The sequence below is a fragment of the Cheilinus undulatus genome, linkage group 6, assembly GCF_018320785.1.
Source record: "Cheilinus undulatus linkage group 6, ASM1832078v1, whole genome shotgun sequence".
NCBI lineage: Eukaryota > Metazoa > Chordata > Actinopteri > Labriformes > Labridae > Cheilinus > Cheilinus undulatus.
The window spans coordinates 756675-817622 of record NC_054870.1 but is presented as its reverse complement, the minus strand read 5'-3'; the positions used below and the strand labels follow the sequence as shown (position 1 = coordinate 817622).

The following is a 60948-nucleotide window of genomic DNA, read 5'->3' as shown; positions in this document are numbered from 1 at the left end:
AGCACCCTAACCCTAACCAAAGTAAGGTTTATGCCACAGCTGCCCTAAATTAACAGCATTGGTAATTACCAAAATCATTTTTATGTTTCTGCAATGGTTAATACACCAATATGTAGAAGCTCTTTAACCCAAATGATATTTTTAATGCTAAAATAGAATTATTATTGTTATCCACGAATTTTCAAATTTACCGATATACAAAAAAACTGAAAAAATAGTAAAGCACATTAATATTTCTGATGAATATGTCAAATTATAGTTATTTACTGTCATTCCTGAAGAGAAAAATGAGTTTTAGTGCTTGAATGTTATGCTTGATTCATTTCTGACTTCTCAGAGAAGCCCAGTGAGCCGGCTCAAATTTGGGTGAATTCAGTTTGAAATTCCTCATTCCTGTTCAAAATGGTAAAACATGGAGAGCTGACTGACAATGAAAGAGTCCGCATTAAAGCACTTCATGATGCTGGATGGTCTCTGAGACAGATATGACAGGTGGTCTATTACATTTGTCAAGCACTGTAAATATGGAGCACACAACTATTTTACGACAACGATACAGATTGTACCGAGGAAATGGAGTTATTTTTGGTTTCAAAGCAACCAGGACGGCTGGTGAAAATGGCTCTGAAAACGAGGTTGTATGTGCTACCAACGCTAAAAAAGCTAGCTGTGGAAACAGGCCCTGAGTTAACTGATTAAGTTTTATCAACTGTTTTAGCATGGATTTCAAACTTGGATTAACATTTTTAACAAACAGAACTTATTACAATGTATGAGAGCGTTTACCACAGCTGCTGTAAGTGAGGACGATGGAGGACTGTCCTGCAGCTACAGCCAGAAGTATGAATGTGAAGGTAACGACCAGCAGCCTGCAGAGCGGAGGTTTTCAACCAGGTATCACATTTCGGTTTAATGTGATTCAAATACTACCTCTTCAAATACTACCTCTGATATACACGTATTCCAATGCTACAGATTCAGCCTAACAGCTCATGCTCTCTCTGCCACAGACAGACACATGGGCTCCTCCTACTCCCACATCTCTGCCTGTGGTTTCACAGATTTTACACTGGAAGAATATCAGAGTTTGAATTTCCAACAGTTCAGCACTATTTAGTCTCATCCAGTCATCATAAGAAAAACTAAACTTACTTCTGTCAGAGAGCTTCTGGTCAAAGATCTATTTTTAGCTTTCTGTCTTCCTCATGAAAACAGTTAATCAAGCATTGTGTTCAACAAAAGAACACAGTTTCAGAGGCTTCCACCTTTCTGTACATCCTCTCTGATATTGCTCCTGTCATCCAGACAGTGGGCTGGTCTGATGTGAAGTAGCCACCATCTAATCACCCGTTTGTTTTCCTGACTGCCTTTATCAAGCCTCAAATGTTCCTGTCTACGCTACATCACAAATGGAAATTCCCAGAGCAGATACCTTATAAACATGTATAGTTTATTACTTAGGCCAAAGACAACCAGGGACACAAACACATCAGAGACGAAGAAAAGGAAACCCCAACGGAAAATATATGGATAGAAACAGAACTGAGGACTAGCTTTGCCCTGAATCAAACTAAATGAAAGTCATCTAGGATTTAGACCGTCGTCTCTTCTGACGGAGAGGAGACTGCACGTTCCACTGCCTCGGTCCAGGAGCTCTGAAACACAAAAGAGACCAGTATGACACCAAACATCCTTCTCTTTAACACGCTGTACACACTCCTACTATGACTAGGACTTGGATTATATGTAGAATTAAAAGTCGTGCACTCACTGCTCCTCATTTGACCTCACATGTAGAACACTGGTTTCTCCAACAAGACCTGGGGAGACACGGCAGACACAGAACAACAGATGAGCCTCTTGAGAAACAAGGTCCTAATTATCATTGACAGCAGTCTGGACACCTCAGAGACAGTTACTGATAGGGGAAGCTTACTTGCTCCTCGGTCACTGAAGATTGCACTCAGTCCTTCGTCAAATGTTAAGTTGACGTTAACGCCTGGATGACAGAGGAGAACACACAGTTAGGGGGTTATTCTTAGAAATGACAAAAGTGCCTAGTGTTTTCAGGGACTTGGGAAAGGAAAGCACCTTACAAAGATCAGATAACTGAGGTGTGGAAAATCCACCAAATATGTAGTTTTTTTAATATTGTGGAGTAATTTCTATCAGTCTGGCCAACAGGACTCAACATTTACACCTGTCAATGAGCCAAATGCTCTTAGATTCCAGCTGTGGTAGCTAGCAGAGTGACTTAAATGAGCCACAATGTCTGGTGGAATTTATCAGTGTCACAAGTGAAGTTCCACTCTAACCGTGCTCGTCTATCTGCGCCAGTGCTGATGATTTAGATACTTGTTGCAGTGAGGAGGATCTGCAAGTACGATAGTCAGATCTACCCCAGATTAACAGCAAAGTGGCTCATTCCTTTGTACATTTGTGCACACATCACCACGCAGCAGCAACGGCTTTCATTCCACATAAACAACTACACAGACACAACACTCACACATACTGAGACTGACGTATTGGTAGTGTAGACTTCAGGCTCCTATCTGTTGGAGGTAGAATTTTCATAATACTGGAGGATAAACACGACTCCTCTCTGTCCGTGGAGGATCAGCGCCTCACAGCTGTGTGTTTCTGTCACTCATGCTAGCTGAAATGTGCAGTGTGTCTAAATATTGTTTGTATTATATTCCCTTAATATCACGTGTTTTAGAGGGACACCTAAATGATAAACAATCAGCAAATGTGTACATTATTTAAAGGTCACTCAAACATTTGACGTGTGTATCTGCAGGGAATGTTTCAGATTTGTCAAATATTGGTAGTTAACGGATATAAAAAACAACAGAAACTCTAAAACTGTAAATAATGTTGACAGAAACAGTAAAAATAGACGGATAAGAGTCTTAGACGACCCAGGAGTCAAAGAGAATTCAGCTGAATGAATGGATTTTATTTTTGTTCCAATAATTTGAGTTATTCCATTAAACCTCACAAAAACAATGTTTACGACTTTTCAAATCTGAACTTCATGCAGCAAATCTGAGTGATCTGTTATTTAACAGAGAAGAAAAACATTTTAAAGCCTTATCGTACTTTCTGGTCTATAAGTCGCTCTTTTTTTCATAGTTTGGCTGGTCCTGCGACTTACAGACAGGTGTGACTTAGATATCAATACTGACTGTCATCCACAAGGAGTGAACATTACTGTCTACAGCTGCGAGAGGGCGCTCTAGGCTTGTGACAACTATATGCTATATGCTCCTGTACCACTGAGCAGCAGAAAGAAAGTCTGGAGTGAGAAACTTGTGAGGGACTGGCAAAAAGCAGAGGTTACTCTTACTGCAATGAAGAAAACAAAGAAAGCTAATTGGGGGCTGAAAGCAAGATGGCCAGAGCTGGAGGAACGAGTCCACAGATGGGTGCTTGAACAACGTGCTGCCGGGAGAGGCTTGTCAACGGTGCAGTTACGTCTCCACCGCTCTACCGCTTCATGCAACGCAGCTGCCTCTCTATCAGAGCACGGACAACGGTGCGTCAGTTTCTAAATAAATGCAACTTATATATGTTTATTTCCTCTTCATGACGCATTTTTTGACTGATGCGACTTATACTCCGGAGCGACTTATAGTCCGGAAAATACGGTATTTCACAGGTTTACAGACACTTCTCCCATGATGGGAGGTTTGATGCTAAGCATGGTGGTGATTTGCCAGAGTGAGATGTTTATTTAACCAGCTGCAGTTTGTATTTCTAATGAACCGTTAAATAACAGGATATTCCTCTCAGTATAAACTTCACATTCTGGCTAGTAACTTTGCAAAACCACTATTGGTCAAAACCCCCCACAGAGGCTGTAAGAAAAACAAACCATACATTCATTCTTATACTACCAATGTCTTGGAAACAGTGAGATCTTTTTTCAAACTTCTGGGATTTCACAGTACATAATCGTTCATGTTCAAACACATTTGTCTCAAATTTATTTACCCAGAAAAACTTAACTGACATGAATTATCTCATTAACAAAACTGTCCTGACCAAGACCTGCAGCAGGACATTAAACACAATTTTATAAAATAAATAAAACAGAGCAGACACAAATACAGATCAGCCAATCCAGGGTCACAGAGCAGGAAGTCATTGGTCGAAACATCTTCCTCTAACACTTTTGCTCTATTCTTATAAAGATTTACAGAGTCACCTCCCTCAGACACATAGATCATATAAACAGAATATATTTACATCTTTGCTACTCTACCACTCGAGTCAGCGTGTCAGCCCTGGCCTTATAGTTTCTCCCAAGGTTGATAAATACCACACTTTTGGGAATGTTGGGGTCTGGATTTAGCTGAAGCCCACCTGATCAGGTGTCTGTGATGTGAGATATCCAGTTCCACGGTCTCTTACCTTTAGGTGTGCTGATAGCTCTGTCTTTCACCGCTCCTTTAGGCATCACTGTAAACAAATTACATCAGACTGTCAACAGCCAATCAGGATAGAGGTTTCATTCAGGTCATTTGTTGATTAAAAATCATCAAATTACTTTTAAAAGGTGATGTAGCAATGACATCAATGTTGTTCTTTCCATAATATTATTCAATTTAATTTACCTAAGTTTATATTGTTCCTGTTACTTAAAAACAGATGTTTCCCCAGCTCATATCTCCAGTGAAATTATGGAGAAACTGAGATTTAGAAACAAAGAAGCAACTTTGGCCATAAATTAACCAGAACGCACTGCAGCTGAAATAATCTCTAAAAACACTTAAATCTGAACTTTTGATCATTGAATATTAATGGGGATACACAATGAATTTTGAATATTTCAACAGTCGTTTATGAAAAAAATTGAAGATTTCATGAATCTGTTAAGTCAGTGTAAAAATGCGTTGTTTCACCAGCACCTGTATGCAACGCTGTACTACGGCGGTGGCTGTGGTGCATCTGAAAGCTGTTAACAGCCGTCAATAACCAAAGAAGATGAATGTGGAAATGTCCACTGACATAACTAAGGTGCACACTAACTAACTGTCCTTTTTTAAACTTATGAAACAATCTACCTTACAAAAAACTTTAAAAAAATTTGATTATCCTTTAAACAGTAAAGCTATGCTAAATATGTAAGCTCTTTAATGGCAAATTGCATAATGTGTTAGCATCAAGCTAACAAACTCAGATGTTTATCCTGGTCCATTTATTAGAATGTTTGAACAGCAACAAGTCGGTTTTGTTTGGGACTCGCGCAGGAATATTCCACCGTTAGATTTATCCGGTTTTCTAGGTGCTGCTTGACAAAAGATCAGTTAACAACGCCTTCACGCCAGCGGTAGCCAAGGGTGGAGGCATTTGTGTTTTGCTGATCCACACACCTGTCCAGGCCATTGTTCAGAATATCTCAGAAGCTCTGAAGGATTCTTCAGTTTAAAAATATGAACTCTGACTAAAGGATGAAATGAATAATCGTGGAGGCCAAGGTCAGAACCTACTACAGCCATTTTTTCCTGGCCCAACACTGTAATCCTACACCTGACTGAGGCATTTAACCACCAGGTGGTGAGTCTAGTTCTACACAGACTGCAGTACATACCTGTTCTCTCCAGAGTGATCGACTTTGACTGACTGACACCATCCTCCTGCCTGGCTCTGTTCACACGTCTGAGGAGAACACAAACAGAGACACAGATTACTGCTGGTTAACTTGTTGATATTCATTAAAGTGTGCATGGATACCAGACTATGTAAGTACTCTTATGACCAGTAGACCCACTGTTTCACAGCATCTGTGTAAGTTATCTAAGTGTGTTTAAAGCTCTACATGATCATGAGCAGAGCCGTCACACCCCTACTCTACACACACTGCAGCTGTTGAACACTGAGGTTCTACTTGTAAAAATGATCACATCTAGCACTTTATTTTGACGGTGGAGAAACAGATGAGAGGTACTTTTGTTGCATTAATGCACAATCATCTCCATTTATAAAACAAGCTCACAGGCTAACAGGAAAGTGAAAGGACAAGAAGATTCTCCATTAGACTCTTCAGGGTTCTTGTCATCTCCCTCCTTCTGTGTTCCATGTGAGTGTCAGGGTTAAAAATAAGAACAGAGCTACAGGGTTAAACAACATTGTGCTTTGTTGCTCCTAGGAGGTCAAGCCAACACCAGGAAGCAGTGTAATCAAGGTGATTTGTCAGTGATGCTTCTGTTGTGTTGTGAATTTTCCCATGCTGTCAAAATGGCGGCATCTGGTGGTCAAAAATAGAACATCTCTGGAAGGAGTGATAATTGCCAACAGGTGTGTTAGGGACACAGGTGTGCCTGCAGCGAGCATTAAAAGCCAAAATCAGTCATGCAGAAGTCTATCGGATCTCCATCCACTCCCAGACCATGCGTCATGAGTATGTAAGACCGTTTATCTTTGACTTCGTTTTCTTTAATATGTTTGTGTTAATGATTTAAATTGAAAATAGACTGTTGTTTAACCTATATTGCTGCGAATGTTCCTTTTCATAAATAAATGACCCTATAATCTCAGAGAATACCCAAGTTGCTGTCTTCTACATTTAACATTTTAAATGTGTCCCATAGAAACAGCTCTATAATTTCTATTTTTTCAACTTCAATCTTCAGAAATTACATTATCAAGCTATACCCAGCATTTGATTTCCAACATTAAAATACAACAGTAAGCCTGAATACAGTCTGAGTACTTAACATGTAAAATGACCTACGAGTCACACCAGCTGTGTATGTATGTTGAAACGTAGTCTAGTTTGGACGTAAGTTATTACTTACGATAGAGTTTACTCTCCTAACATTCACCAGCTGAGACAGCTTCAGTGTAGGCTTAAGCTATAACTGAAATCTTAACCCTGCCTCCTACTAGTACACAAGTCTTCTGTAGAATAAGGCTGTCATAGTGATAGATCTGACAGACAGAATAACCGGAGGATGACAAGGAGTTGACGATTTTACCGGCATTTTGGTGTCAGCTCTGCGTTCTCCGTGATCAGTAACTCTGTTGTTTTCCATGAGCGGAGATCATTTCCGCCATCCACTGTTGAAGGTCACATATTTTACCCTTTAAGTCCAGACTATATTGGTCTCAGAGGTCCCCAAAACATGCCTGTGAAGTTTGTTGCTGTAAAAACACTCCAGTATTGGATGTCTGCATGTCTAAAAACCCCTCTGTTTCAGCCCTGCTCAGAACAAGATGTTTCTGTGTCTGTGGCTTTAAATGTTACTGAGCTGTCTGACTCCACCCCTGACCACACCCCTCTCAGGAAATGGATGTGGCTTCAAGGATGTGGATCTCCTCTCCCAGTAGAGGAGAGTGGAACTTTCTTCTAAGCAGGGAGGGTCAACCGAACTGGTTAATGTCCCCTTTAAATTATCTGGTGTTAGTGATTTTACCACTGGATGTCAGTGTTGTTATTTCATACTGGCTCTAGGTTCAGGCTGTAGGCTTCAATACCTACATGCAAAATGCCTTGTCATATTTTTCATCCATGCTGGACGCAAGTAAGGGAAACCGTCATATCTGGGACATGTTGGTTATTTTGGATGTAAATCTCTACTAGTTTAGATTAACCTTACATCTCTGTGGTGCAACCGAACAGTGACACAACTTTAGTTAGAACATAAGTAGTTTCAGTGTAGGGTTTAGGGTGTACTTTATACCATAACCTAAGGCGGAGCTTACATACAGCTGGTGCAACAGGCTACTGATTCTGTCAACCAATTAGAAAACAGACATCCATCAGTCAGGAGCGACGCCCTCTACTGACCAGCTGCTGTGAGGAAAACCTACCTGTCAGTGTGGGCCAGTCGAGCAGACAGGATGCTTGGGCGTGGAGGCTGTGGTGTGGCAAAGTTCAGTGGGAGGAGGGGTCTAGACCTGGCTGGAGAGCCGTTGGCTGAAATCTACAGAGAACCGAGAGAAACCATCAGATTTAAAAAAAAAAAAAAAAAAGAAGCCCTGTTTACATGGGACTAGAATAGGGATCTCTAGTAATTTGTGATAATCCTGCAGGACGTCTGTGTTTTTAATCCTGTGCAAATTGACCATGTCTGTAATTCACGGAGTAAACGTTCCAGGGCAAATTACCAACCATATTTCAGACCACACAGAGGTCTACAGGTAGTAGTAAACTGTACTTGTGCATGTGTGCACACCGCTGCTTTCTATAGGCATAGCACTTCTGCTCTAGAGTCCAACAGCTTCTCTTTTACTGTGCTTGATCTTATGTTAGTATTATTTTGCCGTATGTTTCATGCATAACACACACACAATTTACATTTTGAAATGTGTGACTCAACATTCAGTCATGAGGCTTCAACAACTGATTTGCCCGAGGAGGGCTGCTGTTGTGTGCAATGATCCAAAATTAGTATGGAGCAGAGAACATCAACAGCTTCAACTGCAGAAAACAGTAATATAGTTACGGAGCAACCTCAATGCATGCTGGGAGAGCCAGGGGAGATTGATTGTTTATTGAGCAGAGACAGCTTTCTACAGATTATAAAATGTAAAACACTTTGGCATGTGTTATCTACTGTAAACTCTGGTCGACTGTATGTGCAGGATAGGCTACATGAACAAAATGTCACCCACAAAATCAGTGCACGACATTGCATTTGTGTACAGAATTCAGAAAATAAAAATCTACTCCATGTTTTCCTTCAGAAATGTCAGAAGCTCAAGTACATGTAGGACTTCACTCATGCCATGAGGGAGTAATCCACAAATTATCAGAGGTCCCACAGTAACGCGTATCCTGTTTGAATAGCGCTAAAGGCATAAACTTTTGTTGATCAAAATAGAAGCAACTATGTACAAAACTAAAACTGTCAAAGCTAAGCTTGCCATGCTTGTCCAACTGCCAAGAACTGAAACAAAACGTCAGTTCCAGGCAGTTCAGGAAGTCTTTTTAAACGCTTCCTTCAGTGTAATCCCACAGTCACTACAGTACTGTTTACAGATGTCATACCGTGATCTTACCTGTGCAGAGGGAGTTATGGCGTCTGCTGCCAGGCTACAGTTCTCCATTTGTTGCTCCATCTCTCTCTCCCTCTCTGCTGTCTTTAAAGCAAACTCCACCTCCACTGCCAACTGCTCATCACCAGAGAAAAACTCCTTTACCTCATTACGGTAGTCCTGCATTGTCACCTGTTAAAAATAACAGGATTAGGTCATGTAATAATAAACCTCACATTAGCAATAGCAGAAAAATAGTCCAGTAATCTATAAATTGATAGTTTTTTATATTTGCATTATATTTGTTGTGATTTTATGTCCTTTAACTCTGCATGAATTTCCACTTCCTTTATAAAAATAAACAGATGCACATATCCACGCAGGTTTCTCACCTGGAGGTAAGCCATGAGGTCTCTGAGGACTGGAGAGCGTTTTTGTTCCAGCAGGCTCTTCAGACTGATAATGAGAGGAACAGTGTTCTCTATGAAGGCCTTCTTCTGGACCTGTGGGCCAAAGAAGAAGCTGAAAGGAATACTCCAGTTGTACTGACACACTGGTTTCCAAAGTGAAACTTAACCCTCAGACCCCTTGTTTTCACTTCCATGATTTAAAGTTAACATGAGATGCTAGTGCCCTACAGAAAGAACAAGCGCTTAGCAAAAACCCTAATACCAGTTAACCTCACATGTCAATCCGTTCTATGCCTCCGTAGGTCCACCATGCCCTCAAAAAAGCTCACTGGCATTTGCTAGTGTTGTTAAATGATTAAAGGCCAACTCTCAACATTTGAAGACAAATTTTTAAATCTTTTTTGTGTTTTTTAGTGGTTGAAACCAGCCTACTGCAGATGAATGTTTCTACTTTACTGACCTGGTACTATCAGACTTCATCAGCCTAGTTAATGTTCCTGTTTAACACAGTGAAATGGATTAAGATGTGCTGAGCTGATCCATTTCAGCACATAGCCTCAGCAGCTGGGTCCAGTCCTCCGTCTACAGCCAGGAGTGACGTACTGATGCTGAGGTTGAACACAAAACTGACAGCCCCTCCGTATGAACAGTGCTCCTATAATTCCTCCAGCAACTCACCAGTATGATCCATTTCAGTATCTAACCTGTGAAACCACCTTCCTCTGTGCAGCCTGCAGGACAGCCTTAGCCATGTTGGCCATGTTCTGCTCCTCTGGTTCCTCCTCTGTAGCGCCCCCCGCTGGCATAGAAACAGCCTGAAGCTTCATCTCCTTCAGACTCATGATGTTGAAGGTCTCTGACAGAATTTCTGCTCCCTCTGGATCCAGTGGCAGTTCCTCGTCTGCAAAGCAAGCTAGAAAATGAAAGGGGTATGATACAGGGGTTAAAGCAAAAAAAAAAAAAAATCCTGAGCCTGAACTTTGTGGGTATGTGTGTGTGTGTGTGTGTGTGTGTGTGTGTGTGTGTGGTGGGGGGGGGGGGTCGTCCTGGGGTGTGGACACATTTGCAGGGTCAAAAACAAAACAAAAAAAAAAACATTATATGGAAATGAATGATTTTCATAGATGATGAACTTCATAGAAGTGTTTGTGTTTGAAGGTGATTAGAGCAGTATGATTTGGAAATTAGACCTTGAGACAGATCAGACAGAGGAGCGAATGAGCTCCATTAACGCCGTTATTTGCTGCTGTAATCCTTTTATCATTCATGTTTTTAATGTTAGGCAGGACCAACTAACAGCTGAAGTCTTTTTTTGTTTTCATCCTATTTACTTAAACTTAAATGTGTTCTAGAGACTGAAGTATGTGTCTGTGTTCATCCGTAAACTGTGTTTCAAGGACTGAAGTCTAAATCTAATATTTAAATATCCCCATATTGCATAAACCCCAATATTGTTAATCCTCGTCAAACTAAGATACAGAATGAAGTTTTATGTTCTTATGTGGGCCTTTTTAATGGATTTCTTGCAGGCCAATTCAAAAGGCCAAGGACCACAGTTGGCCCACAGGCCATAGTTTGGACACCCCTTCCATATTTACTGATACTCAGAGTACTAGGAAACTATTCCTAACATTATTAGATGTTCATTAAACACTGTTACAGTCCAGTCCATATTGTACTATCACACTGGGTTCTGATGTTTATAGAGCTAATGTAGATGAATTAATCCCTCTTTTCTCTCTAACATGGTGTAATCATAACATCAGAACTATTGGAGTTAATTGGTAACTAAAACAAAAAATCCATCACAAAATCATGTCTTTACCCTCACAATAAACCTAAAATTTATGCGGGCTGTATTGATCTACTCCTCCATGCACCTGTTACTCTCTCTAAATCTCTCCGTTTCACTGCCGTCTGTCAGTGTCATATCGGACCTCTATGCTAAATTCAGACACGTATTGGCTTGTTAACAAAACAGCAGCAGCTTCAATGTTAGTGAAGGGAAAATGTATCGTTTTATACATTAACCTTTGATCAGAAGTAAGCATAGGATTGCTTTTGATATCAAGTTTTGCTGCTAAGCTTTGTCCCTGACAGGTTACAAAATGACCTACAATCACACAGTCACATATTATAAGGGTATTAGATATTGACAGTTTTGTCAGAGCAATTTTGTCTTCAGATATTTTTTTGCATAAATTTACCAGGGGCTGGGTGAGCTTGAAAGACAGATCATGCTCTGTGATGAACGTGCACATGGTATGGTATTGTCCAGTCACACCCACGGTCAGTTATTGATGCCGGTACATCAGCTGTGGTTTTTGCTCCCGGTAAACGCGTTGTGTGTGGGAGAGCACGAACAGCTGCTCTATGAGCTGGGTCTGACTCATGACGTAGTAGCACGTTTTTCCCCCTAGTTGCATATACTAGCTTTCTCGAGCACAAAGTGCAGAAGCAAGCACCTGCTTCTTTTAACTTCTTACACCAGCTACCAAAAGGCTTACTGTCTTTTCCTGTCTCTTCTATCCATGCCCAGCACCATTTATTTTTTTTAATCCTTTATAAACTAGGAGGGTGTCTTCCCCAGGATTAATGATTTACTCTCCTTCGATGTGACGTCACTTTACCTGTGCATCTATGCAGCAAAGGACTCGGTCGACATACATTTTTCCAAGACCCGCCCTATTCTACTTCTGATTGGCTAATAATGCTAGTTTGAGAGCAGGAGAGTTGTGCTCCTCTCATATCATCAGCAGACGAACTCATAAACTGAAGAGTGATGGTAATGATATCAAGACGTTTTTTTTTTTTTTTTAAATGACTTTTATCTCGCAGTCAAACGCCACACGCCGGAAATCCAGCATGGTGCCAGAATACTTTAAGTCCTTGAAGATATTACCATTCTAGAGAAAATACTGCAGGGCCAAAATCTGTGATGTGAATAGTTCTGAGTGTCTGTGCTGGCATCTGTATAAAGCATTTGTTCCCAACCTGGGTTCTGGGTGGGGGTCCTGAGTATTTGTCTAGGGCTGCTAAAAAACATCTTATATAAATCTAACAGAACACTTATTACATAGTTTGTGAAATGGTCTTTGACGAGGCGGGCACGTGCTGGTCTATTCCTCAGGCTTTTTTTTCAGTAAAACAATAAAAATGTATCTAGAGTTGTGACAGGAATTTATCATGTTAGTGTGGGCCTTAGAGGAGCTCAGCTTCTCTGAGATCTAAGTAGTGGGGGTTCTAAGGATGTTAGATACCATATCTTGATACTGAAGTCCATGTAAACACACTAAATGTACTTTATAAAGACGCCTGAAGACTTAATCTGTCTCTTCGACTCCGATGATTTGTAGAAGTCACGCCAGAAACAGAATTGCTTCGTTTTGATTGTGGTTCCACTCACACACTTACCCAGGATAGACTGGTTGATTTTGTTGATGATGTTGAAGCGTTGGGCATCTGTGAAATTCTCCAGCAGGAAGCGATAAATCCTGAACCGCTTCTCCTGGTGCTGTGACCCTTTCAGAGAGAACTTAACCTTTTCTCTACACAGATAGGAGTAAATGAGTCAAAACAAAACTATCAAAACTTACATTTATTTCAGAATAAACTTTAAGCTCATTTGTTGATTTATTCTTTTCAAACATGAAAAGTAAAGGCAAACATCAACCGTATCTACCTACCTCTCACTTTGAGGAAACTTGTTGTAGGACTTGTGTTTGTCGTAGGAGTTGAAGTGGAAGATGCACTCTATGAAATGTTGACTGAACATTTCTGGGTTCTTCTTCAGCAGCAGATGGAGCAGGCAGTATTCACACAGGCTGGGACAGGAAACAGCAGGTTTAATATACATGGTAGTTTTTGTTGCTTAAAGAGGGTATTACACTCTTGTGATTTTTTTAAACATAAAGTCACAATGTTGGGTGTCCATACTTCACGTATGCAAATTTTTAAACCGCAAGATAAACGTATGCGGCAGTAATCTTGGAATTGGAGTGCAAAATGATGAAAACGGTTCGTTGGGAATCTCTCCCAGATCTTCCCGAGACGAGTTTTAAATGGAGCGAACTGATGAGGTCATCGCAACAGGATCTCCTGACTGGTTTGTCCGTGCTCCCGGCAAAGCAGAACAGACCGCCCCTACAAGGCCTTTTAGCTATTCAGTAACACAGTAATTAAACACTTACCAAACAGATACGTCCTGCTCTATCCTTCACTGCTGCTGTTTTTCTTCCCCCTCTCTCCAAACTATCAGAATCAGACTCCGGGTCTAACACGTACGGACGTATATCAAAATTCACCATATTTTACTCAGTTGGACCGGTTCATTCAAAGTTTACAAGTACTAGCATAACAACATTAGCCACATTGGAGGGGGCGGGCACAAAACATTGAGTCCTGTCGCCGGCCAGCCTCTGGAAAATCGGCCAATCAGAGAAAAGCAGGTCCGCGGAGACGGGGGTGTTAAAGAGACAGCAGTGAAAATGAAGCATTTCAGACGGAGGATAAAGTAAGGGTTTTTCAGGACGCCAGTGTGAGAAACATGAGTTTTTTGAGCTGTAAACCATGTGAAGCTACCACATGGGTATCAGAGAGATGTGGAAAGCCTTGAAAAAAGAAATAATACCCCCTCTTTAATGAAAGCAGTCAAGAGAGATGGTCAAGATTTGACTTAATTTTTGGCGCATTTACGTTCAGTGTGCGACTGAGTCTAGGACTGGGGTAAGAAATGGGTATAGTGAGCCCTTCTGTTACAGTAATACTATGATGTATAAGACTATCATAGCTGAACAGTAGAATGAGGGAGTATTTCACTATGCACATTTTCACTACTTAGACCACAATATAATATCTGACTGCAACAGGATATTACTGCCCTTACTATGTGGGTCGTTTAACATGATACAGCCCTGATTAAACCGAATGCTTCAGACCAGTATTACTCAATCCTGCTCAACCAGAGCCAAACTGTTGAAAAATACCTTTGATAAAGCCACGATCTAAGTAGTGAAAAGTGACAAAAATGGGTTCAAGTGGCAATAAAAATACGTTAAAGTTAAAAAATATTCAAAATGTTCAAAAAGCAGCAAAGAAGTGGCAAAGCATGGGTGAAAAGAGGCAAACTAAGCATAAAATTGCAAAAACTGGGTAAAAAATGGCAAAAATGGGAGAAAAATGATTTACAGATGGCAAAAATGGTAGGAAAGCAGTTAAAATGTGCAAAAAAAAGAGTGAAAAGAGATTAAAATGGGCAAAAAGCAGCAAGAGTGGAAAAATGTGAAAAAGAAGTGGCATTCAAGGGCAAAAGGCAGCTTAAATGGGCAAGAAGTGGCAAAAAAGGGGGAAAATTTGTTTATAGCAAAAAGCAGAATAAAAGAGGCAAAAAATGGTTAAAAGGGCCAAAATAGGAGCTTGCAATGGATAGTTTCTGAGGTTAAAGTTTTCCCTTTTTAAAGGATTTCTGGGCAAAAAATATTTCAAATGAAGTCATAGAAGAGCCACGCGTTGAGTATCACTGCTTTAGACAAAGATCATACATTCAGAAGTATTTGATTCTAAAATCATTTGATTTGTCATATTGTCGTAGTCATGCCGCTTTTATTTACCTGGCGATGGAGGGGACAGGGTCAACCAAAGCCACCACGAGGCGAAAGAAGAGGGAGCCTTTCCATTTCACAAACTCCTCCTGGAAGAAAAATAAAAAGGGTAACTAGGGAGAGGGATGTTTGCCTACCTGTAAATATAAGGAAAAAGTTTATGACAATTAAATCTGCCATTAAACCACGCTTGGCACTTTTCATCATGACACTCACATGCAGGTGGCTATACTACATGGGACAATTTCGATGTTTCCAACAGGTAGACTGGGATCCAACTGCTCACCCTCCAGCTGAAGCCTTTTCAAATATGTAACTCCGAAAATGTATGGAAAATTTCAGGGTAATGCACCCAGGAATGTTCCTGACCTGCTTGTCCAAACCTGTCCTTCACATCAGGATGTGTGTTTTTTTTTTTTTTTCCCCTGTCATTGAATGGAGGATAGGGTAAAGAAATACGACCGGGATAGCAGGAAAACGCCATGCTAAGGTAAAAGTTCTGAGTTAAAACTCAGCTGTTAGAGTCGTAAACACAGCTCACCCAGGTAAAGTCAGGAAATTTTCAGGAGCTCTGGGCAAATGTAAATGTGAATGAAAGAATACCGACTCTACTACCTCGACACAGCTGCCCCACTGGTTTTTAAAAGCTTATTTAGTAACATAATCTGAACACATCTCTTTTTCTTTTGTGGATAAATGGGACCTGATAGACACTACTCATGATCTAAACCCAAAAATAGGCATTCACCTACATTTTTTTTAACCGTAGCCTTGAGTAGAGAGTGTAGACCAGTTCTCACCTGGAGCAGGTTGGTCAGCATGATGAGGGTCTGCTCCCTGATGACGGCTTCGTTGTCTTTCAGACAAGTGGAAATGTTTGGGATGTAGTGATCCACGATGTTTGTGTATCGTACACACAGATCACACATGATCACCACCACATTGTTGCGCACAGCGACCTCTGTCCCAACCTCCAGCTCTCTGGCAAACACCGGTAGGTACTTCTGGACCAGCTCCTCATGCTGCAGACACAGTTTACCTGGACCAGACAGGTAAGAACAGAGGGGAAACATTTCATCTGAAGGAGGGCTGTGACAATAAGCCAGGATTGACAAGCACAGTTTTCCAATAGAGATATTGAAACTGTATTAAAATAGGCCTGAGGTAATACCAAGTCATTCAATGACTGGATGGATGCATGGACAAATGGATCGATTGATGGGTAAATGGATGGATGGAAAAGAAAACAAGAGAAACCTGTTTAACTCATTGGCAAGAATCAACCAAAAAAAGGAAACTGGAGCGCTATTTGTCCCTTAAAGGGAAAATGCAGACAACTGAAGTTCTGACAGCTGAGGAAATGTTTGACCATGCACAGACTCAGTCAACACAACCTCACCATTAAGAGAGGATATCATTCATAATGATGGGTCCCAAAAGAAGAAAGACTGTGCACCCACTGCAGCCAACAAGAGGTGGAAACAAAGCTCTACTATCGAACCAGTTGCCTGTTGTACAACATTAAAAAGTTCTTTCCACTCTTCACCAACAAACAAAAAACAATTCACCAGGATGAACAACCAACAGAAGCTTCCAGATCTGCTGGCTGAAGATCAACACTGCAAATGTTGCAGCACTTTACTGAGCAGCTGTGACTGAAGATCTTCAGTCTCCACACCACCATGAAATGGGCTTTGTACATATGTTCAGTCCCCTCCAAAAGTATTGGAATGGTGAGGCCAATTCTTTATTTTTGCTGTAGACTTAACGAGTTAAAAAAAAAAAAGTACAGAGAGGAGCCTCCAACATTCTGGGACAACGCTTTATGGACAATTTAGACAAAGATAAACTTTTACCAAAGTGATGGAAAGACTAAAGTTTGGAGAAAGAAAGGATCTGCTCATGATCCCAAACATACAAGCTCATCTGTGAAACACAGTGGAGGTAATGTCAGGGCTTGGGCTTGCATGTCTTCTTCTGGAAGGGCTCATTAATCTTCATTTATGATGTAACACATGATGGCAGCAGAAATGAACTCAGAAGTCTTCAGAAACATTTTGTCTGCCAATTTAAAGAAAGATGCAACCAAACTGATTGGGAGATCCTTCATCATGCAGCAAGATAATGACCCAAAACACACTGGCAGAACAAAAAAAGGTTCATCAGGGGCAAGGGGTGGACTGGCCAAGTCAACCTCCAGTCTTAAACCCTACGGAGCATTTTAGCTGCTGAAGAGGAGCCTGAAGGGAGAAACCCCCAAAACAAACACCTGAAATAGGCTGTGGTGAAAGCCTGGAAAAGCATCACAGAAGAAGAATGCTAAAGTTTGGTGATGTCAGTGGGTCACAGGATTGATGCAGTTACTGCAGGAAAAGGATTTGCAACTAAATATTAAGTCTGATTTACTTTAATCAGTTTAAGTCCATCTGTTCCAATACTTTTGCTCACCTTAAAATGTGGTGTTCTTTTACAAATAAAGCTATCTCCTGTTTAGTATCAGATCCAGATGTAAACACCTGGAAATAAAAACTGAACGTTGATCTTTGTCTCATATTCATCTTTTTGTGTATATATTTTCCTTTAAAATTGAATTTTTCATTATAACTTGTGAATTACTTGGGCAATGAAACCAATTGTTTTCCATGCCAATAGGGCCATTTGAATTGAACTGAATTAGATAGATCGAGAGATAGATACCTGAATCCAAAGGGAAACTCCAGGTATCCAGTAGAAGTTTACAGACACAGACTTCCACACAGAAGTAAAAACATTACCAAATTAACAATTATACTTAAATCTGGAATCAAAAATGTATGAATTAAAACTTTAATAGAAATTAAAAATAGAAAACTTAAAAACCTTTGCAGAAGAAAGCACATTAATGTAAAAATAATATTGAGCCAGTTCAAGCTCTGGTCGGTATTTTTCCAGAATATATCAGTTATGCTCGTTTCAAACTGGTTTAAAATGGAGGGAAGTGTCAGAAGCAGAAGAAGGAAGATAGCCTTTAAAGCAGCATGCAGCTACAACTGCAGCACTAATAATGTTAGAGGATCTGAGCGATGAAAGCGAACCCTGGTTACCCTCTCTCTATTAACTAGTGTACTTGCTCTTTCTTGTACATCTTTTAACAACAGTGGTCATAGACTCTCCCACTGTCCTCTGTCTCTCTCTGACAGATAAGACCCAGACAAATGAATTTCCCTTCAGGGATAAATGAAGTTACTGTATTGTATTGTATTGTCCTTCTATGCTTGTATTGCCAGGCTTTTGCTAAAGCAGAGAAGAATAAGATGAAGATAATTTGACACATTCTTTATTTCAAAGTTTCTTAATTTTTGCAATGATATCTTTGCCAGGACTTATGTTTTAGCCAGGAGAGAAAACTTAAATGTTGTGACAGAAGAGGGAACTTGTAGATGGGAGGGGAAAAATCTTTAAGAACTTACCTAAAGTGATGACTCCATGCGCTCGGACTCTGGTGGGCAAAGAGTTTGCTCTGAACTGAGACAGAGGCTGTGAGGCTGGCACCTCCTCTTGTAGCTCTTGTAGAGAAAAGAAATGGCCATTAATACGTATATTTTTGTAAAAAAAAAAAAACAACAACAAATTTCTCAAGAAGCCCATTTGATAATGTAAATTACAGCTCCTATTTTTGAACCTTTCCACATTAGGCACTGATTGTTTAGTGCTGTACAACACTAGGCTGTGTGGGCAAAGGCGTCCATACTGCTGTGATTACTCAGTGATGATCTAGATGTCAACAATGACCTTCTTCCAACTTTCACGTCACCCATGCAGCTCAGATGAAATGAGCCTGTGCTGCATGGACACAATGGTAATAACTCTACTCTCTGACACGTATCAAGTATTTACTAGTGCCATTCAAGTCTCTTTATACCATACACAAGTACAGACAAACCATGCTTCTTAAAGTAGACTCAGACTAAAACCCCAAAGTGAACTGTGTTGTTCTGTCATCCAACTAAACAAGCCAAGGTCGTAATCTTTAACACAATCAAAATACTCCTGGATGTTAAGCCAGAAAATACAGCCATCCCATTACAAGAGCAGAAAAATGAAGGACAAAAACTTTAATGCCTCATAGTTGTCGAGAGATCTATGATAACTGATTTAATGTCCCTCCATGGTCCTTTGAGATTTGCTTTTTACCCCATAAGATTAGCAAACAGTACTGCATTTATCTCACACAAAGTAAAAACATGAGTATCAAGATAATCTGTGCTAAATGTGAACATTCTTTAAATGAAATTACTATTGGACGATATATCCCTAGCATATTCTGTGACTTCTCAAAAGGGAAATTCATGCTGCTATCAGGTTGGTATTCAGGCCCGTGTTTACATTTCACCTTCATTTTGAATTTCACAGAGGAGTAAAGGAGGAGATAAAGTCATCCTCCCTCTCTCCCATCTTCTCGTAGCAACACAGACATTAAATAAGCCAGAAGAGAATCAGCTCATTCCTTTAAAAATGGCTTCTAAAAAACAAAACTGACAAGCCACCAGCAAGTAGGAACTTACAAAACAGAGCATTTTTTATTCATAACGACCCTCCTTCCTACCTGCCACTCTCTCTGACTGCGTTGTGAGGACTGATTCAACAACCAGCACCGTCCTTTTTCCAACCTTGGAGGGACAGTGGAGTGATGCCACCCCCAGAGTGTGGAGGTGTTTTATCTGAAAGAGAGATTGTTTTCAGTCCTAAAAAAAAGCATGGCTTTACAATGGCTGGGAAGGTGTGGCACTACACGTCTGTGGTTTTGATAAATTAAAGGGTAATGTAATTTAACTAACAAAAAGTTAGTTAAACTGGTGTTAAAACCGTAGCAAAATATCTGCAACATTATATGTGTGAGAAAAGCTTTGGGAGTCTTATTTGCAATACAAAAATACAGAATATGTGGCTTTACATAGTATGTCCCCTTTAACCTTAAAGGGGCTATATGTAACTTTTCTGCTTTCTCACTTCCCATTTTTGAGTATATAATGGTGCGCACTTTATCCCAGTGTGAAGAACAAGGCTCCTTATTTCTTTTTTCTTATTTCTCCTATATTTCTTGCCTCCATAAGCCTGTTGAGTCATTTATCTGTAAAGAACTTGGCCGAATTTTCTGCGAAATCTCAACGGATGTGACGTTGGGTGCTATGTAGTACACGCACCTCCTGCTCTGTTTATACCTGGCTATGGTGTGTAGAATGGAAAGAAACTGCTTCGGCAAGTAAACAAGCTCAACCCAGACATCCACACAAACTCAGCGTAAACATAAAAAAACCAAGACAGTTTTTAATCTACTGAAGCCCATCAAGCTAAACGAGAGCTTGACCGAAGCAGGGGGAAATCGAGGGTAAATATCGGTGGAGCATTTGAGAAACGGAGGGAGCTTCGCTCTGTGCTTGGGATAAACACAGATCCAGAGAATGCCGTCTTTCTGTAGACAAGGTAGGGCAATGGACAATGTAGTGTTTCATGCTCTATAAAACATATGCTAAATTACATTAGCTTGCTTATGAAGATGCTGTCCAAACAACACTAATGTCACGTTGCTCATTTAGTGTTTTATTTAGTTACTTCACTTACCTCCTCTGTATACATGGTGCCAGTAAATCACCTTGGTCTGCGTGCATCAGCTGATAAACCAGAGGCTCATTCATGGACATGCAACACAATAATGTTTTAGTTTGGCTAATGGCCGGCGGGGTCGCTACACAAGTGTTTTTCTAAAAGTTACATAAAGCCCCTTTAAGTTCTGTTAACTATGATACAAATGAACACATCAACTGTCTGCTTGCAGTTCTTAAAGGAGACTTTTGATGGGACTGAAGCTGATTTCTGTTGTTGTATGTTGGTTCTCACCATGAGATCTTCATTGAGGTTCTGGCTTCCGTGTTCACTCAGGATGATGCCGGCAAGATACGATTCACAAACTGACACCAGCTCTCCACAGTGCTGATTCAAAAAAGCCTAAAAAATACAGAAGGAAATTAAATGTAATGGGGAAGAAAATCCACAAAAGGGCTGGGGTTAAGTCATGTCAGCATAGAGGACACAAATCAATCGTAAGGATGACATTAGAAACCACCATGTACAGTCATGGACGAAAGTATTGGCACCCCTGGAATTTTTCCAGAAAATACATCATTTCTCCCAGAAATATTTGCAATTACAAATGTTTTTGGTATACACATGTTTATTTCCTTCATGTGCATTGAAGCAACACAAAAAAAATCAGAAGAAAAAAGCCAAAATTGACATAATTTTACACAAAACTTAAAAAATGGGCCAGACAAAATTGTTGGCACCCTTTTAAAACTGTGGGTAAATCATTTTATTTCCAGCATGTGATGCTCATTTCAACTCACCTGTGGCAGTAACAGGTGCTGCAATATAAAAATCACACCTGAAGCCAGTTAGGATGTGTAAAAGTTGACTCAACCTTTGTGTTGTGTGTCTGTGTGTGTCACACCAAGCATGGAGAAGGTAAAGAGGAGCCCAGAATTGTCTGAGGACTTAAGAAGTGAAATTGTGGAAAAATATGAACAATCTCAAGGTTAAAGACCATCTCCAGAGATCCTGAGATTCCTTTGTCCACTGTGTGTAATATAATCAAGAAGTTTATAACCATGGAGCTGTGGCTAATCTCCCTGGACGTGGACGGAAGAGAAAAACTGACAAAAGAATGCAACGCAGGATAGTTGGAATGGAGGATAAACATCCTTAGTCAACTTCCACACAGATTTAGGCTGTCCTGCAGACTCAGGGTGCAAAAGTGTCAGCTGGGACCATACGTGGTCATCTGAATGAGATGAAGCGCTATGGCAGGAGACCCAGGAGAACCCCACTGCTGACAAAGAGACTTAAAATAGCCAGACTGGAGTTTGCAAAAATGTACCTGAGTAAGCCTCAATCCTTCTGGGAGAACATTTAGTGGACAGATGAGACTAAGGTAGAGCTTTTTGGAAAAGCACGTCATTCTACTGTTCACAGAAAACAGAATGAGGCCTACAAAGAAAAGAACACAGTACCTACAGTCAAACATGGAGGAGCTTCAAGGATGTTTGGGGTTGTTTTGCTGCCTCTGGCACTGGGTGCCTTGACTGTGTGCAAGGAATCATGAAATCTGGAGACGATCAAAAAATTTTGGGCCACAATGTAGGGCCTAGTGTCAGAAAGCTGGGTCTGGGTCAGAGGTCATGAGTGTTCCAGCAGGACAATGACCCCAAACATACCTCAAAAAGCACAAAGAAATGGTTGGAGACAAAGCTGGAGAGTTCTGAAGTGGCCAGCAATGAGTCAAGATCTAAATCCCATTGAACACCTATGGAGAGATCTCAGAACTGCTGTTGAAGAAGCACCCTTCAAATCTGAGAGACCTGGAGCAGTTTGGAGAAGAAGAGTGGTCCAAAATTCCAGCTGAGAGGAGTAAGAAGCTTGTTGATGGTTATAGGAAGTGATTGGTTTCAGTTATTTTTTCCCCAAAGGTGTGCAACCAAATATTAAGTTGAGGGTGCCAACAATTTTGTCCGGCCCATTTTTTAAGTTTTGTGTAAAATTATGTCAATTTTGTCTTTTTTCTTCTGATTTTTTGTGTTGCTCCAATGCACATATAGGAAATACACATGTGTATACCAAAAACATTTGTAATTGCAACAACTTCTGGGAGAAATGGTGTATTTACTGGAAAAATTCCAGGGGTGCCAATACTTTCGTCCATGACTGTATGGTAAATGGACTTGAGCTTGTATAGCACACTCAAAGCGCTTTTACACCACAGGCCACACCTACCCACACACTGATGGCAGAATCTGCTATGGAGACTTGGCCATCAGTTTTAGCTAATCTCATTCGTATGCATCAATTCCACGACCAAGCAGCAGGAGCAAACTGGGGTAAAGTGTCTCGCCCAAGGACACACCAACATGTGACTGCAGGGGATTGAACCCACAACCTTCTGATTGCAAGGCGACCAATATGAATAAATGAATAATTACATTTCTTAGGTATTATAGACACAAACTGTCATTAAGATCCCCAACACCTGACTACTTCACGCTCACCAACCACTTCATGCTCATTAAAACAAATATCTAATCAGCCAATCACGTGGCTGTAACTGATGCTTTTAGGAAAGTAAACATGGTTAACTGTTTGTGTTTGACTTTTGGTGAGCCAGTGTGAATCGGAGCTTCAGTTTTCATATGATTGAAGCGAAGTGATCTGTCTCAGAGTATGTCTCAAAAATAAGCACACAGTGAGCAAAGCTGCAGTCATGCTCTCTGTGGTGTCCTTTGTTCTAATCTAAGGCTGCTATTAGTGAACAAAACCACATTTCTGTCACTTTACCACACGATGACGTATGACCAAGAGGTGACCATGCTCAGGCCTGCTTGGGCTCGGAGGAATGTGAGTCCAGTGAGTCCCCCATGAGACTGAGGAGGGGAAACACAGTGTGGAGCAACTGAGCCCAGTGTGAGTCCAATGTGTGAGAGATGCTCTTCTGCATACCCTGGCTGTAACGAGTTATTATTGTCATTCTATCTAGACAAATCAATCTAATCATTCTTTTCTGACCTCTGCCATCATAATGGCAGTTTGGCCCAGAGAAATACCACTCTCTGGATATTTCCTCTGTTTTTCTGTAACCCCCAAGATGATGGTGCAGGAAAATCCCTGTAGATCATCAGTTAGTGGAAAACTAAGACCAGCCTGTCTGCCACCAACAAACACAATATGCTTGAAGTCTTTAAATCTTCTTTCCTCTTTATTCTGATGCTCGGTTTGAACTTGAGCACATTGTCTTGACCATGTCTGCATACCTAATGGAGCTTTTCCACCACGGCTTTTATCTGTGCCGAGCCAAACCAAGTCATGCTGATTTGCATTTCTATCACCAGTTTGGCTGCACCGAGCTGCACTCAAATGGTCCTAGGCCAGCCTCACCTTCAAGTGTGCAATGCTGATGTCCGTTTTTCTGGAAGGATTTACCCCATCTGCTAGATAACCTCTCCATGATCAATTTTCACCCCAAAGGGAGAAACATTTATCCCTGCCTCTGCTCCAGCTGTCTATAACTCTGTTACAGCAGTGTCAGCGTTCACTGTATGACTTAATTATTTATGACCCAAAAACAAAACTTGAGATTTTTGTGCTCATATATGGTCTGATAGTTGCACACAGCTTCTCACACTTATGAGTGAGATCAGGAAGGACCAGGCGCAGATCCAGGAATACACCTTCATCTGCACCTACTACTGAAAAAAGTTTGACCCTTCTCCCTTTTGATAGACAAATGAATTCTAGACAAACATTTCGCCCATGACGGAGTCTGTCTTGAAGCATGCAGTTCTCACCACCCAGTCCAAAAATATGATTGTGTTTCTGCCCTTTAGAGACCCACAAATCAACATAAAGAGACTGTTCTTTAACTTAAATGCAGGAAAATCCTCTTCTTTTGATGATAAGAGTGAATTAACTGATAGTGGATAGAGAGAGAGAGAGAGATGGGGAGAGAGAATGTGATAAGAGCAGATTGCAGCGCTGTCAGTCTACAGTTTGACTTTTGCTTTAAAACGATGTAAAGTCATTCAGACCAGACAGTGTAGAGAGATCGAAGAGGGCTCAGAACACCGCGTCATCAGCTCCAGTTACAAAAAGATGTGGAGGAAAACTTTAAGTTCTACTACACTGGACACGGAAGTTACATCATGGAAAAGAAAAGATGCTCAACCTGGGTCTGTTTGACATCTTCACTGCATCCAAACTGATAAAGAGTCTCTACAGCTGCACTGATCACCTCCAGAGACAAAGTGAAGGTCTTTAACAAAGACATCAGATCACCTGGGGAGATGGAGACAGACAGAGACATACAGAATTATGAACCTGAGAAAAAATACAGTTATTTACTTCACTAGTTGTGGTAGCTTGTTTATGTTTGTGTGTTTGCAGTTTCATGGACAGAACACACAACTGATGATAAAGAGGCAGTACAGGATTAGGACAAAGGTTGGCAGTTAAAGTCTGATATATCGTCACTTACTAATTATCCTGTCTTTGGTGTCCTCATTCAAATGTGCAGCGATGTCTCCCATCACAGACAGGATGTGACAGCATGTCGTCACCGGTACGTCTCGTGAACTGAGAGCAAAAATTAAATAAACACACTGACAAAACGTCTCAACAGCTCTCACTATGGCACATGGGCTTGATGGAAATGCTGTGTATAAATGTGTTCCTCTCACCTGACCATGCTGTCCCAGGCATCCAGGATCTTTTCAAAGGGAAGTTTGGAGGATGAAGAAACAACCTTAGAGAGCAGCAGCCAGGCCCCGGCGGCGTGATCAGCCTCCGTGTGAGAGATCAAGTTAGCAATGAATTTTGGAGTGAACTTGTTCTGTTTGGACCAGATGGTGAAGGCCCTGCTGAAATATCGGCTGGAGAAATGAGATGCAGGTATTACTGGTGATGAACTGTTCATAACATGTCTATCTTGGTATGTAAATTCCAAAAACATGTTAATATAAAGTATAAATGACCCCTCAGAAACAGCAGGGGTGAGATCAGCATGTTAAGGAATCAAACTTTTTAAAAGTCAGTAAAGTAGATTAAAAGAAAACCATTTATTTATTTTACCTGAGGTTCTGGCATTCGTGGCACAGCAGGTCTAACAGAGCCCAGGTCAGCTTCTGATTGGTGTCCATGTAACAGCTGGCAGAGAAAGGTTTCACCTGGTTGAGCAGCACCTGATCCAGAGCCTCAAGGGCCTTTTCCTGCACCGAGTTCTCCGAGTCCACCGCTGCAGGCACCACACCCTGCAGCCACGCCTTCTGCACCACACTGCACCCAGGTTTAGCCTGCAGTCACAAGAAACAAAACCATTTTAAAAAGTGCATTTGGTGCTTGATTGGTTTTTCCTTCCTTTAAATTTTTATTGATTAATTTAGGCACACAATACTATGCAAAGCTATGACTTTATGCAGTAGGAGGGGAAAATGTACTTGCCTTCTTTACTCTGAGGTTGATAATTATGGATAATAAATCAACATATTAGTTAGGATGAGAAATACTGGAAAAATGTGAAATCATCATGTTTTTTTCTGTGATATATATTTGGACATGAAAAAATATAGAAAGTTATATAGAAAATCCCAAATTAATGTAGTGACTCTCTATAGGCTTAAATTTAGACGGTGGTCGATCAAACTGTAAAAGTATTAATGTAGTTCAGTTGAAATGGACTTGAGCCCTGTTGCAGAGTTAGTTCGGTTCAACTGTGCTGGTGTAAAAGGTGTCAGCTGAACTCTGTGGTGGACCACACAACCATACTGAGACGGTTTGAAAAGGTGGCACTCAGTCTAATTTTATGTGGACTCCATTGTGGGTGGTGTGGGGTGAGAACATGTACAGATCTTGGCCAGACCCAAGTGCCTGAAGAATTTATTTATTTATTTATTTATTTATTTTTTATCCAAGCGGCTACCATAGCCAGTAGAACATGTACTGAAAACACACATACACCCTTCTTCTAAATGGCTTATAACTGCTTGCTTTTGAACCTCTCCTGCTTAACCTTTATCTTCACTGGTCTTTAGTGATCAATGTAATTTGAAAATGCTATCATGTTGATTTAGATCATTATGATATGTGACATAATCAGCATAAAGTTTGCTCCTCACACAATTGTATTAATCTATTCAAAATAAACTTGTGATTAAGTTATTGATTTCATATACTGTATATCCATCTCAGGTTTAAGAATCAAAGTTGCATACCTGTGTATTTCTTATATGTAAACATTAACTGCAAGAAATTCTCCCAAACAATTTTTGGCTGACCACTGAGGCCATCACTACACATGGTCTGTACCAGGGATGCTCGGTAATTATCACTACTGATAAATTATAGGCCAATATTGCATATATTTTACAGAATTGTATTATCCAGACAGCAACATTTTAACTGATAATATCCACCGATAAGGCATTTCTTTTCTTTCTTATGAGACAACACAATCTGAAACAGTAGATGGCGCTGCAGTGCATGACCCACTGTTAAGTACCAGAGAAGAAGAAGCAGCAGCCTATAACACGGTGGAGTTATTCAGTATTTATGGGGAGAATAACACCACAGGTTTTGTTAAAGTTGCCCTGCAAAGATCCTGAAGAGCGGAAAGACTTCCTTGAGTTTTAACACAACAGATCTTACAAGTCACTAAAGAGTCTTCATCCTAACGATGTCAAAACGAAGCAGCAGCAGCCGCTAGCCTTAGCCACGGGCGTTTGGACCAAAGACTAATACCAGACAGAGTGCTGATTCAGCAGGAGTTAGAAACTGCAGAAAGTTCATCAGAGCCTAAAGGCAAGGCTAATAAAGACAAAATCAGTCTGACAGTCTCCTCGTCCACCACTACTTCCATATCCCTGCTCTGTTTGACGTGGTCTCATTCAGTCTGAATGACAAAGCAGATGGATGCACCCGTTTCCGTGTTTTCACTGTTGAATCCATCTTGCAAAGCTCCGGTCTGAACCGTTTGGGCCCGGTTAGAAAGTGACGGGACCAATCAGTGATGAGGGGCAGTACTTTTAGTTGTGTACTGACATGTCTACAGTTGCCATGATTTGCGTTATGCAGCTCTCTATGGAGTTTACTTCTCGGTAGCGGCTATGTCACTTTAATTAACGATTTTTATCGATACGTTGTTGCAGCCCTACTGGCCTGTCAGGTTAGCCCTTTCCTACTGACAGAGCTTTATGTTTGACACTTTTGGGATCCTTCAATTCTCTCCCCTCAGACATTGGGGTCAGCACAATTACCCAAAAAATCACTCTGCAGAACACACAAGTCTGACATGTCTACAGGCATCCCAGAATACTGCAGCCAGCCATATACTAGCTTTGAAACTAGTCTTGCTATGGTTATGGTCCCTTTACAGATGCCCCTGTGTGAACACAAACAAAACTTGATGTAATTATGCAAAAATGGAATAAAATGGTCCATTTTTGAGACCAACTTAAGTGAGCAGGAGGTGTAAAAATGCCCTGAGTCTGTTCTGTTTCAATATTGTGGTAATGACATGATAAACTCATTTGAAATAATCCAGATTGGCTTTAGAAACAGCTATGTGCCACACTTGTGAATCTAAAAAATTTAAGCTCTTTAAAGCTGCACCAGGTTACTGATGGCTAGCTAGAATTTAACCTTTGAGCATGAAAATTATGTCAGAGGCTGTAAAACGTTTTGCTGCTATATTTCCCTCCTCACTGATCTGCCCTTTGACACTCACAGAGAGCAGATCTCCCAAGCACTGCAGCGCCTTCTTCTTCACAGATACTGCCGGGTCTCTGCAGCGTTCTGATAGCGTAGATAAGTTCTCCCAGCTGGCAGGGATTACACCGTGTTTCAGGAGACCAACGAGAGCCTGTGGGGTAACAGAGGAGCAAAGACATGAAAGGTCAACCACACATCAATGGTTTCCCATGAGCATGCAGCATATAAGGCCAGGACAAAACACATACAAAACTGAGTGACTGATAGCTCTGGCTAAAACTTAAACGTTAAAATTTCTGGAAATTCTAAGTTCAAAATACCTGCAGGGCAGATTTCCTCACATTGGTCTTTGAGTCTTTTACACGCCGAAGGAGAAGAGCCAGGTTTTCTTTGGCTGCTTAAAAAATAATTAAAATTCCTCACCAATATTTAATGGCAGAATTTGTGTATGTGCACATCTACATGCAAAATACAGTTCAGAAGTAAATCAATGCAACAGAAATTTCATTTATTGCAAAGATTGTCTCACCGTCACTGGTGGAGTTGTCGGTAGTGGTGATTTCCACGGTCCTGAACGGTAGACTGCGGTAGGTCTTCTGAGTCTGCTGTGAGCTGTGACTCTCTGAAACAAACAGTCATTTCTATTTGAAACAAACACCTGAAAACATAGCCTCTAAAGTCAACTGATAGTCAACTAAGTATCAACCTCACCTCACTTCGTTCTGACTGAACAAGATGATGTGGTGTGATTCATAGAACTTTTTAATAAGCACCTTCTGTTACACATTTTTAGTTTAGTACTTCAAATATTTCCAACAGTTTCCAAAGCGAAATAAATTCTCCATTTCTATAGATGTAATATAGTTTGTCCTAAAAGCCATGAAGCCAGACAAGAAGTTTTCATCGCTGCCACTGAAATGCTGGCTGTTAGGTTGAATTTGTTTTCTAAGGATTTCCTTCTCTTTAGACTAGTCGCTAAATGCAATTTAAATTGGCGGAAATGGAATCACAGTAACATGCCTACTCAGATAAGGCATGGGCAAATAGATACAGTTCATTCATTGGCTGTACTAATGTCTCTGCTACCTGTGCTAAATACATGCTGGGCCATCTTTTCTGGTGTGTCTGTGAAACGTTAACATGGTCACCAACCAAAGTTCTGTCTGCCTTGAACAACACATGGTACAATTATCACCATCTGGGAAAGAAAAATTAAATAGGGAAACCGTTTACCTTCTGTGATTTCACTTTCCAACACGGTCTGTGTTCCAGCTAAACAGAGACAGAAGACATGTTAGTTCAGTGGAGATATGTTTGTTTAAACAGTCTGTAATATGAGCAAAGTGGTCTAAAAAAGTTATGCTCTTACAAAAACCCTGAAAAAGTAACCACACATGGCAAAGTGTGCAACACGGCGTACAGCACAGTGGTTGTTTAATCCCTATTATCTTGTTTTTCTGATTGTGGGAAGCCAAGATCATGATTAAAACTGAAACTCCATTAACTGGCTTGCACTGCTGGTTGTGTGTTTTCTCACTGGCAGAGAAAAGGTTGTGGACGGCCCTGGTGACATTGAGCGAAGGCAGCTCCAAACACTGGGCCAGGCAGGCGAGAGCGTGGCCTTGGACAGTGGGTGACTCGTCCATTCGTCGATCGAAAAGCAGATTCTGGATTAGGAACTTTTGCGGTAGATAGTAAGCAAGCTCTGGATCCTGGCAATCCTCAGAGCTCCTTTCTGGCTGCTCCAGCAAAACCATCACCACATCCACAGAGAAAAGCCGGTGCACCATCTACAGAAACCAGAACAGACTTAGGCAGGCCACACACTACAGGATTTTGGGCCCCGCCTCCCTGTGTATCATAAATAAACATGTTTGATATTCAGGACTATGGGAACCTACGACCAATACAGTGTGAAAGCATAAGGATGTAGGGGTGGAATTAGTTTCTCATTATCAAGCCAATAACTTCTCATGTCCTGTTTAGTCCAGTACAGCGTTGTCTCCTGTGGCATGTGAATCAGGATGCTAATTTGTTGAATTTCTCCTTATAAAATTTTGACTTAGATATTTGTATTTAAACAGGTAGTTAAAAATCAACATTCAGAACATAATAGTTGAAAAAGAACTTTTAAGATCATGTTTGGATCCTACATTGAGGCAAGAGTCCTGTGATGATCAGTGTTACCTTTGACTGTTTGGAGAAGTTATAGAGCCACTTGACGAAGCAGGCGAAGTCATGACTCGCCATCTGAGACGTCAACATACCCACGGCCTGGGCGCCATGGCTTCGATACTCGCTCTTCTCCACCATCTAAACAGCAGCAGGACAAACATGTCACTTTTACCATTACATCTATGAATTGACTTATAAAAAAAGTATATTAGTGATCAATAAACCAACCATGCAATTATCAGTACATATCCATGAATGGTTCTGCCCTCATAACCTTTGGACAGAACAGCTGACACTGACTCTTACAGCTTTATACAAACCGTCAAGATCTGTGCTTTTATTAAAGGTGCATCGCTGCTGAGTGTTTGCAGAAAGGTTTACCTGATAGCAGATATGCTGCAGAAGGATTTGCAGGAAAGGCAGTGCCAGTTCTTTCAGCTCCTCCACAAGATGACTACAACCACAAGAGCACATGGATACTAAGTGAAATAAGATGTTACTCTTGGCTAGATGGACACAATTATGTCTGAATAATCAATCACTAAGTATTCTCCAGCATAAATCAGAAACAATAGGAGATGCAGCAAGTTTTACTACAGTGCCTCTGAAAGTATTCAGACCCCTTCACCATTTTAAATTTTGTTTTGTTTCAGCCTAATGCTACAACTGTTGACATTAATTTTATCTCTCATTAATCTACACTCAGTACCCCATGTTCATGACAAAGTGAAAACAGAAGTTTAGACATTTTAGCAAATTTCTATTAAAAAAAAAAAACACTTAAATATCACACTGACATAAGTATTCAGACCCTTCACGCAGTTGAAGCCCCTGCTGCAGTGATTACAGTGTCCAATTTATTTGACTATGATACAACAAGCTTTCCCTCAACCCTGACCAGTCTCCCAGGCCCTGCTGCTGAGAAACACCCCCACAGCATGATGCTGCCACCACCACACTTCACTGTAGGGATAGTACTGGGCCTGGTGCCTGTTCTCTTAGGAACCTTCAGAGCAGCAGATTTTTTTCTGAAACCGTCCCCAGATTTGTCCCTGAGCTTTGCAGGTCCTTTGACCTCATGGTTTTTGCTGATATCACTGTCAGTTGTGAGGCCTTGTATAGAGAGGTGTGAGCCTTTAGAATCATGTACAATCAGGTTAATTTAGCACAGGTGGACTCCAGTCAAGGTGTAAAAAACATCTCAGCAAAGATCAGACATGGAGGAGAATGGGCTACATTTACAGTGATGTTGGACAGGCTCTGAATACTGATGTCAATGTGATATTTCAGGTTTTTTTTATACATTTGCAAACATTTCTAAAGTTCTGTTTTCACTTGGTCATTCTGGGTACTGAGAGTAGACTGAGAGATAAAATAAATTAAACATCTGTAACATAAAATTGACAAAAGTGAAGGGGCTCTAAATATTTATTCTCTATCTACTTATGTTTACCAAACAAAACTGATGGCCTGGTTGCGGGTGGAGAGGACAGCCTGGCTGGGTATGAGGAGAGATGGCTTTCCTCTGTTGCCTTTATTCATCATCAAGATAACATAGAGGAGTCGGTGGAAAACCCTCCGGAGTGACTGGAATAACAGACATTGGTTATTTAGAAACATCGAGCTGTCGTTGACAGTTAGTGCTGATGTAATCAGGTCTTTGGAACCATTCAGTACAGTTAAATCCATAGTTAAGTTAAACTTCAGTTATAGCTCTGTTTGGCTATTTAACTATATTACTGTCCTTTTCCCAGTGTACACGCACAGGCAGAGATGCTATTTTTCAGTGGAAACATGTCCACCTAGGGGTGGGCGATATATCTAGTATACTCGATGTATCGCGGCTTTTGCCATGCAAGATGTATTAAATGACCATATTGTGAACATCGGAGTATAAATTATGTGGAAGTTTTGAGCCGTGCATTTCTCACTGGAATTTCACTTCTCCCATTGTCCCTGAATGCATCTCTCACAGCAGAGAGCTCACTCCCCCCGCCCATCCAGAAAACTCTCCTCCACACATGTGCAGTTTAGTATCAGTGCAGGAGAGAGGAGGTAAACACTACAGGTAAACAGAGCAGCGTGGCGAGTTAGCAGCTAGTTAGCAGCGTTCAGAGACGGACAACGAGAAACAGTGCTGGGTCTGTCATGTGGCAGTGGTTCAGCTTTAAAAAGGAAGAGGTTGAACTCACGCGTTAATCGTTAAAAGTATGCCACAAGATGACCTGGAGATAAAGGCGGCAGTAACACAACACGCCGCTAAAGACATGAGCCCAGTGTTGTTGAAAAGCCAAGATTTAAAAATTTCATAAAGACACTTAACCCAGAAAACGTGATCTGCCTGGGCACGAGCACTGTGCTAAAAACTCCCTGGCAGAGTCGAACATGTCAGAGAGAAGACGGCCCAGCAGCGGACAAACATGATCCACTTCTCCTCAACTACAGAGCCTTATCTCAGTCTAACAGTTCAAAACACCGACAACGAGGAGTTCAAATGTTCCTGCCTCCAAACGAGCTTTTACCCCCGTGATCATACAAGAGAGATTCTGAAACAAGCTCTAAAGACGCTCTCAGGTTATGAACATGTCAGAAACTGCTCTTGCTTTCATCAGCACAGATAACGGACTAATGTATTCACAGCTGTGAGCCTAAATGGAGGACTAGACTGCAGGGTTTTGGTCTGAAGGGTGGACTAGACTGCAGGGTGTTGGTCTGAATGGTGGACTAGACTGCAGGGTGTTGGTCTGAATAGTGGACTAGACTGCAGGGTTCTGGTCTGAATGGTGGACTAGACTGCAGGGTGTTGGTCTGAATGGTGGACTAGACTGCAGGGTTTTGGTCTGAATGGTGGACTAGACTGCAGGGTGTTGGTCTGAATGGTGGACTAGACTGCAGGGTGTTGGTCTGAATGGTGGACTAGACTGCAAGGTATTGGTCTGAATGGTGGACTAGACTGCAGGGTTTTGGTCTGAATGGTGGACTAGACTGCAGGGTTTTGGTCTGAATGGTGGACTAGACTGCAGGGTGTTGGTCTGAATGGTGGACTAGACTGCAGGGTTGTGGTCTGAATGGTGGACTAGACTGCAGGGTTGTGGTCTGAATGGTGGACTAGACTGCAGGGTTTTGGTCTGAATGGTGGACTAGACTGCAGGGTTTGGTCTGAATGGTGGACTAGACTGCAGGGTTGTGGTCTGAATGGTGGACTAGACTGCAGGGTGTTGGTCTGAATGGTGGACTAGACTGCAGGGTGTTGGTCTGAATGGTGGACTAGACTGCAGGGTGTTGGTCTGAATGGTGGACTAGACTGCAGGGTTTTGGTCTGAATGGTGGACTAGACTGCAGGGTTGTGGTCTGAATGGTGGACTAGACTGCAGGGTTGTGGTCTGAATGGTGGACTAGACTGCAGGGTTGTGGTCTGAATGGTGGACTAGACTGCAGGGTTGTGGTCTGAATGGTGGACTAGACTGCAGGGTTTTGGTCTGAATGGTGGACTAGACTGCAGGGTTTTGGTCTGAATGGTGGACTAGACTGCAGGGTTTTGGTCTGAATGGTGGACTAGACTGCAGGGTTTTGGTCTGAATGGTGGACTAGACTGCAGGGTTGTGGTCTGAATGGTGGACTAGACTGCAGGGTTGTGGTCTGAATGGTGGACTAGACTGCAGGGTTTTGGTCTGAATGGTGGACTAGACTGCAGGGTTTTGGTCTGAATGGTGGACTAGACTGCAGGGTGTTGGTCTGAATGGTGGACTAGACTGCAGGGTGTTGGTCTGAATGGTGGACTAGACTGCAGGGTTTTGGTCTGAATGGTGGACTAGACTGCAGGGTTGGTGAGTTCTGTAGGGTTTCTTCTCCCTTACTGAGGAAAATAATCATTTTATAATCATCAATAGTAAACAGAACACAGAAAAGATGTCAGGACTGTCCATCACTATAAAAGACCGACTAGTTCATGATTTATGAATGTTTGATTTATAAGTAAAGAATTGAATGAAGTCCTTTTCGAAATAAAACAGTGTGTTAAATTTGACTTTATATAGAATTTTGCCCTTTCTGCATGCAATTGTATTAAAAATCCAATAGAACAGTCCATTTTAATCACCAAACTAGTGTCATTTGGAGCTGAATTAAACATTATACAGACACTTCGAGGATATTTCAAAGTATCGTGATATATATATCGTGTACCAGGATATAACAAAAATATATCGGGCTATCAATTTTAGCCATATCGCCCAGCTCCACTAGTATGTCTGACAAGGTTACACCACTCTTATGACCATCGATTTCTGGGTCAAAGTCTGGCACAGCAACAGAGGAGCATTTCCAGAACACACTGTCCAGGTCAGTCAGATTGAGGTGTATAAATGCAAGAGAAAATCTATCCTCAGCCGCACTATCGACACCTGTTAGTCCTTCTTTGAGCATTTTGATTTAGTATAATTTCAGCTGGACCAACATGTTTACATACATTTAAAAGTTCTGTTTTAATCAGGCTAATACAATTAATAAACTATTCTAACAGCAAGTAAAAGTACCAAGTGTCGATCTGTAATCTAGACAGACAAATACTGTTGATTTTCAAAGCGTAAGCCACCTCTGAGGTCTCAGCTGCTTCAAAGGAAGAGGACAATCATGTCTCTAACAGCAGAAATACAGCAATGATGAAAACCTTTCTTTTCCTCTCTGTATTTTAATCAAGGAGTATATGATCAGAGGATCTTACTTCTTTCTGGTCTCCGTGTTTTGGGGAGCAGAGCAGCTGTAGGCCATAGAAAGCCATCTCAGGAACGCTCCTCAGTTTGGTGATATCTCTGCAGAAATAACATCAACTGTCAGCATTTTAAACCATGAATAAACGTTATTTGATTTAACAAAAAGAAGTAAGGAAACTCACTGTGCAGCAGCAAAGGCTGGCTCTCCAACAACCGGCTCAAAGGAGAGCAGTTTACTGAAGATCTGCACAGAGGAGAAGGATCTGGTTCAAACATTAAGACAGTGAGGAGTGGTGTGAAGTGAGCATATCGATTAGTTACCTGTGAGCAGTTACTGGCGCTCTGTGGTCGGTCTTTGAGAGGAAAAGTCTGCAGGAGTCTGAGGAGGCTTTGAACCAAGTTAACCACAGCATTTCTGATCTTCATCAAGTCCTGGCTAGAGAAGTGAAGCTCCTCTCCCTCCTCCTCTTCTTCTGCTTCGTCCACTTCCATCTGAGGGGAACAGTCATGCTAACAATCTCTTTTACATAGACAAGCACTAAACATTGATCCCCTGCCAGTGCGATGAGGACAACAGCCTCTGTATCTGGGTGTCTGCTCTACCAGCTCATCTCTGTTGGCAGGATAAGCCAAGACCATTTCTTTCACCTATTAAGAGAGAAAGTGTTTAAGTATAAAGAGAGAAAGGTTTATTTAAGGGCTGTCAAACAATTACAGATTTTTAAAAAAATGATTAATCTTGGAATTTTGTGTAGTTAATCAGAAAAAATCCCCCCATTTGTACCATATACTATTTCACTTTTAGACAGCTTTGTTTCAGGTTTGATTTTGTTGTCTTAAGCTGATGGTATTTGACTTCCTGTGTGAATACTGAGCAGCTTTTATTTTCAAAGGAAGTAAGGAACGTCAGGTGGATGAATGATAATCATATGATTTTTTTCAACCATGTTACTGTTTGTGAGTTAATCCACTCTAAAAATATGATTTTTAAACACCGTCCCCTGACCTGGAGGTCACATTTTAAGGTGTAAAATTGCTCCTATGACCTGTTGAATCCTGACTGATGAACTCTATTTAACTCTCTGCCTCAGTCACAGTTTGTGGCACAAACATGTTTCTATATGACTGAGATCTATTTATCATCAATATGTAGTCTTCTTTAATGCCTAGGGAGGCTACCAGAGGCAGCGCTGAATTTTAAACAAACAATAATTTACCATTTCACACGCGGAAGGGAGAGAGAGACAGATGGACAGAAAGCTACAAAACAGGACTTAAATCATGAAGCCTGCCCATTTAAGTCCTGTCATACCTGTATGGGGCAAATAGTGAAGTTTATGAAATCCTCTGCAATCTATAGTCCCAAACTCATTTTTACTACTCTTTATGTTATGGCAACAGTGAGAGCAAGTGCTTTGAGCCACACTAGAGATCCATGCAAAACACAGAGCGCTTAAACCACCGGTATATGTGGCTACTGACTGATAAAAGTGGAGCCTGGAGGCAGATCATTTCTCTAAGAGGAATTCTTGTAATCTAGTGCCTCCAATCACTTGATGAATTGTTTCAGCCCTTGTTGCATTATTGGTGAAGGAGGACAGGGAGAACACGAACATCACACAGAGCAGGAGAGGCAGACACAGAAGCCTAGGCTAAGCTAGGCTAAGCTAGGCTAAGTTGTGGTAGAAGAGGACAGGGAGGCTAAGCTAGGCTAACTTGTGGTAGAAGAGAACAGGGAGCCTCAGAGAAAAGCAGCTAAACCGTGAGGTTGCTTGTTATTGACAATGTATGCCTGAACACACAGCAGCTATGAAACAGTAGCGATGAGCAGTAGAAAGATTTTAAAAAGTAGCCTGGGACCTGATGGGGAGCAAACTGAAGCGTTAAAGCCACAATCGTGGAGATTTATACAAGTTGTCATGGTTCCAGTCTCAACCCAGTGTACCAAAGAAGTCCTCTGAGAGGTATGAATGAGAATTGGAGCAACAGGGAGGTTTGAAATTCAAGACAGACATACAGCTCTCCAATTATAGAAGTAAGAAGTAATTGTATTTCAAAATGGTCCTGTGGCTTTAAATTTGTCTGAGCTAGGTCAGTACCTCTGTAGTGTCTTTTCTTGTTGGTTTGGAGCGTTTGCCTTCTGCCTGGGAGCTCTTCAGGCCATCTTTCTTGCGCTTCTTTCCAGAGTCCTGAGGCCAGCAGTGAGAGGTAAGGTCTGAGCAAGTGTCAAATAAAACCTCATGGAAAACCTTGTTGGCGATGCTCCCTGGAAGAAGAGAACACATGCAAAGAAAATTACTGACAAGTTGTCATGTAGGAAATACAGTCTACATTAAATGACTGTACTATGCTACGGCATCTAACAACCTGAACTTAGATGCAAGTTAAGCAAGTCAGTGTACCAACTCAATAGTCTTACGTTACTTATTTAAAAAGCCCCAACTTTTTAGTTAAAATCAGAGGGTAATGAACAAATAATTACCAGTTTAACATGTCCCTATGGACACACCTGAGTTTAACATGTCCTATGGACACACCTGGAGTTTAACATGTCCCTAAGGCCCACCTGGGTTTAACATGTCCCTATGGACACACCTGAGTTTAACATGTCCCTATGGACACACCTGAGTTTAACATGTCCCTATGGACACACCTGAGTTTAACATGTCACTATGGACACACCTGAGTTTAACATGTCCCTATGGACACACCTGAGTTTAACATGTCCCTATGGACACACCTGAGTTTAACATGTCCCTATGGACACACCTGAGTTTAACATGTCCCTATGGACACACCTGGGTTTAACATGTCCCTATGGACACACCTGGGTTTAACATGTCCCTATGGACACATCTGAGTTTAACATGTCCCTATGGACACATCTGGGTTTAACATGTCTCTATGGACACATCTGAGTTTAACATGTCTATGGACACATCTGGGTTTAACATGTCTCTATGGACACACCTGAGTTTAGTATGTCTCTATGGACACACCTGAGTTTCGTATGTCCCTATGGACACACCTGAGTTTAACATGTCTCTATGGACACACCTGAGTTTAACATGTCCCTATGGACACACCTGAGTTTAACATGTCCCTATGGACACACCTGAGTTTAACATGTCCCTATGGACACACCTGAGTTTAACATGTCCCTATGGACACACCTGAGTTTAACATGTCCCTATGGACACACCTGAGTTTAACATGTCCCTATGGACACACCTGAGTTTAACATGTCCCTATGGACACACCTGAGTTTAACATGTCCCTGTGGACACACCTGAGTTTAACATGTCCCTAAGGCCACACTGAGTTTAACATGTCCCTGTGGACACACCTGAGTTTAACATGTCCCTGTGGACACACCTGAGTTTAACATGTCCCTATGGACACACCTGAGTTTAACATGTCCCTGTGGACACACCTGAGTTTAACATGTCCCTAAGGCCACACCTGAGTTTAACATGTCCCTATGGACACACCTGAGTTTAACATGTCCCTATGGACACACCTGAGTTTAACATGTCCCTAAGGCCACACCTGAGTTTAACATGTCCCTGTGGACACACCTGAGTTTAACATGTCCCTGTGGACACACCTGAGTTTAACATGTCCCTGTGGACACACCTGAGTTTAACATGTCCCTAAGGCCACACCTGAGTTTAACATGTCCCTATGGACACACCTGAGTTTAACATGTCCCTGTGGACACACCTGAGTTTAACATGTCCCTGTGGACACACCTGAGTTTAACATGTCCCTGTGGACACACCTGAGTTTAACATGTCCCTAAGGCCACACCTGAGTTTAACATGTCCCTATGGACACACCTGAGTTTAACATGTCCCTGTGGACACACCTGAGTTTAACATGTCCCTGTGGACACACCTGAGTTTAACATGTCCCTATGGACACACCTGAGTTTAACATGTCCCTATGGACACACCTGAGTTTAACATGTCCCTGTGGACACACCTGAGTTTAACATGTCCCTGTGGACACACCTGAGTTTAACATGTCCCTGTGGACACACCTGAGTTTAACATGTCCCTAAGGCCACACCTGAGTTTTACATGTCCCTATAGCCAAAGCTGAGTTTACACCTTCAACAGGGGACCATCATTTTAGTCCAGACCAGTTTCATTGGTTTGTTTTTTAAAATGATTCTGTTTAACCACAATTCAAAACCAATGTCTGATTTTACGAGGTAATTTTCAGCATTTTTATGTATCATTACTTTGTTTGCAATTATTTTAGTGAGCACCGGTGGGTTTTTCTTTCACAGAGGGGCACCAACTACTTTGTTCACATGTATATGTGTTCCTATGTAAGTTGCAGACATGTCTAGGTAAAATTTGCTCTGATTTTCTTACCTGGGATTCCCAGCAGCAGTAGGTAGAGGGAGGCAGCATGCAGACCGCTCACTCTCTGCTGAACATTGGCTGCCTTCACTTTCCCCGCCAGGACAAAGAGAGACAGAACAGCCACCAAAGATTTGACTGACACTCCATTCTCTCCCAGAGTTGCCCAGACACTCTGCAATGAAATGACAGGCACAAGGATACCTAAAGACTGATGTTTGAAACAGCAATAAGAGCCCACTTCAACATTTCAGGTTAACCTACCTTTCTAGTAGCCCGTAGATTCACTACACTAATATTTTCTTCACATTTGGGTTGCAACATTTATTAAGAAAAAGCACTCAAAACACTTGATTCTACATTGACATTTAGAGATGTGAACTAAGTCTGTAAAAATAAATCTGAAAAAAATAAAAAATAAAAAATAAAAAACAAAAACCACAATTAAAACACTATGTTAACATGCATATTAAAGCTACAGCTTGATTTTACTGAACTAAAGGATTGGGCAGTAATTCGGTAACCTCTTAAAATATAGCTATGGTATTATAAACACCCCTGTCATGAAAACAAAAGCTTTTTTCAACTTTGTAAAATTCCCATGTATATACTAGGACTGTGCAATATATCAGTTTTATCGATTAATTTGAATTTTTTTGTTTAGGACGATGTAAAAAATAAAAACATAGATCTTTGAAAATTCCTCCACCCCAATTTTTCAGACTTGCACAATAATTCAGCCTAATAACAGCATGTGTCCAGAAATGTGGACTGAGATATGACAGATAGAATAACTTAATCAAGTACAGTATTGTGTTTGTCATATTCAGAATTTATGTGAGACAGCTTTGCATTACTTCATACTGCCTTAATGTTTTGTTAAATTTTGCATTGCTTAATAAACATCCATTCATTTTCTATTACTACTTATCCCGTTTGGGCATGCAGGGGGGCTGGAGCCTATCCCAGCTGTCACTGAGTGAGACACGGGGTACACCCTGGAGTGGTCACCAGTCAATCACAGGGATGACATATAGAGACAGACAACCAGGCCCTCTCACTCTCACAACCAAGGTAGAGTCACCAATTAACCTAATAGGCATGTCTCTGGTAGAAGGAGGAAGCCGTAGCACATGGAGAAAACCCCACACAGGAGAGAACATGCAAACTCTGCACAGAGAGACCCTGACTGGGAGGGGATCCAGGAACCTTCTTACCATGAGGCAACAGGATTCAAATTAGTTTAATAAAAATAAACAACCAGTTTTTAACAATCTAGAGAAAAGACATTAGGCCATATTGTTTTGAAGAGAGGCTCCCAAACTTTTCAGCCCACTTCCCCAGATAACAGTACCAGAGACTGCTAAAGCATCGTCAGCACATTCACACTTCACAAGAGTTGTGTGCACTGCAGACTTACATTTGAGGGACTTTTTAAACAAAACTATGATTTCAGCGTAAATCTCTTTTCATTTAAATATTTTAACATTAATGGGTAGAAAATACCATTTGAAACAGTCTAAAGTGTTTCTGTATTTCCCAACCCCACCCTGGGTGTCCCCCACTGGTTTGGTAGATCAGTTTTACCTGTGAGGCTCCATCTCTTCCTGCAGACTGTTGCTGGTCAGCAGCATGAGCCAGTAAACAGCCGTAAAGGTTTCTGAAGTCCTTTTCTCCAATCACTACAAGTTCCTCTCCGATGGTGTCATCAAGTTGTTTTCTCTCTGTGAACTCCAAGTCCCACACTTCATCCACCCAGGCTGTGGAGAAAAGAACAATCATCCCATTATCTAAGACGAAACAATGCTGTTACTGGTGGTGATCTGGAAATCAGAACACTTAAAACATTTAAAGTTTAAAAAAGAGCTTAAGAAATAGCAGCTAACACTTCAGAGTCTGCACAGCTAAATAATGTTTCTAAACCATCCAGATAGTTCTAACTGCAACTGCTGCTTTTTGTTGTATTTTTTAAATCTTTATTTAAAGTTTGCAGATGTTGCACCGGACTGTTGTGGTGAAGAGGGAGCTGAGCTGGAGGGCAAAGTTGATTTACAAATCTCTTAGGAGGTTGGAAGCCATTAAGAAGGTAAATATGGATGTCCCAAAGTTTGATTAGGGCAGGTCTTACTTTTTAATCCAATCGCAGAACAAACAATCCCAGACTTAGCCCAGACTTCTCCTTTCATACATGAAGTATTTTAGATCACCCGTGTTAGATGGGCTCTGTACATGAAATAATCAGCCATGGTTGGTTAAGATGAAGGGTATCACCTGGGGAGAGTGCAGGAGGAGTACTTTCTAAATCAAACACAGTTAACCACTGCACTTCCACATCCTCTCACAGGTGGGGACAGTTCTGGGTACGGGACATTTAATTAACTCTGTACACGTGAACTTTTATGTCCTTTATGGTCTTGACCCCTGTGTTTTATGGCTTTTATTTGTTTTAATTTCATTTTAATTGTTTTATTGATGTTCTTGCCAGCTGTTATGTCTGTCCTCTGAATGTGTTTACTTCTGCAGTTTTTGTGACTTCTTTGATTTTACTGTGCAGCACTTTGGTCAACTTGACTGTTTTTAAAATGTGCTATATAAATAAAGTGGATTGGATTGGATTGAAATGGGGTCAAATACTGTTTGATTTGGACCCTTCTTGTTTCACATACACCTCCTACGCAATATTTTTCATATTTTCAGGAGTGTAGTGCATGTGTAAAAAGGGCTTATAAAGGGTTCAACTTTTCAGTTTGTTTTTTAGTCAACATTGACAAGAACAGCTTTCAAAGGACAAAATATGCCTAAAACCTTATGTTGAGTTGTAAAACTCAAAATAAACTGCTTGCATGACTAAATATTGACTTTGCTTTACAAAATACAGTTGATATCATACGCTGTGACAAAAACATCATAATAAGGAAAAACGGTGCACACACCTCCATTATTTAGAGCAGTGATACTGAACGAGGGGCTCTGGAGCCACATGTGGCTCTTCTGTGATGATTTGTGGCTCTTTTATGTCTCAATCTGAAATATTATTCCCCCAGAAAAACCTTAAAAATGGAAACTTTTACCTCAGACATTATCCATTGCAAGCCAGATTATTCAGTTTGTTTCCCACAAATATACAGTAGGCTTGGGACGTGCCAGTAGTCGAATGGTTAAGGCGCACACCATGTACGCAGGCGGCCCAGGTTCGAATCCGGCCTGTGGCACCATGTCCCGCATGTGTCTCCCCCACTCTCTTCCCTGTTTCCGAGTCTATCCTCTGTCCTCCTCTATCTAACAAAGGCATGAAAAGGCCCAAAAATAAATCTTAAAAACAAAATATATATATATACACAGTAGGCTTTAATTGTCAACCTTTATTTTTTGTCTGTATATTTCCATTGCCCTTTTTTGAAATTTTTTTTGCCACTTTTAATGATTTTAACCACATTTTTCCTTCTTTTTGCCAATTGTGCTCCCCATTTTTAACTTTTTACCCAGTTTTTACCATTTTATGCCTACTTTGCCCCTTTTCACCCATTTTTGCCACCTTTTCCTATTTTTAAATGCCACTTTAACATATTTTTTGCCACTTTCACCACTTACCATGTGGCTCTTGCTAAAGCATTTTTCAACAATCTAGCTCTGTGGTGAGCAGGGATGAGTAACACTGATTTAGAGTCATGAACATCTCACTGTTTTATCAGAGTAAAATGTTAGTATTCTTACAGAGTACTGTAACATGGTGGCATAGAGTTAGGTGAAGTTAATAGAAAGAAATCCTTAGACTTGACCATACTGATGTAAAGACCAGAGGACATCTAGAGAGGGAAGCAAAGAAACAATCTAAGAAACACTTGGCTCAGTGAAGTGTCAACAGCTAGCTAGCTAGTTTTTCTTAGATGTTTGTTTTAATTTTCAGTGAAACCAAAATCTCTGTCTTCAATATTTCAGATAAACTGATCCTCAGAATATTACACAATCCTGTCCATTTTTTATGACGAATGTTTTCAATCATCAACGCCTGATTTATACAAAAGGAAGGAAAAAAGAAAAGTCTCTTGTTAAATAATAACTGAGGAGATTTCTGTGGGTTTAAATCAACTTTTAACTTTTGAGACAGTCCCACTGGCTCACATGTTTGGGTTGAAACTGTGAAAAGGGAGGTAATAGTTGAAGTAAATGGGGAGGATGTTCACATACAGCAGCATGTCTTCAACAGTTTAAAAACACTTTTAAATGAATTTTTATTTGTTTTAACAAGGACACTTCACCAGCCCCTGTACAGAAGAACTACAACAGGAACTAACTGGTTTACAAGCCTATTTTCATGTTATATGAACCTTTCTTAAGGGCACTCTGTTCTTTTCTACTCCTTTATTTTAATCATTGGTAGCAATATTCTTATAAATCAGCTCAAAGACAGGCTAAGAAGCTCAAAACCCTTTATTGGCGGTTAATTAGACGTTGGTTTGTTTAAGATGTCGTTAATTTGGAGCACAGATCGGCTCAGCTAAAACGTTAACTAATAAAAAGCGTTGAGCTTTTCTGTCGTTTTCTCTGGACTCCAACGAAAAGCACAAAACCCGGGAAACAGCTCAGTTACGTTACGAGCTGACCTCACCAGACAAACGAGCAGACGAAGTACCCGTATTAAAACAACGGCTGCCAGTCAACTAATAATACAATCTGCTATGTATAAAATGCCCGGTTTACCTCGTGGAATTTCATTTAACCTCAGAAACTGCAGCGCTGAGAGCAAATCCATTTTGCGTGGTTGTATTTTGAATCAGCCCGCCCGGAAAAACAGATCGCTCCTGTGCGCAGCCGCAAAAACAACTCTTCTTCAGTGTTTAACTGCCGGTGGCAAACCACCATAAGGGCGCAATACTGCCACCAAGTGGATGACTCGGCTATCACAACTGCTCAGGAACGGATAGTCATGGCTTAGCTGTTGATTTGCAACCATTTACACCATAAAGACCTTAAATGAGAAATAATTGTTTTCTGATTCTTAGCACGTTTTGGAAACAGGCTGGGTTGTCCAGCCCTGGTGTAAAAAAAAAGCTGCACAACTTTATTACTTGACCCAACATGTAAAGATTTCTGGCCAACTAATAATGTTACTCAGTCAAATTATTTCTTGACCTGAAGAACTGGATTACTTTATTTCCTTCCTCTTAAGCAGTGGTTCTCAACTGGTGGGTCGGGACCCAAAGATGGGTTGCGGAGCAGTTTTCTAGGTGTCTAAAAATAAACGTGGCAAAACATCTGAATTCCTTATTGGACACAGTCACAGATGAAAATATTGGCACCCCTGGAATTTTTCCAGGAAATACATCATTTCTCCCAGAAACTGTTGCAATCAATAAATGTTTTTGGTATACACATGTGTATTTCCTTTATGTTCATTGGATCAACACAAAAAATCAAAAGAAAAAAGACAAAATTGACATAATTTTACACAAAACTCAAAAAATGGGCTGGACAAAATTGTTGGCACCCTCAGCTTAATATTTGGTTGCACAACCTCAGAAAAAAATAACTGAAACCAATCACTTCCTATAACCATCAACAAGCTTCTTACTCCTCTCAGCTGGAATTTTGGACCACTCTTCTTCTCCAAACTGCTCCAGGTCTCTCAGATTTGAAGGGTGCTTCTTCAACAGCAGTTCTGAGATCTCTCCATAGGTGTTCAATGGGATTTAGATCTGGACTCATTGCTGGCCACTTCAGAACTCTCCAGCTTTGTCTCCAACCATTTCTTGGTGCTTTCTGAGGTATGTTTGGGGTCATTGTCCTGCTGGAACACCCATGACCTCTGACCCAGACCCAGCTATCTGACACTAGGCCCTACATTGCGGCCCAAAATTTTTTGATCGTCTCCAGATTTCATGATTCCTTGCACACAGTCAAGGCACCCAGTGCCAGAGGCAGCAAAACAACCCCAAAACATCCTTGAAGCTCCTCCATGTTTGACTGTAGGTACTGTGTTCTTTTCTTTGTAGGCCTCATTCTGTTTTCTGTGAACAGTAGAATGACGTGCTTTTCCAAAAAGCTCTACCTTAGTCTCATCTGTCCACTAAATGTTCTCCCAGAAGGATTGAGGCTTACTCAGGTACATTTTTACTAACTCCAGTCTGGCTATATTTAAGTCTCTTTGTCAGCAGTGGGGTTCTCCTGGGTCTCCTGCCATAGCGCTTCATCTCATTCAGATGACCACGTATGGTCCCAGCTGACACTTTTGCACCCTGAGTCTGCAGGACAGCCTGAATCTGTGTGGAAGTTGACTGAGGATGTTTATCCACCATTCCAACTATCCTGCGTTGCATTCTTTTGTCAGTTTTTCTCTTTTGTCCACGTCCAGGGAGATTAGCCACAGCTCCATGGTTATAAACTTCTTGATTATATTACACACAGTGGACGAAGGAATCTCAAGATCTCCGGAGATGGTCTTTGACTTTGAGATTGTTCATATTTTTCCACAGTTTTACTTCTTAAGTCCTCAGACAATTCTGGGCTCTTCTTTCTCTTCTCCATGCTTGGTGTGACACACACAGACACACAACACAAAAGTTGAATCAACTTTTACACATCCTAACTGGCTTCAGGTGTGATTTCTAGATTGCAGCACCTGTTACTGCCACAGGTGAGTTTAGCTTACCTGTGTTCTCCTGAGGTTCCACCATCCCCCTGCGGCACTGCAGCGAGTTTCTAATTAGCGCCTGCTTCAAGAGGCTGGCTCTCCCACTCCACAGTGTCAGAGTTTTGCAGACGACTCACCAGTGGTAACTCCTGCGCTCGACTCCCTTGATACTAAGTATCCTCTTGTGAATATTTCCAGTGCTTTTTGTGGACTTTAACTTACCTGTGTCTTTTTGCCTTCCAGTGCCTCACCCCTCACTCACCTGCCGCCCTGCTTAGCACTCTCTCCCACGATGAACTCACAGCACTCTGGACCTCGGACTCCCCCCCCTCCCCTCTGCTCCTTCAATAAATTGTTTAAAACTGTCATCCGTTTCTGCATTCTGGGTCAAACTACCACCTTACATCACAACAGGAAGTGATTGTTTTCAGTTATTTTTACCCAAAGGTGTGCAACCAAATATTAAGCTGAGGGTGCCAACAATTTTGTCCGGTCCATTTTTTTGAGTTCGGTGTAAAATTATGGCAATTTTGTCTTTTTTCTTCAGATTTTTTGTGTTGTTCCAATGCACATGAAGGAAATACACATGTGTATACCAAAAACTGTTGATTGCAACAGTTTCTGGGAGAAATGATGTATTTTCTGGAAAAATTCCAGGGGTGCCAATCCATGACTATATGGGCACATAAAAACATGTACATGTATGACTAACATATTGTGATTTTAGAATTTTTGCAAACAAATTGTTTTTTTTTCCAGAACAAAAAGTAAGTACAAAGATCTGACTTGACACGTGAACCTTAGTCACTGAATATAGTTCAAACCAAAAGACGTGTTGTGCTGAGTTAGAGAAGCAATAATTATAACAGCACAGAGTGTTTCTGTGGTGACAAGGAAGATTTTAATGTCATGTGGGAACATTTTTGCTTACCAGTAGGAAGAGAGGAAGGACTTGAGCTGAACCTCCCCCTACACCAGCTGCTTCACTTCCTTTTCCATCACTTGTAACAATAGAAACACACAAAAGTATGTCAGCCGAGAATCAGAAGCGTATCCTCTTTGCAACAAATAAGTGTTCCTAAAAACTTCTTCCATGCCACTAATGAGTTTTGTTATTTTGTATAGATGTGGCAGGGAGGTCATGAAGACTCAGGTAAAGACAACTGTAGAGCCATTAGAGCCTTTAAACCAATTCATGATTCACTCAGTGAGAGGGTAGCATCTTATTTGGAATCACTTATAGTACACATACATTGGCATATTACAGAGAAGGGGGTATCTGCAGGCAGTAGTTTCAGGACCGCAGATTCAGGACCGTAGATCTAGGGCTCTGGAGACAGGCTGAGATGGCGCTGCAGGAAAACACGCTTTGATGCAGCTGTCCATCATGTAGTGCAAAACTTGGATTTTCATCACTCCATGCGTTAATAAAGACTAAATGAACGCTTCCTGATTAAAGGTGACTTTTGAATGCTTTCTAACTGACTATATCGTCTCATTTATTAGAGGAAAAAGTTTAGCTAACTCAGTTATGTTTTCTTAGCTTAAAGCTATCTTTATGCTAAAAAGCCCACCATGAAAGATGACCACAGTAACGTTACTGAAGAGATGGAATTATGGTCGGCCGTAGAAAGACTCAGACGTGTACACGATCATTCAAAACCAGTCACCGACAGCAATACAGCAGATTTCCAGTTTCTAAGAGACTCACCTTCTGACAGTCCAGTTAAAGAAATCACCCGAGAAGATGCACCAGACAGCATAACTAATGCCACCCTCCTCGCGGCGATCAACGAAATTGTTGAAAATCAACCCTCTTCTCTTCAGAAACTTCAGAGCATCAAAAGATGCGTCAACAAAAATACAGACGCCACTCTGTCAACAACGCTGGGGGACGGCTGAGAAACCTTTCAAAGCAGATGGATCCTCCCGTTTCCGTGTTTCTCACCGGTGAATCCATCTCTCAAAGCTCCCGTCTGAATCGTTTGGGCCTGGTTAGAAAGTGACAGGACCAATCAGTGATGAGGGGCAGTACTTTTGGGCGCTGCGGAGACGTGATGTGAGCAAACAGCAACAAGAGGCCGGTGCAATGATGGAGGAAGTGATTAACATGGATGCTGTGAAAGCTTTTTTTAGAACTTGACGACATTTCTTCAACAAAGAAGAGCAGTGAGTTGTTTTCTTTTCACAAAACAAAGGTCATGTACTGAATGTCTACAGTCGCCATGGTTCACGTTATGCAGTTCTCTATGGAGTTTACTCCTCGGAAGCGGCCAAGTCACGTGTTTTGATGCTCTGATTGGCCCGTAAAGATGTGACAGAACATCCATCCAATCACCCTCCGAGTTTTTGTGCTGATGAAATCAGGCACATGGAAAGGGGCGAGTCCACCCACAGACAAAGCCCAGTAGCAAGCTTAGGCCATTCATGGACTCTAACAGAGTTCTTAGAGGTTGTCTAGCAAAAGCTCAACTCACAACAGACGAAACACATCCCATGCTCATTCCCAGTTAACGCCACATAACTCAGCTCATAATCAGACACTTTCGTGCACAAGTACACCACCAGGGCAGACACTTTACGGAAAGTGCCATCAGAGCTGCAGGCATCTGAATAGTGGGTGGGAAGAGAGTCATCAGTAGTGTTATCTTCAACTGTGTCACTAACTGTAGATTGAGAGGCAAGCATTAACAACAGATTATGTCAGATCTCCCAGATGACAGAATGCGTGCAGATCTCTCCTCAGAGAGGAGAGATCACAGAGTCATGGACACTGCAGCTTTCATAAATGCATTGTGTCGCTTGACTGCAATCAGAAGTGCTGCCAAACTGCTCTGACTGCGGCACTAACTTTGTGGACGCTTCAGGGAACTCCAGATTGACAAAAGAGGCTGTAACACTGACAAAACCACCCCTGCCTTGGAGACAGTGGCTGTGAATGTGTTTTTGACCCCCCACATGCCTCCAACATGACCCTATCTTTGGAACGCATGATTGGCATTAGTTGGCTGCAACATGGAAATGCAAAACTCAAACATGAGGTGTTAGTTTCATTCATGGCGGTAGTTACAGCAATAGTCAACGCAAGGCTGCTTACAATGGTTTCCCCTGGCAAAGCCAAACCTGGTGTTCAGCGTGGACGATTCAGGAATGGTTACAATGAAGTCCAAGACCACTTTCAAGACTTCAGAGCATCCTGAGGTCCTCACTCCCACCATGCTTCTCACACAAAAGGCTGGCATGCCTCCAGTAACAGGACCAGTTCACCCACCATGCCCTGTTTAGAGCAAAGTGGAGAGGTGAACAGCATCTGGCCAACGTCTTCTGGGGATGATGGAAGAGAGAGTACCTCAGTGGATTTCAAGGTCAGTGGAGGGTGCCAAAACCGAATCTTCAGATTGGAGATGTTGTTCTGCTTCAGGATGGGCAAGAGAAGAGGAATGACTGGCCTCTCAGGTTGGTAACAAAGACTTTCCCCAGCCAAGATGTAAGACTAAAGGCCGGCTCAGACTAGAAGAATTTAGCCAGATTTTAGCCCGACTGCTACGTGGCAGCTCATCTTCAAAACTCGGGCCTGATTTAGAGCATCAGGAACCACTAACGGTCTTGTAGTGTGACATAATTAAGGACATAATTAAGGACATGTCCACGACCACGATTCAACAAGACTAGCATATCAGAATTTTTCTTACATTGTCGTCTAGTTTAACACCTGATGTCAATGACGTGGATCCTGACATCTAACAACAGGAGTGTTTGCTCCTTATCTTTGCAACATCATTTGCTAGATTTATCACTTTTATCTCCTTTTATTTCCTTAAACTATGTGAATTTTATTTTATGTACGTCATCACATGCATACCTTAAGTTCTATCTGAAGGAGAGATATTGTCCTCCTTTTGATACTTCCATTCTTATTATCCATAATCCAATCCACAGTTGTTTCTCACTTTACTTTTTTACGAGCAAAAGACCGCTACGATCACACAGAGCACTTCTGTTGTAGAGTGATTGACACTCTTTGACCCGCCCCCTGACAGCCTGAACTCACTCTCAGTCATGGAGGCGGTGGTGACATCAGCATATGCTGAGCGGTCCAAATCACTCTTGTAGTGTGGCCAGGATGTTGGCCAAGACGGGGCAGGATTTTGGTCACATAGTCTGACATGGAGCCATCGTGAACGACCAAAAGAATCATGGAGTCTGAGCCGGCCTTAAGGAAGATCGAGGTGAAGGTCATTCGCAATGGTGAACAGAGACTGAACCTGAGACCCGTCAGTGAGGTTGTCCTGCTGATATTGAAGGACCACTCCTGAAGTACCCCTCATATCTTTTTGAAATTGTGGTTTTGGTTTAGTTGATATGACATCGCTCAGATGACCTGTGCCTCCTTTAAGCTCTGACATTGTATTTTGTATTTTTAGTTTTATGTCAGTTGATACTCATTTGTTCTTTAAGTATTCTCAGAATGTGCTTTAAAATGAAATAGATCAATTTCAGACTGGTTTATGGTGAACACTGCCCCCTGCTGGCTGTGTACAGTAAGCAGCAGCCTATTTTAGAAACTAGAAGCATTTTCTACAGGCACATAGAGTGGACAGTGCCTCTGTAGATCCCTGCTTCGTTTGTGCTATTAGAGGCATAATCTGTAAGTTTTTCTGAATGTTGATGCATGTTTGAGTTTTATTAAGTGAAGTGGATGCTTTAAAAATTGATATTCAGCAGCTGATAACAGGACGATTTCCTGTGGGGTACCAGAGAGAGACCTTTACTTTTTCTTTTGACTATACATGATTCATACTTAGCCTCCAGTAAAACAGTTTCATCTTCTTCCCGTATACTAATATGTTTCTGTCTGGTAATGATGTTCACAGATTGATCTCAGACATAAACACAGAATCAAATAAAGTGAACACTGGGTTAAAGGCAAGCTCAGACCACAGAAGAAAGCTCATCCATGATGTTCAGGCCCAGAAACCTGCGGACCAGGGGAAAAGACTTGATTCACTAAAATGAAACACTGCAGGAGAGGCGAGTCCTGTCTCTCTTCATTCAATAGATCCAGAGAAGATTCCATCAACAGAATTTAGAGGAATCTCCTCCGGAGGTCAGAAACATGCACATGTATGAAAAAGACTGATGTATGTATGCTGATGAAAATATTCAGACCAACCTACTTAGAAAAACCTAGGCAGCCCTTTGCATACATCCTTTTTGTAGATTAGCTAGAATAAAAACTGCTCCACTTTTTTAGTTCAAGAACAAAACATTAAAGTGAAATTAACTTACCTTTTCAAGTTGATTCAACAAAACTAATCTTTTTCAACTTAATATTTTCTTTGAAATGCGTGTAATTTCAGTTAAACTCAGCTTGTAAAACCTGACTCGTGCTTTCAGTTAAACACAATCATTTAGATGTTATGATTTATGATGGTGGTGTTCATTAGAAACACCTGTGAGTGCTTGCAGAGGGAGAATCTGCAGATGTTTCTGTCTGACTTTCCCTCATCACAGAAACGATCAGAGAATGGTTACATTTGTGACTACAAATGTAAGTCAGGCAGTCAGACTCCTTTTCAGGGAGTCCTCTTCACTCATGGTCAGACGTGTCGACCATCAGAGTCAACAATACTCCACCAGAAAGATGAACAAAGGAACCCCAGCAGTGATCTCTGTACAAACTCCTCTGATCACATTTAAACACATCTAAACACAGAAACACTCTGCCCCAGGGCATCATGGGAAATTTCTGCCTACATATCCCCAGATTTGAATCCCACCAATCGGATCCAGCATCACAGCCATGTCTTCAGTGTTTAGAAACACAGAGTGAAACCGAGTAATGGTAACAACGTCAGGCGTAGTTATGTGGATAAACTCTGGAAGATTGGCTAACATCACTGAAATTATTCTTGTTTTAGGAAAAAATCCCACAATGCCTTGTATTTTCAACAAAAGAAACTGACTAGAAAATTAAATTTACTGATGTCAAGCGATAAACTTGGATTTTTATCATTGATATCACAGATTAAATAAAGTTAGATTGACTTTTTTCCTAGATTCATTTTTCTCTCTGTATGCAAACATCCGGCTGTGGCTGCAAGTAGTGACGTTTTTCACAGCTAACATACTAAAGAAAGAAAACCATGTTTTATTCTTTACCTGACAAACATGCCGCATTTGACTGAAACACTTCAGTAGAACATCAGTGACAGTATTTGTTAAAGAACAACTCAAACAGCTCATGAAGACAAACATCTGCTGTCCTCATTTATTTAGATTTACATTCTCCATCACATAAAGACACAAAAATGACTTTTGAATTGTTTATTTCAAAGAAGATGAATCCTGTTAAACACGAGATGTAAACGTTCAGGGTGCTGGAGCTGAATGTTGATCCTGAATAAACACGCTGACAATTAAACAGAAAAACTGCTGAACAGAACCAGAGGACTGAAAACCATCAGAAACCCATAAAAACACAGGATCAGATTTCTGTTCATGTGGATCTAGAAACACAGCAGGAGAAACACTGAGCATCTCATTATTGATCACACCGAGGAAGACAGCTGCAAGTTCAAAATAAAGAATTATATATCAACAAAATCAGACATATTGACATTAAATTCACCATAACCATATTAAAATAAATGAAAATATACATTCATCCCTTTCTGCCTTATTAAAAACTGTTTTTAGCTTTATCATCATTCTACACTTGGAAAAATTAACATAGTGACCATTTAATAAAATTATATCTTTCTTTTTTATTTTGACTTTTTTTCCTCATAAGTTCAGATTTTTAAAGACAAGATAAAAACAGATCATAACCCCAAATAACATGATTGAACAGAAACATACAGCACCTAACAAATGTACTAGACCAGCTGTCATCTCTGTCTCAGAGACCATCCAGCATCATGAAGTGCTTTAATGCGGACTCTTTCATTTTCAGTCAGCTCTCCACGTTTTACCATTTTGAACAGGAATGAGGAATTTCAAACTGAATTCACCCAACTTTGAGCCGGCTCACTGGGCTTCTCTGAGAAGTCAGAAATGAATCAAGCATAACATTCAACCACTAAAACTCATTTTTCTCTTCAGGAATGACAGTAAATAACTATAATCTGACATATCAATCAGAAATATTAATGTGCTTTACTATTTTTTCAGTTTTTTTGTAAATCAGTAAATCTGAAAATTCATGGATAACAATAATAATTCAATTTTAGCATTAAAAATATCATTTGGGTTAAAGAGCTTCTACATATTGGTGTATTAACCATTGCAGAAACATCAAAATGATTTTGGTAATTACCAATGCTGTTAATTTAGGGCAGCTGTGGCAGAAACCTGACTTTGGTTAGGGTTAGGGTGCTCTAATACATTTGTTAAGCTCTGTATTTCTATAAGCAGAAGAGGAAACTTAAATGAAAACATTTTCAAAAAGGAGCTTCCTGCTCATAAACTCATAACCTGACCTTCTGCATCTGGTGTCAGTGTGTGTCCTGTCCCAGCCCAGACGGGACATGGGGGCACAGTAGTTATGGGATACCAGTGCTAATAATAGTGATAAACAAAGACTCGTGTCCAGACAGGAGACTCTTTGTATAAGGAACACTGATCAAGCTCAGTTTGAGACCTCTAAGGCAGGGGTTCTCAACCTTTTCAGCCCACCACCCCCAAAATAAAGGTTCCAGGGACTGGGGACCCCACTGTACCTGAAGGTGTTTGAACACAGCCATGCATAATGGCTGCTCTAAAGCATTAGACATTGTTTCTCTGCAACAGAAAACCTGAATAATGAGGCGTTAGCAGCGTTGCATGCTGGTGTCTTTGCAGCATTTCAGTAGAAAGCTAGACGTAGAAGTGTTGGTGTTTACATCTACGTATGCTTTAACACGACTGCCCGTGTTTGAAGAAAGGCCTCTGTCAGTCCAGTCTGTGCAAGTTTCTCTGACTGAGAGCATCCTTGGAGGTGAATCAGCTCACTGAGTCAAATGTGTGTTAAATACACTCTAAAAAAGGCTTCCAGGATGTTTCGGGGCTGAAAAATAATCCAAAGAGCACCTGAGTCTGCCATTGGTCTAAAATCTGACAAACATTTCTGATAAAATAATTAGATTTTTTTAAAATAATGATTTACTTTACTACTATTGGTCTGTTAAAGGGGAGACAAGTTAACACTTACTACCTACAGTAGAGGCACTTTACTGTATTAAGACTGTCGGGGCGGTCTCAGAGTGTCGATCACTCTACAACAGAAGTGCTCTGTGACTGCAGCGGTCTTAGGCTTTTAGAGGAGAAAACAAGAAACAGTTATGGACTGGGTTATTGATAACAGTTCTGGATGTTTCTAGAGGAGGACAATGAGGGCGGGCTCTCCTTCAGACAGAACTGAAAGTCTGCATGTGATAGCATAAATGAATAAAATAAAATGTACAGATTAGTCTCCCAGCAGGAGAAAATACGGGACTCTGGTAAATGATGATGGAAAAAAAGAACCGATGCTCTCCTGTTGGTAGACGTCAGGATTCAGGTTGTTGGCGTCAGGTCAGACTAGACGATGGTGTAAGAACATTTCTGACATGCTGGTCTTGTCGAGTCGTGGTTGTGGGGCGTCTCCGATGTGTTTATTATGTTAGACTTTAAGGTCATGATTTGACTATGGGCTGCGACGTTGCAGTTGGTCTAAAATCAGGCTGACTTGGTGTAGTCTGAGCAGCCTTTAACTAGAGTTGCACTCATTACTCTGCTTGTTCCTGAATGAAGCATTTTTAAGAAGATCTACAGTTGTGTTATTAGAGGGCAGACTCTTTCTATTACATTTCTCTGTTTCATTGATGCTCTTCAGTACAACTAGAATGTAATTATCAAACAAAATGCCTAGTAGGCTAAAATCATCACCGACACCTCTGTGGTCCACAGGTGAGTGACGTTATGGTAGTTTACCTGCAAGTGGCCAATAGCATTACTTTAAAAAGCCTAAATAGTTCCCAGTGCATTTCTGCACATGTAATGCCATTCAGACATTCAGAGTCTTTTCATTTCTCTCTGACGTTGGCAGCCTCTCTCCCTCGTTCTCCAGGAAGCCTACCTCTGTCTCTGAACGTCAGCTGTACGTCTCCATCTCTTTGTCCATGGCCTCTGCGTTGTTCTCCAGGTCATACGTGGCCCATTTGTTGAGCCTGCTGTACAGAGGCAGCCCCTTCTTCTCCCTGTAGAGGTAGACTCCGGTCACTCGGTTCCAGTTCGTGCTGCAGATAGGACTGGCATTCTGATATTCAGCCAGCTGCTCCTTCTCCTCCTTACTGAAAACTGCAAAACCAAAGAAGCTCTTAATGTTCTCTGCAGCCAGAAGACGAGCATGGACTTCTGCGGTGCGCTGGAAGAGGCTCTTTTCTTGAGATCGGTACAGGTGCCAGTAGTCCTCTTGTTGGTAGCCCAGTGGAGAAGAGCACCGCTTCATACACAGCATGAGGAAAACAGCCAGAGACATTCCTGCCACCAACAGCCAGCCTATTAACTGAGAAGAGGGACAGGTGTGAATGCAACACCTTGGAAGGCTGCTGCACTGTAATGAAAGTACATCTTTATTGAACGTGTACTCTGAGTACTGAAAACTGAGTAGAGATGATGAGTTGCATGGTGAAATACAATCGTTCATTCCTGGCAGTAACAACATGAGAATATGGATCTCCATCCAGGTTGTCCAGGTAGAGTCACACCTTTATAACAAAGTGAAATACAGCTGCTGTTTTTAGATGTGACGTGGAATCAGAATCTCTCTCTGTGTGTAGTTAAAGCCAGGCTCATGTTGTTGACAGAAAGATAAAATTAGGGCTTTTAGTTGCTGTGTTTTTACTCATTATTTGATGTTTTTCAAAATGTACTCAAAAAAGTACATGAACCCAAAAGGCTATTCAATTACAATCATTTGAGTAAATGTAATAAGTTTCTTTCTCTCTCGATAATTGGTCCACACACTTGGGTCTATGTGGACCAATCATCAGTGGCAAAAAGCTTTGGATGGGGTCATGCATCCCGCTTTTATCCAGCTTCTGCCCTGTTATGTACCATAAGACTGAACAGTAGAAGCATTCAGTTCTGTCTATTTAATAATCCATAATAGCTTTTTCAGCTCTATTTTCTGATGTAACACATTTTTATTCTTGATCTGCAGTTTTCTTAGAATGCCTTTGGGCATTAGACACTTTTGCACCAAGAGTGAAGTTACTAACTGGGTTAGAGCAGTCCTGCCACAGTGGACAGGGCAGTGGCCATGATGGAAGAGGACTTCTTCCTGGTTCAGTGCAAAAGTATGTGCTAGAAATGAGGGAAGCTGCCATGAATGAGGAACACTTTACGAAAAGAACTTCAACATATGAGTTACATTTAGACAGAAATAGTACATTTTCCTAACCTGACACGCCAGATGGATTTGTTTCACACATCCATCCGGGAAAGCTTCAATAGGAAACATTTGGGTAAAGGCAGAGGCTTTGAAAAAAACTCAGAGTGTGATTGGGTGAATGTTCTATCTGTTACATCTCTACGGGCCAGTCAGAGCAAAAAACACGTTACGTAGCTGGTATCGAGCTGCGTGTGCTCAGCTACTGAGGAATAACGTGAAACATGGCGACTAAAGACATGTAAGTACTCAACTTTTGTGGTTTTTGAAAAGAAAACAACTCACTGCTGTTCTTTGTTCTTCTTTTAACAAAGAAACTTTGTCAAGTTCTGATAAAACTGGCGCTATAGCAGCATCCACGCTAATCTCTTCCTCCATAACTGCACCAGCTCTTGCTGCTGCTTGTTTACGTCACGACTCTGCTGCGCCTGAAAGTACCGCCCCTCATCCTTGATTGGTCCTGTCACTTTCTAACCCGCCCCAAACAGTTCAGATGGGAGCGTTGCAAGATGGATTCACCAGTGAAAAACAAGGAAACGGGCGTATCCATCTGCTTTTCAAGGTTAACATTTTGAACAGTGAAATTTAACTTTTGACAGTTAGATTAACCAGACTTAAATGTATGAAAAAAATTAAGAAGCTATAACCTAAAATACCTTAATAACTGCTACTAAACCAATACTGGTTTTACAGTTATCGTAAATGTTTACTAAATCAGATACCTCTGAGAGTTTGAGTCCGTTTAACGCATCAGGGGTTGTGGTCTAGTTTTAGTCCATAACAGTGCTCACATTTTAGTCTAGTTTTAGTCCATAACAGTCCTCACATTTTAGTCTAGTTTTAGTCCATAACAGTCCTCACATTTTAGTCTAGGTTTAGTCCATAACAGTCCTCACATTTTAGTCTAGTTTTAGTCCATAACAGTCCTCACATTTTAGTCTAGTTTTAGTCCATAACAGTCCTCACATTTTAGTCTAGTTTTAGTCCATAACAGTCCTCACATTTTAGTCTAGGTTTAGTCCATAACAGTCCTCACATTTTAGTCTAGTTTTAGTCCATAACAGTCCTCACATTTTAGTCTAGTTTTAGTCCATAACGGTCCTCACATTTTAGTCTAGTTTTAGTCCATAACAGTCCTCACATTTTAGTCTAGTTTTAGTCCATAACAGTCCTCACATTTTAGTCTAGTTTTAGTCCATAACAGTCCTCACATTTTAGTCTAGTTTTAGTCCATAACGGTCCTCACATTTTAGTCTAGTTTTAGTCCATAACAGTCCTCACATTTTAGTCTAGTTTTAGTCCATAACAGTCCTCACATTTTAGTCTAGTTTTAGTCCATAACAGTCCTCACATTTTAGTCTAGTTTTATTCCATAACAGTCCTCACATTTTAGTCTAGTTTTAGTCCATAACAGTCCTCACATTTTAGTCTAGTTTTATTCCATAACAGTCCTCACATTTTAGTCTAGTTTTAGTCCATAACACGCCTCACAATTTAGTCTAGTTAGTCCACAACAGTCCTCACATTTTAGTCTAGTTTTAGTCCATAACAGTCCTCACATTTTAGTCTAGTTTTAGTCCATAACAGTCCTCACATTTTAGTCTAGTTTTAGTCCATAACAGTCCTCACATTTTAGTCTAGTTTTAGTCCATAACAGTCCTCACATTTTAGTCTAGTTTTAGTCCATAACAGTCCTCACATTTTAGTCTAGTTTTATTCCATAACAGTCCTCACATTTTAGTCTAGGTTTAGTCCATAACAGTCCTCACATTTTAGTCTAGTTTTATTCCATAACAGTCCTCACATTTTAGTCTAGTTTTAGTCCATAACACGCCTCACAATTTAGTCTAGTTAGTCCACAACAGTCCTCACATTTTAGTCTAGTTTTAGTCCATTAAAGTCCTCACATTTTAGTCTAGTTTAGTCCATAACAGTCCTCACAATTTAGTCTAGGTTTAGTCCATAACACGCCTCACAATTAAGTCTAGGTTTAGTCCATAACAGTCCTCACATTTTAGTCTTGTTTTAGTCCATAACACGCCTCACAATTTAGTCTAGGTTTAGTCCATAACAGTCCTCACATTTTAGTCTAGTTTTAGTCCATAACAGTCCTCACATTTTAGTCTAGTTTTTGTCCATAACAGTCCTCACATTTTAGTCTAGTTTTATTCCATAACAGTCCTCACAATTTAGTCTAGTTTTAGTCCATAACACGCCTCACAATTTAGTCTAGTTTTAGTCCATAACACGCCTCACAATTTAGTCTAGTTTTAGTCCATAACAGTCCTCACATTTTAGTCTAGTTTTAGTCCATAACAGTCCTCACATTTTAGTCTAGTTTTAGTCCATAACAGTCCTCACATTTTAGTCTAGTTTTAGTCCATAACAGTCCTCACATTTTAGTCTAGTTTTAGTCCATAACAGTCCTCACAATTTAGTCTAGTTTTAGTCCATAACAGTCCTCACAATTTAGTCTAGTTTTAGTCCATAACACGCCTCACAATTTAGTCTAGTTAGTCCACAACAGTCCTCACATTTTAGTCTAGTTTTAGTCCATTAAAGTCCTCACATTTTAGTCTAGTTTTATTCCATAACAGTCCTCACAATTTAGTCTAGGTTTAGTCCATAACACGCCTCACAATTTAGTCTAGGTTTAGTCCATAACAGTCCTCACATTTTAGTCTTGTTTTAGTCCATAACACGCCTCACAATTTAGTCTAGGTTTAGTCCATAACAGTCCTCACATTTTAGTCTAGTTTTAGTCCATAACACGCCTCACATTTGAGTCTAGTTTTAGTCCATAACAGTCCTCACATTTTAGTCTAGTTTTAGTCCATAACAGTCCTCACATTTTAGTCTAGTTTTAGTCCATAACAGTCCTCACATTTTAGTCTAGTTTTAGTCCATAACAGTCCTCACAATTTAGTCTAGTTTTAGTCCATAACAGTCCTCACAATTTAGTCTAGTTTTAGTCCATAACACGCCTCACAATTTAGTCTAGTTAGTCCACAACAGTCCTCACATTTTAGTCTAGTTTTAGTCCATTAAAGTCCTCACATTTTAGTCTAGTTTTATTCCATAACAGTCCTCACAATTTAGTCTAGGTTTAGTCCATAACACGCCTCACAATTTAGTCTAGGTTTAGTCCATAACAGTCCTCACATTTTAGTCTTGTTTTAGTCCATAACACGCCTCACAATTTAGTCTAGGTTTAGTCCATAACAGTCCTCACATTTTAGTCTAGTTTTAGTCCATAACAGTCCTCACATTTTAGTCTAGTTTTAGTCCATAACAGTCCTCACATTTTAGTCTAGTTTTAGTCCATAACACGCCTCACAATTTAGTCTAGTTTTAGTCCATAACAGTCCTCACATTTGAGTCTAGTTTTAGTCCATAACAGTCCTCACATTTTAGTCTAGTTTTAGTCCATAACAGTCCTCACATTTTAGTCTAGTTTTAGTCCATAACAGTCCTCACATTTTAGTCTAGTTTTAGTCCATAACAGTCCTCACAATTTAGTCTAGTTTTAGTCCATAACAGTCCTCACAATTTAGTCTAGTTTTAGTCCATAACACGCCTCACAATTTAGTCTAGTTAGTCCACAACAGTCCTCACATTTTAGTCTAGTTTTAGTCCATTAAAGTCCTCACATTTTAGTCTAGTTTAGTCCATAACAGTCCTCACAATTTAGTCTAGGTTTAGTCCATAACACGCCTCACAATTTAGTCTAGGTTTAGTCCATAACAGTCCTCACATTTTAGTCTTGTTTTAGTCCATAACACGCCTCACAATTTAGTCTAGGTTTAGTCCATAACAGTCCTCACATTTTAGTCTAGTTTTAGTCCATAACAGTCCTCACATTTTAGTCTAGTTTTTGTCCATAACAGTCCTCACATTTTAGTCTAGTTTTATTCCATAACACGCCTCACAATTTAGTCTAGTTTTAGTCCATAACACGCCTCACAATTTAGTCTAGTTTTATTCCATAACACACCTCACATTTTAGTCTAGTTTTAGTCCATAACAGTCCTCACATTTTAGTCTAGTTTTAGTCCATAACAGTCCTCACATTTTAGTCTAGGTTTAGTCCATAACAGTCCTCACAATTTAGTCTAGTTTTAGTCCATAACAGTCCTCACATTTTAGTCTAGTTTTAGTCCATAACACGCCTCACAATTTAGTCTAGTTTTAGTCCATAACGGTCCTCACATTTTAGTCTAGTTTTAGTCCATAACAGTCCTCACATTTTAGTCCATAACGGTCCTCACATTTTAGTCTAGTTTTAGTCCATAACAGTCCTCACATTTTAGTCCATAACGGTCCTCACATTTTAGTCTAGTTTTAGTCCATAACAGTCCTCACATTTT

At 40.8% G+C, this 60948-nt stretch overlaps 2 protein-coding genes across 3 annotated transcripts in view; both read right to left on the bottom strand.

Moving 5' to 3' along the window:
• Positions 1 to 1431: 1431 nt before the first annotated feature.
• Positions 1432 to 44350, bottom strand: ncapd3 (non-SMC condensin II complex, subunit D3). 2 transcript variants are annotated; one of them, XM_041790287.1, is made up of 35 exons: positions 44241 to 44350; positions 41127 to 41299; positions 39552 to 39714; positions 37269 to 37435; positions 35491 to 35661; positions 35352 to 35413; positions 35181 to 35268; positions 31911 to 32044; positions 30839 to 30911; positions 30470 to 30595; positions 29820 to 30072; positions 29516 to 29554; positions 28812 to 28904; positions 28603 to 28679; positions 28299 to 28433; positions 25649 to 25869; positions 25258 to 25449; positions 25056 to 25153; positions 24747 to 24856; positions 20876 to 20983; positions 19584 to 19698; positions 18448 to 18543; positions 15799 to 16037; positions 15008 to 15087; positions 13085 to 13222; positions 12813 to 12946; positions 10103 to 10311; positions 9381 to 9491; positions 9013 to 9180; positions 7822 to 7934; positions 5600 to 5667; positions 4420 to 4467; positions 1937 to 1999; positions 1772 to 1820; positions 1432 to 1655 (listed from the first exon to the last, which is right to left on the bottom strand). In XM_041790287.1, the coding sequence occupies exons 1-35, from the start codon at positions 44290 to 44292 to the stop codon at positions 1586 to 1588; spliced, it is 4236 nt and encodes a 1411-aa protein (XP_041646221.1). In that variant the 5' UTR covers positions 44293 to 44350; the 3' UTR covers positions 1432 to 1585. The 2 variants fall into 2 exon arrangements, with proteins under 2 accessions (XP_041646221.1, XP_041646222.1); XM_041790288.1 differs by having other exon boundaries at positions 28603 to 28676; positions 44241 to 44333.
• Positions 44351 to 53486: 9136 nt separating this feature from the next.
• Positions 53487 to 60948, bottom strand: part of LOC121511300 (calcium homeostasis modulator protein 2-like) — a 10061-nt gene continuing 2599 nt past the window's right edge. Inside the window, exon 3 of the mRNA XM_041789919.1 lies at positions 53487 to 55696. Coding sequence (XP_041645853.1) covers positions 55283 to 55696 — 414 coding nt within the window. The 3' untranslated portion in view covers positions 53487 to 55282. The remainder of the gene's footprint in view (positions 55697 to 60948) is intronic.

Excerpts from the sequence above, each read along its gene's own strand:
- ncapd3 (XM_041790287.1), bottom strand. The coding sequence starts at position 44,292 with ATGGATTTGCTCTCAGCGCTGCAGTTTCTGAGGTTAAATGAAATTCCA. Across the intron at positions 25,450-25,648 it reads CACGAATGCCAGAACCTCAG|CCGATATTTCAGCAGGGCCT; the intron begins GTAAAATAAATA and ends TCATTTCTCCAG. Across the intron at positions 9,181-9,380 it reads ACCTCATGGCTTACCTCCAG|GTGACAATGCAGGACTACCG; the intron begins GTGAGAAACCTG and ends TATTTTTAACAG.